This window comes from Rhinolophus sinicus, chromosome 14 (genome assembly GCF_057876585.1).
Source record: "Rhinolophus sinicus isolate RSI-liver-muscle chromosome 14, RSI-T2T, whole genome shotgun sequence".
NCBI lineage: Eukaryota > Metazoa > Chordata > Mammalia > Chiroptera > Rhinolophidae > Rhinolophus > Rhinolophus sinicus.
Window position 1 is genome coordinate 124,507,965 of NC_142514.1, and position 72,089 is coordinate 124,580,053.

At 36.0% G+C, this 72,089-nt stretch overlaps 1 protein-coding gene and 1 pseudogene across 1 annotated transcript; both read left to right on the top strand.

The window, feature by feature from the left end:
• Positions 1 to 448: 448 nt before the first annotated feature.
• LOC148755818 (histone-lysine N-methyltransferase SETMAR pseudogene) lies at positions 449 to 4,041 on the top strand (annotated as a pseudogene).
• Positions 4,042 to 15,034: 10,993 nt separating this feature from the next.
• Positions 15,035 to 60,333, top strand: SLC36A4 (solute carrier family 36 member 4). The gene is made up of 11 exons (XM_074335612.2): positions 15,035 to 15,229; positions 24,289 to 24,412; positions 25,552 to 25,642; positions 26,857 to 26,945; positions 28,049 to 28,144; positions 30,197 to 30,281; positions 35,088 to 35,315; positions 37,837 to 37,935; positions 40,959 to 41,128; positions 47,767 to 47,936; positions 56,084 to 60,333. Exons 1-11 carry the CDS (start codon positions 15,178 to 15,180, stop codon positions 56,389 to 56,391), a joined length of 1,512 nt encoding a protein of 503 aa, XP_074191713.1. The 5' UTR covers positions 15,035 to 15,177; the 3' UTR covers positions 56,392 to 60,333.
• The last annotated feature ends 11,756 nt before the right edge of the window (positions 60,334 to 72,089 follow it).

Sequence of the window (72,089 nt, forward strand, 5' to 3'; positions counted from 1 at the left end):
ACACTTCCCAGAAAGGAAGGATTTCTAGGCGTCTTACCTGGAATGTTCACCCAAATCTCTCAACAGTGTTGAGCAAGCGCAGATTCCTGGACTGCAAACCAGACTTACTCCCTCGGTTTCTGGGAGTGGGGAATGGGCATGCGTGTTTTAAGAAAGCTCAAGCGATTCTGATGTCGACCGTAGTTAAAGAGTCCCTGCTGGAATGTGCCAAGTCGGTAAGTCTCATCGTGATATTTAAGGCACCAACTTTTGACTTGTGCCTTATTGCCTTTAATTCTTTGCATATCCCAAAGTCTGGTCGAAAGCGATTACAATAGTTACTGTTTCCTGAATGCCTCCTGACATCACACCTTTCATTCGTCTGTTCCTGCTGTTAGGTAGGTACAACAGTAACTGCGGTTTTTGCATTGTTGAAATTTGCCGTTTGATATTGGAATACATTCTTAAATAAATGTGGTTATGTTATACATCATTTGAATGCACACTTCTTGCTTTATGTTATTTTGCTAATGACTTATTACTTGCTGTTTATTTTACATTTATTTTAGACTACGGAAATGATATTAGACAAAAAGCAAATTCAAGCGATTTTCTCATTCGAGTTCAAAATGGGTCGTAAAGGCAGTGGAGACAACTCGCAACATGAACAACACGTTTGGCCCAGGAACTGCTAATGAACATACAGAGCAGTGGTGGTTCAAGAAGTTTTGCAAAGGAGACAAGAGCCTTGAAGACAAGGAGCATGGTGGCCGGCCATCAGAAGTTGACAACGACCAACTGAGAGCAATTATTGAAGCTGATCCTCTTATAATTACACGAGAAGTTGCCAAAGAACTCAACATCGAACATTCTATAGTCGTTTGGCATTTGAAGCAAATTGGAAAGGTGAAAAAGCTCAATAAGTGGGTGCCTCCTGAGCTGACTGCAAATAAAAAAAACTGTTTGGAAGTGTCGTCTTCTCCTACTCTATGCAACAACGAGCCATTTCTTGATTGGATTGTGGCGTGTGACGGAAAGTGAATTTTACAGGACAACCAGCGACAACCAGCTAAGTGGTTGGACCGAGAAGAAGCTCCAAAGCACTTCCCAAAGCCAAACTTGATCCTAAAAAAGGTCACAGTCACTGTTTGTGGTCTGCTGCTGGTGTGATCCACTACAGCTTTCTGAATCCCAGCGAAACCATTACATCTGAGAAGTACGCTCAGCAAATCGATGAGATGCACCGAAAACTGCAACGCCTGCAGCCGGCATTGGTCAACAGAAAGGGTCCAATTCTTCTCCATGACAACGCCCGACCACAGGTCGCACAACCAATGCTTCAAAAGTTGAACGAATTGGGCCACGAAGTTTTGCCTCATCTGCCATATTCATCTGACCGCTCACCAACCGACTACCACTTCTTCAAGCATCTGGACAACTTCTCGCAGGAAAAACGCTTTCACAACCAACAGGATGCAGAAAATGCTTTCCAAGAGTTCGTGGAATCCCGAAGCACGGATTTTTATGCTACAGGAATGAACAAACTTATTTCTCATTAGCAAAATGTGTTGATTGCAATGGTTCCTATTTTGATGAATAAAGGTGTGTTTGAGCCCAGTTATAAGTATTTAAAATTCATGGTCCAAAACCGCTATTACTTTTGCACCACCCTAATCGATATTCGGGGGCATTTCCAGCCTTCTTTCCCAGCATGTTTTGTCTCAGAGCTGAGCAGCAGAGAAGCCTGCCTCAGAGCCTTTCCAATTAAAAGTGCATTTATGTGGCAAGAGAATCTCCAATTAGAGCTGGAGGAAAAAGACATTAATGTTTGCTGAGTACATACTGTCTGCCAGGACACTCTGTCTGTTTGCCTGTGGAACATCTGAGTAGCATGGGGCTGCTTCTGGCCTATCCTGTGCTCTTCCCTCCCATTGTTTGCTTAATGTAACATTTATGTCTGATATTTGCTTAGCACACCTCTGCAGCTGTTTCTGAGCATTATACAGAGGAGATAGTTCACTGGATGGCAATACCATGCACTCACATTTTCCTCTGAGCATTCAGGACCAGAGCTGTTAGCAGTTCTCTTTGAAAAACTATAGTGTCCTGTTAAAAGTGAAAAGATCTGGATAATTTGCCCATTATTATTAGCCAGGTGGATGTTTAAATGATTCTAGAAGGAGGATGTGTTTCAAAGACCAACAGCCTTACCCAACTCCACACTGAGGACACTGGCTCATGGCATCACATCCCAGTGAACAGTCCTAGAAACGCAGACCTGCTTTTCTGGGGTAAGGGGAAAACGTGGCTCTCTGGGCACATGTTCCATGTTAGAAGATGACGAACACTATGTGTAGGGTGGCCACATAACTTACTATTTAGAAGGAGACATTGGCAGCAACAGAATAAATCGGAACTTTCTCAGGCAAGCTGGGACCTTAGCTATCGGTGAATAGATCATCCCATTGGAAGTGGACTCAGCGACAGCCACTTGTTTCAATAACAGATAAAGGCCAAAGGAGAACGGGAAATTCTGAGAGCAAGTACAGAGATACTCTGGATGTGCCAGATTCATCTTGAAGTGACTGAACAAAGCTAGGGGTTTGATTCAGTAAATCTCTGCACCGTGACCCTAATGTAGGAGCAGGCTTCCCAGTTAAAGAGCAGTCATGCATTAAGTCAGCTGAGGAAAGTCGGGCCTCTCCTGTAAACACCGCAAAGACCCTGCCTGAACACTGAGGCTGATCCCTGCACTTGGGAGTCACACTGGTGGCATCCAACGTCTTCTGGACTCTCCAGCCCAGTGCACAGCCCAGGGCTTCTCCAAGTCCTGACTTTCTCTTCAAGGCTGACTAAGAGGTGAATTCCTCTGTGAAGTATTCTCACTGTCCTCTAAATCCCATTGCTTTCTCCTTCCTCAGAACTGCTATAGTCTCTTCTACTATATATTTTGAGATTTAAGGGGAAATTCATCACCGGCCCAATTAGATGGTATCTCTACTTATTTTTAACCCCTGTAGCATTGAGAAGTTGTTCAGTACAGTTGGCCACTGGTGTATATAGCTGCATGTTTGCAATCGTTCTTTTATGTGGAACATTTTGTCTTCCCAAATTTGTTGGGAATAGGAACCATATATTATTGTCCCTTCTCCATCCACATGACTCAATTATCAATGAATACTTACTGATTTTGAAAAACGCGTGGTGAATGTAGAACGATCCTAGTTTTGTTCTGAATAGAAGAACTATTTACTTTAGCAAAACTTACCTGGGCTTTCCCCTCATTTCTGAATATATTACAAAAAGAAAAAAGAAAAAGAAAAAGAAATCGGTCCTAATCTGGAAATCACGTCAGACTTCTTAGAGGCATAGGGGCATGGGGTCAATATTTTAGCCCGCAGGATGATGCTGGAAGCCTAAAGTACGCAATGGAAAGGATAGAATGAGTAGAAACTTTGAAATCTATCAGATTAGAGTTGGGGTCCTTGGTCTGGTTCTTATTGACTATAGGACTTTGTGATTTACTTCCTCTCTGAGCATCAGGTTTTTTTGTTTCTAAAATGTTGATAACAACGTCTATTTTGCAGGACTGGTGTGAGGATGAAATGAGATAACATATAAGAAAGCACTGAGCATGATGCTTAGAACAGAGTAACTACTCAGTAAAATGTAGATAATTCTCATGCTGAATGGGCCACTGATGTTGCTTTTGGGGATGCCAAACCCTGTAATTCTAGGGCAGAAGCATGGGGGTGGTTGTGAGAAAAGAAGAATAATGACTCCTATTGATTGTACCTGATGCCAGGTACCGGGAAAGAAGTGTGGTTAAGAAATAATAATCCTGAAGTTTGAATTGACTTCTCTGGATCCTTTCATGTTAAATGCAGCCAATTGTAAACCGTATGCTCTGCCTAAAAATAGTTCAGTGAATTTGGGGAACTACAGAAGAGCATTTCCCAAAATTTGGTCCATGGACCACCAGTCCTAAGAATTAATTCATGAAAAATCATTCTGCTGTCACGTGAGCTGGTTAACTACTGCATTCTGTATCACCCTCTTGGAGATAGCCATGTACATTTATATTTTAAAGACTATGAAAAACTCTGCGTTAAATAAAGCTTTAGTTTTGTTTAACCCAGTGTTTCTCAAACTTATTTGACCACGGAGCCGCTTTCATAGAACATGTTTACAGAGACTTTACTATTTTAAAAAATGAATTTCAGGAACTATTGCTTTAAAACAGTGGCTCTCAAACTTTAGCATGGGTGGGAATCACCCAGGAGGGCTTGTGAAAATACAAACTGTTGGCTACACCCTCAGAGTTTCTGAGTCAGTAGGTCTGGAGGGGGGCCCAGTAATTTGTATTTCTGACAAGTTTCCAGATGATGACATGCTGCCGTTCTGGGGACCACGTATTGAGAACTACTGTTACAGAATATAGAAATTCCATCATGATGTCTCCTGGAACGATGCTTCTCAAACTTGAATGTGCACACCAATCACTCAGTGTGTTTTTAAAAACAGAGATTCTTACTCAGCATATCTGGGACGCGTCCTGAGATTCTGCACGTTATAAATAGATGCTGTAGGTCCATGGGCCCAACTATGAGAAGTAAGTCAAGAGAACACGGTACTGTCTAAGCGCTTTTGCTCCCCGAGTAATGAGGCCTCCTTCTAGAAAAACTTCTGGTAAGTGTATCTGTAAATTCTGAGTAACTAGAAATGTCAACTGACTGTATCTCTGGATAAGCACATACAAAACTTCACACAGGATTTGTGTGGAGGAAGTTTTCTGCTGACATTATCTATTAGGCTGACGTAGACTTGAGTAAGTGTCTGTAATCTTTTCTTCAGAGGATTTACCTTAAACCTTATAGTCATCTGAATGAAAGCTTGTATACGTTAGCTGTGTGTGACAGAGACCCAACACAGCAATGACTTAAATAAGATTTCTCTCTCACATAAAAGTCCAAGATGATATGAACCACGCTACTCTAGGAAATCATCAAGATCCCAGGCTCCTTCTCTTTTGTTGACTTACCTTCCCTGGAGTGTAGCCCTTAATTGCATAGTACAGGGCAAGACTCAGATGTTGCCATATTCTTTCTGCTCATATCTCATTGGCCAGAGTCTAGTCATACAATAGAGATGGCTAGGCTGCCCCATGAACAAAGTTGTATTTCAATAAAAGAAGGGAAGAGAAAATGAACAGTTTCTGTTAAAGCAACGATGCTAATAACATAAATTGCTGAATGAAAGGGAAATTAGGGATAGGGGGATAGCAATTCACTTGAGGACCAATCACTTAGGACATGAACATATGCTTGTATGTTACTGGATTTGGTGGAAAGTTCTGTTATAAAGCAGCCCATTTAAATATGTCCTGGTGTATATAGGGTTGTCAAGAGTAAAAGAAAATAGCTACAAAGACAGTAGATGTTTCAGCAGCAAATCTTTACAATCACAGTTAAATGTGTTTCAAAAGAGTCCTGCAAGGAACCAATCCCTGTGAATAGCAACAGTTAACAATACAGTCGTCCTTTCTTAGCTGTGGTTTTACTCTCTGTGGTTTCAGTTACTCATGGTCTAAAAATATTAAATGAAAAATTCCAGAAATAAATAATTCATAAGTTTTCAATTTAGTGCCGTTCTGAGTAGTGTGGTGAAATCTCCAGCCATCCTTCTCCATCCTGCTCTGGACATGAATCACCCTTTTGTCCAGCATATTTATGCCGTATACGCTCCCCACAAATTAGTCTCTTAGCCCTCTCAGTTATCACAACAACGGTCACAGTGCCTGTGTTCCCATCACCCTTGTTTTACTTAATAACGGCCCCAAAGCCATTCACATATCATTGTAATTGGCCTATTTTATTATTAGCTAGTGTTGTCAATCTCTTACTATGCCTAATTTATAAATCAGACTTTATCATAGGTATGTATGTGTAGGAAGAAACCATGGTCTATACAGGGTTTGGTACTATCTATGGTTTCAGGCATCCACTGGACGTCTTGGAATGTAACCCCCCCACCCCCCCCCCCAGATAAGGGAGGACTGCTGTATGCTCTTCTGCTGTTTTGGAATATTGTATATAGGAAAGCAGACCTTTTTTAAGAAAAAAGAAATTCTTTGACCATTCAGTTGTTACAACCTGGAATTCAGCCAAGTCTGCGCTAGGGGATTCATTTATTCCAGGGCCCAGCTAAAGAAATCAAGCTGTGAAACAAGCACAGCAATTGAGAGGCACCATTTAGTATCGCATGAGGCCGTAATTTATAGTCAACAGCGGAAGCACCCTCTTCCGTGTGGAAAAAACCTCTCCTCCCATGAATGGAACATTACTCTGTCCTCTTCCCTGTGGTACTTGTCCAAGTCCAGAAGGTATGAGGCCAAACACACCTTTACCTATACAGCTCTATATTTCAGTCAGGTTTGGGTAATTGACATGAAAATAAAGATATAAGTAAGAGCTCTCTTTAAAGAAACCTAAATGTTCTGATATAAATAACATTTTTGATTTTCTTAAAGAACCACATTTGAATGATCACCCATGAAGATAAGGCCACACTTGTTAGACAGTAAAGACTCTTTTGATAAAAACTAATGGAGGTCCAAAGACATGACTAGTAGATGAATTAGGAAACATTTATATTATGTAAAATGAACTGTTCCTTGGTCAATTTCTCACTTCTCTGACGAAATACAATGGCTCATCTTTATGAAATCAATCACTGATCTAATTTATTATAAAATGGATGCCATCTATTGAGAAAATTAGGTCAAAGTGCTTAGCTGTTTTCATTAGGGAAAAATCAAACAGTGAACAATCATATGTTATTATGACTGAAAAACAAAATTGACAGGAATGGTACAAATGGAGCTTAATGTGATTGGCAACCAGCCTGGCCTTAAAGGAAACAGGTTGATGATATTTTCTTTTTTAAATGGCATTTTTTTTCTAAGGATGTCTTGTCTCAGAAACTTCTGAGGACATGAGCTAGAATGCAATCCTCTAACTGGAATGTCTCTTTCCTTCTGAGTGGAAGATTTCTAATTTCCATGCCACTTCTTTTTATTACCAAAAAGCAGGTTATATGTTTGTGTTTATTTTCTCTAATGAGGTCCAGTGGGGATTAGCATCTCCTAGGCAGATTTCCCTAGTGAGGGCTGGTTCTGTTTCTTCCCAATGTGGCTGGTATCACTTAACAATATTATTAAGTTGTGAGGAGGCTTCTCGAATCACCGTGGTGTTCAAGTAGCAGGAATTGTAAGATTCCTCACGACGACATATGTCTCAGGTGACCCACTTACCATAAGTAAGTCTTTCACATACTTCCTTTGAACTGTGATGAAAAGTAGGGCTGCAGGAAAGCTGACAGGTACAGCCTGTCAAATCAAATCCCAAACCAGACCTTGAGGTTAAAATCCTGAAACACAGAGGAGTTATTAATTTACATCTGAGGATCACGAATTCTTAGTGTCCACAGAAAACCCGGACTTTTATACTCTGCATGACAATAATTTCATTAGAAGACAACACAAGTTAAATAATTTCCTTGTAGGTTAATGTTTAACTAATACATAATGCTTAAAATGGAAAGAAGCACATTTTTGAAAGCACTTCTCTTTTGAGCCTTTGGAAGGGCACTTGGGATTTAGTTAAGAACAAGCTTTAAAGCCTTTTTACCATTTATGTTAAATACCAAGAGGAATAAATAACATGTGGGAAAATAAGTGTACGCTTGCTAGCACTTGCCATGAGTTGTTTTTTTCTATTGCCCTTCAAAGAGTAATATTTTCAGAAAACAATTTGAGTACGTTAGTAGGGCCAAATATGTCAGTATTAAGTCCCAACAGTGAAGCTCAATTACCTGATTTCATGATGATTTTCCTAATCTTTCATTGGCTACGTGGGAATGGATAGACAGACCTGTATAATGCTCTGATGACTAAATCACAGCATCCACCTGTAATCAGCAGTGTGGAACGGCACCCACAACCCGCCAGCTCAGGAACTTGGGTCCTCGTGAGGCTGTGAGACACAGTGGTGTACCACACATGTCCTAGAATTGCAATTGAACTTAGTTTCTACTTGTGGAACTTTCGGACAAATGGCTTAGGTTGTCTAAGCCTCAGTTTTTTTCAACTAAAAAACGGGTTAGTATAATACCTACTTCATAGGGTTATTGTGCAGGATAAATGAGGTAGGTAATGCTGAAACACAGCGTGGGGCCTGGCTCAAGGACAGTTATTATTCCTTGTTATTATATTTATTACTATACTGCTTTAAACAAAATTAACGAGCCCACTGTGATGTGAGAACTCTTATTTCCTTACCTCTTCGATGTGAGTATGAAAGAAAAGATGAAGAGCAAGAGTCTAGGGAACCAAACTGAACTAACCTTGCTCTTATTATTTGACCCCCTGTTTTTCACCCATGTCCTGCCCCACTACCAAATGACAGAAAAACGGAGCCTCTGTGCACAGTTTTTCCAGGATGATTTTCAGCCCGATGACCCAGTTCGAGGATGGTATGTCCTCAGGAGGGCCCTTCTGGGAGTGGAGAAGGGGAAGGGAAAATGAGAGGAGGAGTTTGCAGAAAATTCTGTTCCCAATTTAACAGCTCTGAAGAAAGGGGAAGAGGCTGGAGACGACAGACAGGGCTCCTCGAATCACAGAGTGAGTGACATATGACAGGCCACCCTTGCTTAGTATCCATGTACCATTCTATCCAGCATGCTTTTTTATCTATCTATCTATCTATCTATCTATCTATCTATCTATCTATCTATCTATCTATCTATCTGGTAAGTGGCCTGGGTGTCTGGCCAAAATCAAGGTAACAGCTGCTTCAGTAACTGTTGACCTCCAACCTGACAATTATTGGCCTGTGTCAATAACCACCCCCGACAAAATTATCGAGGTGGTAATGAAAGCCCATAGGATTCCAAATTTTAAGAACTTTCTGGGATAGGGATGTCATTTCCCATTGCCTGAATAAATGTTTCTGGAGATGGTGTGGTTGAATCTTTGTGTATGTGTGGGTGGGGGGGTGTGTGTGAATTTTGACCCTACTATTGGATTTTGAGCAAATTGCTTAACTTCTCTTCATCCCAGGTTCTTCATTTGTAGAATGGAGACAATGTTCGAGGCATTTTTAGAGAAATAAATGAGAATCTGTATGTTCATTTATAGGGGTCTCACTAGGAAACAGACAGCATACACGCTCATACAGAGTTCTAATTGAGGGGAGCTGGGGAGGGGAACTATTCACAATGATATGGGCAGGTTTCTAGGAAAATCAGTGGGGGAATGATGTCGTCCTCCATGCAGGCAATGGGGAGGAAGAACATCCCTACCTCTAGGCCTGGACAGGCAATGGGAAGGCGTGTTTACAACCCTGGAGAGGGCTGCCTGACAGAAGCTGTGCTTTTCCTTAAGGGATGCAGCCAACCTGTGATGACTCAGTAAGAGGGGTGCCAGAGGAATGGATTCCTGACCGATTTCACCTCTGTGCAGGATCTCTTTCCACTACTTCCAACTATCAAGCCTAATGGGCAGCCAAGGCTCAAGGAAGCCCATTGAAGCACTCTGCACAGGATAGCTCCCCGGGGTCCAGGACAAGATGGAAAGGAGGGAAAGCAGATCGGGAAGGCAAAGCTGAAGAACACGATCAGGTACGTAGTGTTTTTCCTGGCACTCGAACAACATGGGTCTGAACTATTTCACAGATCACTTATTCGCAGATCTTTTCAATAAATACATTGAGTAATGTTTTGGAGGTTTGTGAAAACTTGCAGATGAACTGCGTAGCCTAGAAGTATCAAAAACATTAAGAAAAAGTTAGGTCTGTCATGAATGCACAAAATATATGTAGATACAAGTCTATTTTATCATTTGGTACCATACAATATACATACATCTATTACACAAAGTTAAAATTTATCAAAACTTATGGACACAACCGCAGACCACACATGGCGCCATCTGCAGTCCAGAGAAATGTAAACAAACCTACAGAGGCAATATTAATTCATAATTGCATAAAATTAACGGTAGCGTATATCGTCCTACTGTAATAATTTCATAGCCTCCTCCCGTTACTCTTGTGGTGGCTCAAGTGTTGCGAGTATCTGATTAAAATGCCATGCAATGCTAATCATTTCCATGTGAGCAGTTTGTCTCTTCAGTAAATTGCATATCTCAGTAAAAAGATATCTCTTGTGTTTCTTGTATAGTTTTCATTGTTCTTCATAGTGCAATGCCACAAACCTGGAATAACATCATGGGACACATACTAAGTGCCACTAGTGATGTTGGAAGTCTTCCCAAGAAGCAGAAGAAAATCATGACATTATAAGAAAAAGTTGAATTGTTTGATATGTAACATAGATTGAAGTCTGCGGTTGCCTGCCACTTCAAGATAAATGAATCCAGCGTTAAGGACCATTATAAAAAGAGAAAAGGAAATTTATGAAGCCATCACTGCAGCTGCACCTTGCACTTTTTGCAAAATATCTTTTTATGCTGTACTGAAAATGCAGTTTTTATGTGGGTACAGGATTGCTATAAGGAAGACATACCTATAAACTCAAATATGATTCAAGAAAAAGCGAAGTCATTATATGACATCTTAAAGTAAAAGGAAGGTGAAGAAGCTAAAGCTGGAGAACTTAATGCCAGCAAAGTAGGTCTGATAATTTTAGAAAGGGGTTTGGCTTTAAAAACGTCAAGATAATAAGAGAAGCAGCTTCTACCGACTAAGAGCAACAGATGAGTTTTCACAGGCCATTAACAAAATCATTGAGGAGAAAGGATATCTGCCTAAACAGGTTTTTAATGCAGACAAAAATGTCCTATTCTGGGGGGGGGGGGGGGGGGGGAATGCCACAAAGGGCATTTATTAGTAAGGAAGAGAAGTGAGCACCAGAATTCAAGACAGAAAGGGAGAGGATAAGTCTACTATTTTGTGCAAATGCAGTGGGTTTATTACGAGCACTGCCCTTATCTGTAAAGCTGCTAATCCCTGAGCCTCGAAGGGAAACGATAAACACCAGCTGCCAGTCTTGTTTCAAAAAGAAGGCCTAGACAACAAGAACCATTTTTTCTGGATTGTTTCTAGCAATGTTTTGTCCCTCAAGTCAGGAAGTACCTTCCCGGTAATGGACTGCCTTTAAAAATTCTTTTGATACTGCACAATGCTCCCAGCCACCCAGAATCCCATGAGTTCAACACCAAAGGCATCAACGTGATCTACTTGCCCACAAACACGTTCCTAATTCCACCTCTAGATCAGGGGACCATAAAGACCTTTAAGGCTCATTACACATGGTACTCTATGGAAAGGATTGTCAGTGCTATGAAAGAGAACCCCGATAGAGAGAACATAATGCAAGTCTGGAAGGATTACAGCAACAAACATACCGTCGTTACAGAAAAAGCCGTGAAAGCCATCAAGCGGGAAACAGTAGATTCCTGCCTGAGAAAACTGTCCAGATGTTGTGCATGATTTCACAAGATTTACAACAGAGCCAACCAAGGAAATCACAGAAGAGATTATGGAAGTGAAAAAAAGGTCGGGGAGGAGTGAAGGGTTTCAAGACATAGATCTTGGAGAAATTCAGGAGCTAACAGACCCCATCAGGGGAATTAACATAAGATGACGTGTGTAGATGAGTGCTACTGAGCCAGTGCCAGAGGATGAGGAAGATGGAGAAGAAGCAATGCCGGTAAACAAATTAACATTAGACAATCTGGCAAAAGGGTTCCAATTAGTCAAGACTGTTTTTGACTTTTTTTATGACATGGACCCTTGTATGATATGGGCACTGACACTGTAGCAAGTGGTGAAAGAAGGATTAGGACTACATGGAAATATTTTTAAAGGAATGAAAAAGCAAAACATTGGATAGAAATGACGTCTTTCCAGTAAAGTCACACTGAGTGTGTGTGCATCCCCTTCTACTTCTGCCAGCTCGGCCAAGATGAGGAGACCAACCCCTTCTCTTCCTCTTCCTCAACCTACTCAATGTGAAGATGAGGATGAAGACCTCTATGATGATGCACTTTCATTCACGAAAAGGAAATCATCATGCTGTACAGTTAATAGACTCATCTGTTGTAATGTGTTGGTGTCCTTGAGCAAAAATCTAATAACTGAATAGAGAGAACTGTATGAGACATTTTGTGTCATCATCATCACATAAGTATTCATTGTGTGCAAGAATTGTATGGAAGTGCATAGCCTGGCCTCATCCAGGCATAAGGTGAGTGATATTTCATATAAAATTAATAATGTGTCCATTTTCTTACTGTTTTATAACTTTGTTTTCAAACAATTACATTACTGTACAGTATGCCTCTCTGTTTCTCTCTCAGTTGGAGAAACTATGTATCAGCCTATCATCACAGGTAAGTGTTGTTTTTTTTAAAAGTAACAATGTTTCCAATACTGTATTATGAATATGACTGCAATACTGTATGCCATAAAAATTTTATAATGATTTATTCATTAGTATATAGTCTAGGTTACTGTGAAGCAATTGTATTGATTATACTAGGCTACCAGCAAGCAATCATATTGCTGCTTCATTGTCAATGCATGAATTATTATACCTGCAAATAAATATGAATTTCTCTTTCATATTATTTTTTCAGGTTTGATGTCTAGTGTTAACAATATGTATAACATCCACAGTGTTTTATATAAAAATATTGAAGTAGGTATTGACAGATGATTCTTCTTGTAAACAGATGACATAAACTTAACAGTATCGATAAATACAGTATTTAATAAGTATTATAAACTTATTTTCTCTTCCTATGATTTTCTTAATAATATTTTCTTTTCCATAGCTTACTTTATTATAAAAATACAGTACATAATATACATACAACATATATGTTAACCAACTGTTTGTGTCATCAGTAAGGCTTCTGCTCAATAGTAGGCTATTAGTAATAATAGTTCAGTTTTTGGGTAGTCAAAAGTTACATGTGGATTTTCAACTGTATGGAGAGGGGCTGTGCTCCTAACCATCACGTTGTTCAAGGGTCAACATTTCCTTTCATGTATTTATAAAGTTATATGCAACAATTTGAACACCTATTTACTAAGTAACAGTTCATGCAGGGCATTCTACTAGATCCTGTTGAGACAAAGATACAGCTTCTCTCCTGCAGGGACTCACAATATAGCATAAAACTCAAAGAGGGAAATAATTGTAATACAAGAGGAGAAGTGTTATAACAGAGATATGAGCGAAGTGTAATGGTTACAAAGAAGGGAGTAATGGAAGTATGACACAGGAAGTTAAAGTGCGGAAAGGAATTAGGAGGGTTCAAACGGTCAGATTCTTTATAATGTCTCTATTCTGATACAGCTTTTCCCTATACCCCCTCCAATTTATAAAACCTGGAGCAGAAGTCATAGCAAATATCTTCTCAAGTGGTGATATATGAAAACCATAATTCTCTTGAGTCTTATGATCCTCCCTATCACTTGGCTTATCTCCACCTCACTCTGTGAAGACACTGAGCCTGGCTGCCTGCCTCAGCCCAGGCTTTTCTAAAACAAGCCCAGTCTTTCATTATCGGTCAGGCCTTTTTCCCTTCCACGCTGCCAGATGTGCTTTGCCTAATGCTGAGACTGGAGGACAATGACTTTTGATCCCTTTTAACACTCAAAGTATAATATTCCTCCTTCAAGAGGAACACTGTCCCAAGTGTTCTCATTACACTGGGTGGTTTTATGGATAATTACCTCTCTGATGCTTATCTTCTTCTCTCCCACTGATCTCTAACCAGGTGCCCCGCCCCAACCTGTGTTACAATCCAGGGTAGAGTTATTTTTTTCTCTATTTCCCCTACATCTTTGTTATGTGTCAGGAACATTTTAAACAAAACCTTTCTTTGGTGTTTGCATGGGTGTGTGTGTGGTGATTGGGGTTGATTTAAAGGAAAACAAAGGGTTTTGACAAACCATCGTTACCACTAATGAAGCCTACAAAGGATGCAACAGGAGGGAAGATATAGATATTATGTAACTGTGTACCTTTTTAATTTTGGAATTTTAAATATTTAACACCATTTCCATGTAGTTACATCATTGATCCTAGAAATTAGACACTCCCTCCTCCCCCCAAAAAACCCCACAATTTTTCTAAGAAGAACCTACTGAAATGGAACCAACAAAAAGAAAAAGTGTTGTCTGGTGTCTTGACTTTTAAAACAACTATTAAATGAAAGCAATTTTATAATTAAAATAATTTTCCTTTCAATCCAAAAGCTTACTTTATCAAATATTTATTGGCACCCACCCGAGAGCCTCAGCTCTGGTTGCAGATAGAATCCATCTTTGCCTTTTAGTAGTTTACTATCTATCCTTGGACAAATTATTTAGTTCTGTGTGCCTTAATGCCCTCATCTATAAAATGGATATAAACATTAGAATTATCTCACAGGTTTGTCATCAGACTTAAACAAGACAATGCATGTGTAGTGCTTAATATCAGACACCACATCAGTGCAATTACTCATAACCTTTATTTCCTTTCAGCACTGCGGTTAACGTCAAATATCTTAGAAGGGCATTGAAACAGCCTTAACGTGAAACTGACGAAATGAAATTCTACCCAAGTGCATCCTGTATCTCTACATAGGACCATAGAGAGACCGATAACCAAGGATTAGAACTTCAACAGACATGGAGGCAAATCCCCTCCTACTTTTCATTCTCCAAGGTGCCTTATAGAATGCTGAAAATGAGCTCCTCAAATTTAAGTTAGGTGTCATCTTTCAAGACACTCCCCTTCCCCCAGGGAGCTATAGGCCTGGGTCTCCGCCTGCTCTGAGCTCCCATTCCCAGGTATCTCCAAAACGCCCGTGCTCTCGGGTTTATCCGGCCTTTCTCCAGCCTGGCTTCCCCTCCCTCGGGGCGGTTACCCCTAGCGCCCTTCACTGACAGCATCGTCGCAGCCCCAGCCGGGCCCCTCGCACCTCTGCGCCGGGGCTGGGCCGGGCCGCCCCACTGCGCATGCTCCTCGTCGCGCGGCGGCGGGGTGGGGGGTGGGGTGTCCGGGCCGTAGGCGGGCGCCGGGCGCAGGGCGGCTCGGCTGGGGAGGCCTCAGTCTGACGCGGGCTACGCAGCGGCGGGACAGCGCTCAGCGGGGCGGCGGCGTCCTGGAGACCCCCGAGAGATGGAAGCGGCGGCGCCGGCGGCGGCCGAGGCGGCGGGACGCGAGGAGCTCGGTGGGTGCCGCGTGCGGGAAGGGGCGCGGGCCGACGTGGCGCGGGGCTGCGCGTCCGCGGGATTCCCCGAGGCGCCCGGCCTGCGCTTGGCCTGGGGCACCCGGGCGAGTGCTGGCGCCCCGGCGGCGGCGGCGGCCCCTGCCCCACGCGGGGGGTCCGGCCTAATGCGAGTTCAAGTTTCTTGTCTCTAGACAGAGAGAGACATCGGGTGTTGTTCTTGTTATTGTTTTTGTTTGTTTTGATTTTGTCGAGGCTCTTGGTATTGTGGGTCTGGCCCGAGTTTGCGTTTAAAACCCAGCACAGCAAACCTCCTGGGGGCTTTGGGAGGAGCTGAGACGTGGGAGGTGACTGACCTCGAATTCGGTCTACAAAGCGCGTCAAAACAGGCGTGTTTGTGTGTGTGTGGGTTCATTCATGTGTTCGAGGAAGAGGAGACGTGAGCCTTTGTAGATTGAAGAAAAGAGATTTCTATTTGGGCCCATCTGAGAATATTGCCCGAGAGCAGAGTTCCAAGAAGCATTGACACAGTGCTGTAACTTTAGGCAAATGAGGGAATGTTTATAGGGGCAGGAGGACAAAGGAAAATGTAGTTGTGCATCCGCAGTGTTAGTTACGTACATTCAAGGAGTAACAGTTTTACTTGGGGGGGGGGCAGTATACAGGTAACATTCTCCCGAATCGTGGGAATGGGTCTGGAAGCAATTATCTTTACATTTTTATTAGGATGTAGAAAAAACAGGCACTGCCTTCTATAATCATTTATCTTTTTAATTTGAAGGTATACGGGTCCAGTTCTAGGGAAGTCCTTGGTTAGGAATTTGCTGTGTTCCCTGGGTTACTGATCAAGTCGGAGCAGCTGCTTGAGGCACCCTTTGCTTTCTCAGTGTGTGTGTTGGGGGTGTGGTGCTCTGTGTGTGTATGTCAGAAGCAAACCAGGAAATCCAAAACACTGTGTACAGGTTCCCCACTGTCCAAAGGAAAACAGAAGTAAGGATCAGGGTAGTAATGTTATTGCCCCCCCCCCCCAGTTATATGCATTGTATTTAGGAATATTTTAAATTTAATGCTAAATGATTAAAAAAGAAGTTGAGCTTTAAAGAAATAATTTATTATAGTAACTAATTGGTTGGCATTCCTGTATTACTGTGCAGGGCACTTCAATTTGATTTCTTTCAAGTCATAATACCGTGTTTCCCTGAAATAAGGCCTAGCCGGACAATCAGTTCTAAGGTGTCTTTTGGAGCAAAAATTAATCTAAGACCAGGTATTATATTATATTATACCCAGTCTTATATAAGGCTGGGTCTTATATTATAGTAAAATAAGACCAGGTCTTAGATTAATTTTTGCTCCAAAAGACACATTAGAGCTGATTGTCCGGTGAGGTCCTATTTTTGGGGAAACATGGTAATGGTAGAAGTAAACTCAGCACTTTATTGACTGTTTACTGTGGGTCACATAATATGCTAATAAGTGCTTTACATATGCATTGTCTCCTTTAATCCCCACAACAGTGGGGTGAGGTAGGTGCTATTTTTATCCCCCTTTTATAGATACAGTAATTTAAGCTCATCAATGGCAGAACTCAGATATGAACCCAGGTTTATCTGACTGTTTTAAATTCATTAATAGCCCACCTATGTGAGGATGTGGAGAAATGTGCATTCTCATGCATTGCTGATAAGAGCAGTACGATATAGTATTTACCCTTAAAAATGCACATATCCTTTGACCCAGTAATTCGACTTCTAGAAATATACCCCAAGAAAATAAGTTATGTAACAAATGCTTATATCAAGAGGTGTTCATTATGTTATTTTTAATAGAGAAAAGCTGGTAACTACCTAAATGTCCAGTTAAAGAAAATTGTCTAGGTAAATTATATTATGGCCATATATCCATCTACTGAATAGCCATTAACATTAATATGGGAAGATATTCACTATATACATTTTTATTAACTGAAAAAAGTTTATAAATTATTTTCATTTTTTAAAAGTTGTGTCCATTCATGAATTCAACATACATTTATTGAGCTGCGCTTATGTGCCAGGCACTGTTTTAGGCACTTGGGACACATCCGCGATCAAAAGAGATCAAGATTCCTGCTCTCATGGAGCTTATGTTTATGTGTTAGACATGAAAGTGCAGATGTCGAGTAGAAAATTGGATTATATCTAAAGTTAGTGAGAGGTCTTGTCTGGGCATATAACTTCAGAAGTCATCAGCATATAGATAGTATTTAAAGCCATGGGACTAAATGAGAACGCTTGGTAATATGTGTTTATACTGTAAAATGTTATCAGTGTTAATTTCTGGGAGAAGAGGTAAGTTTCATTTCAAGAATATTGCTTATCTACATAATTTCCTGATTTTCTACAATGACCAAATATTTCATTTAAAAAGGAATGAAAGAAATTGTGTGTCTATGTGGAAAGCACTGGTAGCAATGTTAAGACACAGGTTTCCATAAGCTTTATAAATAGCTTAAGGTCTGCGTTTCATGTCATAGGCTTTGGGGACCTCTGGAAGGTTTCTTGTTATGCATATTTTCTCCACGTCAGAAATGAATAAAATCGTTGCAGTTCCCATCTTATATAGATAGTAGAGTTATATAGATTATAGAGTTAGGTGGCAATGTTATGTTATTTTTAAAAAAGAAACTATTTTTTACTTTCTTTTAGTATGTCCATTGCCAAAATATGAGTAAATGATTTCCTTTATTTTGTTATTATAAAAACAATGCAAGTTTATTACTTTCTTATTTTTTACATTTTCCAGAGAAAGACACAAAAAGATACTCAGGATCCTATTGTCCATCTATATCCTTGTTAACTTATTAACATTTTGATGTATTTCCTTTCATTTTTATTTAACTTTAAAGCATCATTGCACTCATAGTGTGATTATCCAGCTTTTTCAGCATGCGACACACTATTTCCTGTCTACTCAGACTTCAAAACCATATTTTAATGTTAATGTAATACTTTATAAAGTAGATGTGCTGCAGTTAATTTAGCAATTTCCTAATTGTTGCACATTTAGGTTGTTTCCAAATTTTCAACATAAACAATATTTCAATTAACGTCTTTGTGAAGAAATCCTTTTCTCTATACACTAGCTTATCAGAAGTGGAATTACTAGGTGAAAAGGATAAACGTTTTGAAGATTTCAATACATATTGCTAAATTAATGTGATTTTTCTTTAGTCTGACTAAAAACTGGAAATTTAGGTTGATTGTAGGTTAGGAAATTGAGGTTGAAATAATTGGGCAATATAAGCACTGCCTAATTTAAGAATGTCCCAGTTGTGTGCCCCATTAATATATACATATAGTGTATAATGTATGGTGTATAATATTGACTGAAACTATTGTTTATTCATCTATGGTTTTTCCATTTGTAAATAGAAAAAATAGGCGTAGGTATTTTGATACCCATTACTTAATCGTGTTTTATTTTATAAAGCATTGTTAATTCTTACCTTTAGTAATCACATAGTGTTTTTCAGAGCTTCCCAATTCAGCACTTTGTCAAAAATTACAGCAAGACATTGTCAAATAATAGACTTTGGTATAATGTAAATTGGATTTTGTAATTTTAATTACTTTATGTGAGTGTTCTGATTTTATTTCATATGTTTTACTTGTTAAAGCTTTAACCATGTTAGGTTTTTAAGCATTTGTCTCCTCCACTAGTCTCTATTTCCTTCTGGATGGCATAACATATTTTGCTTGTCTTTGCATACTCAGTGTTATAGTACAGTTTATATCTCATAAATGCTCAGAGTTATTAATTATTAGTAAATTTCTTGTCAAAGATTTACATTTAAAAATCCTATGCAGTATGATTTACTTCTAATGTATCATTATACAGGAAGGGGAACAAAACTAGTAGTTATTGATTACTTTGTGCCAAGGGCTAGACTGTATGCTTTATATACATTATTTCATTTCATTATCACAAAACCATTGTGAGGTAGAAGTTATTACTCTCATTTTACACATGAAGAGCTAGGCCCAGAGGAATCCTGGTTGAAATATAAATCAGATTATGTCACACCTCTGCACGAAACTCTACTGCTGTGTTGTCTAGTATGGTAGACTTTACCCATGTGTGCATTTGAAATGTGGTTTGTCCAAATTAAAATATACTGTAAGTGTAAAATACACACTGGATTTCCAAGACTAAGTATAGAAAATAGAATGTAAAATATCTTAATCTTTAATGTTGATTATATGTTGAAATGATAATATTTTAGTTATATTGGGTTACATAAAATATATTAATATTAATTTCACCAGTTGCCTTTTTCTTTTTTTAAAAAACAATGTGGTTATAAGAAAATTTTAAATTACCTTTGTGGCTCACGTTATATTTCTATTGGTCATCACTGCTCTAGTGGTTTTCATGTCCCACGGAATAGTCCACAAGACTGTATGTCATCTCTCTTCTGTTGCTCTCTGATCTCCTCTTCTAGTGCCCTCCCCCATGCTTACTCCTCTCTAGCTTCTCTGGCCTCCTTCCTACTTACAACCACCAGGCTCATATCTATATCCTCAGAACTGTTGCCTTTGTTCTTCCCTCTGCCTGATTGCTCTTCCCCAAGATAGCCACATTGTTCACCGTCACCCCTCCTTCAGGTCTTCTTTAATATCCCTTTCTCAATGAGGTCTACTTTAGCTATCCTATCTAAAATTATCAGCTCTCCCTTCCATTTCTTATTTTTCTCCTTAGAACTTAACACTAACATGCTCGCATTTTACTTACCGTTTTTGTTGTCTCTCTCCTCCACTAGAATTTAAGCTCCACGAGGACAGGAATTTTTGTTAGTTTCAGTAATTGCTTTATTCCCAGCATCTAATAGTACCTGACTCATATTGGGCCTCCACTAATATTTGTGAAACTGAATTGAAAATGATTGCAACCTCTTGTATTGAACACATTCAATCAGGAGGCATAAGACCTTCTGTGAGGAGGGGCTATTGTCAGTAGATACTGGTGAGGGCAATGACAGTCCTTCAGTAGAGGCTCTTGAGAAGGGCCAGAAACCAGTACAATTTCTGGGAGGAGTTGTGCCTCTGCATTAGCTCCTGTAGTGTGCACTGCCTGCAAAGCTGGTGTGCATAAAAGCCACTGTAGTCCTTTTGTCACCATGCTCACTAGCAAATCAACAGGTAAGCCATCAGAATCTGTTGTGCCAGGAAAAGCAACTCCTGTGTCTTAGTCGGCTCCGGCTCTTTAACAAAATACTGTAAACTGAGTGGCTTAAACAGCAAACATTTATTTCTCACAGTACTGAAGGTGGGGAAGTCCAAGATCAAATGCCCGCTGGTTGAATTCCTGAGAACCCTCTTTCTGGTTTGCGCGTGGTTATCCTCTTGCTGTGTCCTCATGTGGTGGAGAGAGCGCGCGCTATACTCTTCTTATAAGAACACTAATCCTATCATGGGGTTCCACCTTCGGACTTTATCTAAACCTAATTACCTCACAAAGGCCTCACCTTCTCATACTGTCACATGGGGGTGCAGCGTTTTCAATGTATGAATTTTGGGGGACAGAAACATTCCTTCCATAACGTCCTGCTAACCCACTTCCATATACACATCTTTCTGGTTTTCTACAATGGAGAGGTTCCAGGAGAGAAGATAAACACTAATTCTTCACCCCATGTCTCTCTGACAGGGAGTGAGCACTCAGAGGGCGGAGCAAGGGGAAGAGTAGTAGGAGATGAGGTCAGAGAGGTCACAGTGACATGACAGTGTGAAATACCCAGGGGAAGGATATGGGTGGTGGTGATGGGTGCCGCCTTCCTTGCACATGAGCTAGAAACTGCTCACAGGAAAGGGATTGTGGTTCTGGGCACCACTGATTTGAAAACTTTAATCGTTTGCCTACAATTTTAGATGTCTGTTGTACCAAACTCAGTGGAGGCTTTGATAATTTCCTTTCAGTTACATTGGCCAGCTTTCTTCTTGAATTTAAAATATTAGTAGATCCCCAGTATTCTGTCTTCCGCTCTCTTCTGCTCCATACAGTCTCTCAGTGACCTCATCTTGCCGTTTGGCTCCAGTTATTTATTACCTACATTCTGATACAATTCTCAAATCTTTATGTTTAACCCAGAATTCTTTTTGTCTCTCCAGATCGTTTTTCTAACTGCTCATTCAGTATAAGCTCAAATTACGTGATTTAAAAATTGAGCTTATATTTTCTCCTTAACAGCTGCTTTTTCTTTTATGCATTTATTTATTCGTGTGTTGAGCATCTACCATGTTTCAAATACTGAGGACACATTAGTAGACAAGTCAGACATCATTTCTGTCACTTAGTAGAGAATGCAGACATGTAAAATGGACCTTTACAATCCAATGTCTAAACAGAGGTCAGGTCTGGAAGTTGTAATTCACAGCACTGAGTACAGGGAAAGAATCTGAACATTAGCAAGAGCAAGAGGGGGTTAGCCTTGGCAAAATATAGCTTCTGGAGGAGGAGATAAAGAGAGCATTGGAAATGCCAGATCCCTGGAAGTGTTGAGAAAGAAGAAAGTAATGGGGGTGGGGAAGATTGAAGGTCCTGCGGAAATGAAAGAGAACCAGAAGACATGCCAGTTACTCCCTATAGCCCCTAATAACTCAATGTCATCGATTAAACAAACTGAATTTCAGTATGCTGACAGAGGGGAACTCTCGAACTAGGATCACTGTCCGTGAAATGCCTAACAATAGGAAAAATCATAAATAAAGGGGTCCAAGAGAATATCTTAAAATGAAAATTTAATAGAGTCATTGAATTTTGAAGAAGAATTTAAATGAGGTAAGAAAGGCATCAAACGGGTCAGAGAGAAACTGATTTAAAAGGCAAAGAAGATCCAACATGTAATTGGAATCTCTAAAGGAGAAAAAATATTTGAATTGGTTGCTTGAGTTCTTTAAAGCTATAATACAAGAAAAATTCCCATAAATAACAAAATCTAAATGTACACACTGTATCTCTGGGAAAATTAATTCAGAACACTCAACCCTAAATATATCGTAGTAACACCATTAGACTTTAAAGACAGAGAGAAAATCTCCAGGACCTCGTGCAAAAAGGACAAATGACAATGACTGTGAAAATCAGTCTGGCATCAGACTGCTCAAAAGTGGCATACAAAGCAAGACAAGAGGGGAGCAGCATTCACTTTCATGAAACTCAAGAATAGAAAGTGTGAGCTAAAGATGATATATCAAGGTTATAGAAAAATGGATTAAAACATGCAAAAACTCAGAGAATACTGTGCCCGTAAGCCCTTCCTGAGAAAGTGACTAGAGCAGTGGTTCTCAAAGTGTGGTCCCCAGATCAGCAACATGAGAATCACCTGGGAACTTGTTAGAAATGCGTATTTTCTCAGGCGCGCCCCAGACCTGCGGAATCAGAGGACATCAGTCTGTGCTTTAGCAAGGCCTGCAGGTCATTCTAATGAACATCCGACAAGAGAACGGACTTCTTCCAGTCAGAGGATGATGGAGGAAACTTTGGCAGAGGACTCTAGCAAGCATTTAATGTGATGATTAGAGATACAAATCTAAGACATGAGTGGGTACATGTTTGGAATAACAGTATATAAAGCATCATATATGTTGCCAAAGTAGAAAGAATACAGCTAAAAAAAAAAAAAGTGAAAGAAGGGGCAGGGAAAAGACAAAAGTGGAATAAGACCATTAATTGCTGTGTCGGTGATAGGTGGTTCATGGATACCATTTAAAACTGACAAGAGAGTAAAATATTAAGAAAAAAGATTAAGGACATCATAAAAAATGTAGCGGCAAGGGTAACCAATAGAATAATTCAACTAAGTGCAGTACATGATCCTGTGCTGAAAAGAAATTGCTTAGAGAACTTTATTGGAACAACTGATGAAATTGGATTATGGAATGTAGATGAAAGAAAAGTATTGCATCAATATTAAACTATCTGAACTTGATAACTGTAATGTGAATATTAAAAAAATATTCTTGTACTTCAGACTTTACTAATACATATCAATCATCTCAATAAATTTGAATTTAATGAATTTTACTATAACAAGAGAGACAATGATGACTAGTGTCTTTCTCCCTGAAAGAAAAATCATGCTAAAAAATTGCTAGACATTAGAGAAGTTTTTATTACGTTCTTTTTTTTGTTTTTTGTTTTTTTTAGATTTTATTGGGGAAGGGGAACAGGACTTTTATTGGGGAACAGTGTGTACTTCCAGGCCTTTTTTTCCAAGTCAAGTTGTTGTCCTTTCAATCTTAGTTGTGGAGGGCGCAGCTCAGCTCCAGGTCCAGTTGCTGTTTTCTAGTTGCAGGGGGCACAGCCCACCATCCCTTGCAGGAGTCGAACCGGGAACCTTGTGGTTGAGAGGATGCGCTCCAACCAACTGAGCCATCCGGGAGCTCAGCGGCAGCTTAGCTCAAGGTGCCATGTTCAATCTTAGTTGCAGGGGGCGCTGCCCACCATCCCTTGCGGGACTCGAGGAATTGAACTGGCAACCTTGTGGTTGAGAGCCCACTGGCCCATGTGGGAATCGAACCGGCAGCCTTCGGAGTTAGGAGCACGGAGCTAACCGCCTGAGCTACCGGGCTGGTCCTAGAGAAGTTTTTGATACTAAAATTTTTAAAATTGGAATGGCTTTATAATTTTCTTCAAGTATTTAAACATCTGATTATGTATGTAGTATGATTTGAAGCTAACAAGATAAAAATTCCTTTGATTATTTCTTCATATTTCTCATCCCGTAATTTTATGAAAATGTACTGTAAACTCATGTAGGCAAAACAGAAAGGTTTGCATTGATACTTACACTTTTCTCTTTACACTGTTTAGTCCAAACAAAATATCCAGAAAATAAGTCTAGTTGTTTCTTTTTAAATACATTAATACTCGGGGTAATAATATGAATTAATTTGGGGGGAAGTATAATAGTAAAGATGACTACAAGTAATATGTCCTGCATTAAAAAAAAAATCATGTATGTCAGTTTTAACCCGATTTTTAAAATGATAATGAAGCACTTGGTTTTTTTCTTTTTAAAGATATGGATGTGATGAGGCCCTTAATAAATGAGCAGAATTTTGATGGCACATCAGATGAAGAACATGAGCAGGAGCGCCTGCCTGTTCAGAAGCATTACCAGCTTGATGATCAAGAGGGGATTTCGTAAGTGTCACAGTTTATATGTCTCCTTTTCATTCAGTATATATTTTGTAATCATCTTTTATAGGCAAGACACTTTACTAGATACTGCAGAAGACACAAAGGTGAATAAAACATAGTTCCCACCCTCACGGTGTTTATAGTCTATTGGAGAAAGAAGAAATACATCTAAATTAGAGAGCAGTGTATTGGAATTACTACAGCCATGACACCTGTCAAATGTTGTGGTTCTTGAAGGGAGATCTGATGAAGAGGGATAGAAATTTTAAAGGAAGTGACTTCTGAAATGGTTAGGAGTTAGACGGTGGGAGGTAGGTAACAAACCCTTCTTTATGCTGAATGAATGGTAAGAAACAAGGTCATGATGCTAGGAAAGCAGTGAAACTTTAAAATCTTTTTTCTTTTGTCATCATTAATAGCTTTAAATAAGTTCTTATTCTAATAGTAATTTAATGCTTAAGCAAAGTAAAATTTTAATTGATCAGAAAAGAATAGCATTAACTGAAAAAAATTTTAAGCAAGCATTTTGGTTTCATAAGTTTAAAATGTATGCTGTTCTTTCTAATTTATTTCTTCTTGGTCAAGAGACTTCATTCAAATGTCTCTTGGAAACTTTTCTTAGAGAGTTCATGGTGTCCAGAAGTTAATTAATATTTATCTTGCCTGATCTTATACATAATTTTAAAATGGGTATTTTTTTCTTTTAATTAGCTTCCTCTTAGTTTAATCATAGATCAAAGATCAAATATTTTTAGTACCATGATTACGTACAGTGTCAGTAAATTTCTGTCTTATCAGCCTAGCCGTATGTAATCTTCAACAGTGTTCTGAATATTATAGCAGCAAAGAATCTTATGATAAAATTGCCTTTTCTGTATTACTTTAAGATGTACAAAAATACTTTTACTTAAATACCTCATTTAATCTCCATCATAACCCTGTTATTCCACTTTTAAGTGGCAAAGAGGGGCTTTAACCAAATATGACTTCTGGCCCGTTTAACTTCTTCTGGTTGAATGCAAATGTTATTTGATTCCTTGCCTACATTAATTTTCAGTTTTCTTCTAATGCTAAAACCATGATCATGTGATTTTAATAGCTTTTGTTCTAAATGTTTAAATCTTACAACTTTTACTTTTCAGATTTGTACAAACTCTTATGCATCTTCTTAAAGGAAATATTGGAACTGGCCTTTTGGGACTTCCACTGGCAATAAAAAATGCAGGCATAGTGGTAAGACTTGTTGTAATCTCTAGTTAAGATACAGTTATCAGTCTTAATTTATAGCACAAATTTCCACAAGTTAACATCTGGCCTAGTCAAATAAAACATGGACAGATGACAGTTAGGCAATAATTTAATCATTATACTAATAAAGTTATATGAACTATAATATTTAACAAAAATGAGAATTAATTACTCTTTTCATTTCTACTTAATTACTAATTCATATTATTTGACAGAAAGATCCTAAAACAGTATTGGGTTTTCCAGATATAGTTATATCTTATTATTCTTTTGGATTTTCAGGGAGTTAGGCAGTGTGCTCATATCAACAAACATCTGTAGAGCAGATCATTTTTGTTGGTGAAATTGTGTAGTTTTTTAGATTCAGAATAAGATATGTAGTTTTCAGATTTAAAGAGCAATAGTTAGGAAAAGGAATAACAATATCTTTTGAAAACATATTTAAAGTATTATTAGAACTAATGACTGCAGTTACAGAGACTCTTGATAGGGAGAATTCACTTATAAAGTAATAAATTATATTTAACCTTTTTCTAATTGGCTAGTTTTCTAAAAACTATTTTAACTATCATCTTTCTCTGCATTTGACTTTGTTCACCCTAATTTAGAGAAACTTAAAATGTTCTTATTATAAAAATAAACTTCGGCAATATTTTGTCTATATCTCTATAATCCAAACATCACTTTAATTTTAGTAATAAATACTTGAAAATTTTTTATGTGTCACTTTTAAATAATTATTTTCTAGGTACAGTTCCTCCTCACACATAGTAAGTGCTTAAAAAACAATCTATAGAAATGGATTGCCCACAAATCCATATTGCTACAGTACTTTTTCAGTCATTTAGATAATGACTCATACTTGCATATCATTATTTTGGTGGGGCACTAATAGTGGTAGACTGCCATCTCATGTTAAATATGATCTGTATTCTATCCTACTTTGTTGCATATCTGTACTCTATATTCATAGGTTTAGATAGCCAGGTTGATAATGTGGAATCATATGTGGTTGTCTTAAGTATTACTGAAGTTCTTTATCAAGTTTATTAGCTTTCTCTTATGCAAATGACTTTAATTATTCTGTCCAGCAAATATTTATTCTTTGCAAATGAGTGGCTTGTTGTTTCATTGCTTAAAAGGCAACTTAATTTTTGTTAACCTTTAACATTTAAACCTTATAATTATTCCCCCTACAGCTTGGACCAATCAGCCTTGTGTTTATAGGAATTATTTCTGTTCATTGTATGCACATTTTGGTACGTTGCAGTCACTTTCTATGTCAGAGGTAAATGTGGATTCATTAAGTCTATTTAATTTATTTTAAAGCTGTGTAGTTATTTAAAGCATCAGATAGTTATATTTCTACTGTGTTTTGCAACTAGCAACTATATTTTTCTGTAATCTATATAGACAAGTTTAAGGTAATAAATACAGAAAAAAGAAGCATTTCACATGATTGAAATCTGGTCAGAATATATTTACTTCTTTTAAAATATAGCCTTATTAGTGAAATCTGGTCAGAATATATTTACTTCTTTTGAAATATTTTTTTATTTGTGCAATACAATACAATAGTTTCTTTTATTTAGTGTAAATGAAAAATATCAGGAAAGATGGGGAAATGGAGGCAGCAGTACTGCTTTTAGTTACAGTGTAATGGTTTTCAATTTATTAGTAATTTTGGGATATAAAGACTTTGAAGCTCTTTGCTGATATATGGCTTGGTAGATAGTCAATAAAATAATATTCTTGTTTCTTTATATTTGTATCATGAAATGCTTCTGCTGGACAATGGACCAACTTTTTAGAAAATAAATATGCCTGTTCTAGTAAATTAATATTCTCATGTTAACACTGTTGTTAAATTTCTTAACACTGGGCAAGTCATTAGTGATCTTTAAATAACAATGTATATGTGAAAAAAAATGGGAGAGAGGACATGGGGAAATAATACCTACCTCATGGGGCTACTTTAAGGATCAAATAGCATAGTTTCTGGGAAAATATATTGTAAAGCCCTGTGTAGATCTATTAAATAATGCTGTTCTAAGAATGGAATAATAGAGGCATGAACAATGTAGTTGATGTTTTTAGGTAATTGAAATATTAAAATCAGGAAGCACAAATATTATGTTACATTAATTCTACAAATATATAAATTTTAACAGTAGATAACAACTAATCTATTACTTATAAGGACAGATACAAAATTTTTAAATTTCATGAGACATACTTTAGGAGTATGCAGATCTTGAAATTTCAAAAAGTCCTCTGTCAGAGCTAGCCCTGTATTCATTAATTTGCATTCATTTGGTATTCTTATCAAGGGAAGGATTTATGGACCAACTCAAATGTATTTTCATTTACATGTATGTCATTAAATTACAGGTTTAAAAAGTCAACATTAGGTTATAGTGACACTGTGAGTTTTGCTATGGAAGTAAGTCCTTGGAGTTGTCTTCAGAAGCAAGCAGCATGGGGACGGTAAGTACTTTCTATGTTATTAATATCTGATTATTGAAATTGCATTGAATTTTACGTATTTTAATCTAACAAGATACATGAATAGAGCATGATAAAGTTGGGGGAACAAACATGATCTTTAGAGTTAGACTTGAGTTCAGATCTCAGCTCCACCATTTTTCAGTTTTGTGACCTGGGTCAAATTATCTTTTTTGTTGTTATTGTTGGTTTTCTCACTATCAAATGAGTTTATAATAATACTTACTTCACAGGATTATTTTGTAGTAGTTTAAATAAAATGACATGTACAAAGCACCTGGGTAACCTATAATCGTGTTCAATAGTTTTTTAAGTAAAGGAAAAAAAGCAAGAAAAATGGTGCAATCTCATCATTTCAAGTAAAATCGTGCTGCTTAGCTACCTGATCATAAGACATCTGAAGTATGTACTTTAGCATATTCTTATTTTATTATCTTATTGTTTAAATGTAACCATCATTGGTGGACATGGCTAACCAAAGTCAGATGAATACAGGACTGGAAAAATAAGCATAGGTAGTCAACAAAATGCTGAGTATACTACAGTGCAGTGGAAATTAGAAGAAAAAGAACAGCGTTAATGGCATGGTTTTATGGTTAACTATGGCCTTTCTGGGGATTTTCCAGAATTTAGATTTGTTTATCTGCTGCTCAGAGTTCCTGATATACTGAGTAGGAAAAGGAAGAAAACAGCCTAATGCCCTAGGGATTTGTCCCCAGAACTGTATCTTCTTCCTTATTTAGCCCTAGTCTAGAGGCAGCCTTGTCAGTTTTTTCTATCAAGAAGAATGGCTTTCAGATAGAAGTGACTGGAATGATTGTTGGTGGGGTACTAAAATCAAAGTTGAATTAAGAGATTTTAAGGGTATACTTCAGTGGAATTCATCAGAGAGAAGAAACTTGAATTCATTTCAGGGTACCAAGATTACTTACGAATGAGGTCCCCGAAGAAGCATGGAGAACTGTGGAGTTGTGGCAAGAATGAAAATAGGCAACGGCTGTTTTAGTTTCATATGGCAGAAGGAGGGTCTATAGATCTGTAGACCAGATTATTTGACAGCCTGACATCAATGGTCAAACAAGAGACTATAATGAGTTAGTAAGTGCATGCTGTTGTATTCACTCATTGTTCCCAGAACAAAATTGAGAAGTATGGGCTGTATGTTAATAACATGTAGGCCAGGGGTGTCCAAACTTTTTTCAACATTTTTCACAAGGGCCATATGCGGTAAAATACATAAATAGCTGGGCCACTCACTCGAGGTGAAGTACGTATTGCCTCACCTGGTTTATTTAAGTAAACTAAATATATTTTTGGAATTTGCTGCGGGCCAATTAAAAATGGATTGCGGGCCACAGTTGGCCCGCGGGCCGCAGTTTGGACACCCCTGATGTAGGCAAATGTGTAACTTGACTGCCAAACCCAAATAATGCTGATTTGACCGAGGCTATCCCTTCCCTACTCCTGTACACCATTTTTTATGTAATTGGAATTTTCTAGAGTATCTCATTAAAAAAATGACAGAGCTAAGCTACTGAAGAGGTCTCTGGTATGATTTAGGGCCATGCCCCTAGTCCGCTCCAGTTCCATATTCTTACTAGTGATTTGGATAATAGTATGCTCATCATGTTTGCAAATGACATGAAGCTGGGAGGACTGGGAAATATGCTGTGTTGAGCTGATAAAGATCCTGAGAAGTAGGAGAGATGTGATTAATCTAAAAGAAGAAATATTTTCGTGAAATCATTTTATAAGCAGATACTCAAACTATTGAATTTCAGAAATAAATGATGGGGAAATTTTGGTCTTTTAACTTAATGGGACATTCTTTTGCTCAATAATAATTCTAATGACATCTAGTGATCATAAATATGTGATTTTTGTAGAAAATAAATATTTTAAGTCTATTTCTTATTTTAAGGAAGTGAAAAGAATATATACTGTCATATATTATAAAATGTTTTAAGTAGTTAAAAGTATATAATTGACATTTCATCAACTTCATGATACTTATTTGTGGGTACCTTTTTTCAGGAGTGTGGTTGACTTTTTTCTGGTGATAACACAGCTGGGATTCTGTAGTGTTTATATTGTCTTCTTAGCTGAAAATGTGAAACAAGTAAGTATTTTTCTCTAATTATTGAAATCGTTTTCTTCCAGTGTCATAATTATAGCACCATATTTCTTTTGGGTAAGCCATAGTTGAATATGCTGACATGTTTCTTTCGTGTATCGTGTTCCTTTGTAGATTTTCTTTTAATCTTCCTTTTTTGGCAAGTTGGATTTCTGCTATTGTTGATTTTACTTTTCTTGTCATTACATCAATAATGGTGGTTCTTTCATATCAGAACAGGACATAATTTACTGATTATTAGCTACTTGAAATTTAGATACACAGATGTTTGGGAACATATTTTTTACATTGATGTTTTATAAAGATGTATGTAAGGCTTTAGCCAGAGCCTAAAAAGTGAAGTAAAAAAGTAGACATTGCTAAAATCCAATAATTATTGCTATTGTCTAAGAAGATACTATATCCAGAAATGTACAGTGTTCTGTAATTCTCTTCATATTTAAAGGTTCACTTTAAGAGGAAGTGGTTTGCAGCCTTGGTAGAGACTATCAAGTTAAACAAAGATGCAAAGCACTGAAATAAAAAAAAAAAAGCCCCTCTGTCAAAACAATGCCAAAGTACACTGCTTTATGTGCTTTAACTGTTAGTTTGCCTTTACTATTCCTACATTACTCCCAGCTCTTTAATCATGATTTTAATTAATAACATTTGTTGTCCACCTGTGCATGGTATGCTAGTAGGCATGCATAGTGATATATAGTAGTCGTCATGTGGGTATTTTAATGCAAAATTATGATGTGAAAAAGGTTTTCTACAGAATCCATATGTATACATATATTTGACTCACTTTTGTAGCTATAAACTATACTTCATTTTATATTTAGACCAAGAATTGGCAATTTTTTTCTGTGAAGGGCCAGATAATATTTTCAGTGTTGCAGGCCATATGGTCTCTGTCTCAACTCAGCCATAGACAACAATATATAAACAAATAGATATGGCTGTATTCCAATAGAACTTTATTTGCAAAAATAGGCCAGATTTGGTCTGTGGGCCATAGTTTGCTAAAGCCACCAGCTTAGATTTTTGATGGTGGAAAGGCTCAATGAGTCAAACCCCTTTTCATAAATAAGAGAGTTGATGCTTTCCTTAACATTATTCATAGATGATGTGCTTTTGATTTTGCAAGTATTTAATTCCACAAATTGCGTATTCCTAGGAGTAGTAACTCAGTTAAGAGGCTATTTATTGTCAAGAACAGATAAGACATAACATTGTATGTCAGTCATTTACATAGAATACCATGGAAATGATGCCTTTCCAGGTTTGTGCAGCATGGTAGTACTGTATCTTTCCTATTATCACCTAACAGAGCCACCAACAACTTTGATTGGAATTTATGAATAATGAATAATGCTAATACTGCCTTATAATCTTATATTTATAAGCTGGGACATACTTAATCTTTACAACTCTGTAATGTAAGTACTATGCTCATTTTATGAGTGAGGAAACTGAGTCTCACAAAGCATGAGCATTGTGCCTTAAATCACATAAATTAGGCTGAAATCTAAGTCTCTGACACAGCTCCCACCCAGCATAGTAACTGTTCATCACTGAACAGGAGATTGTCTAATTTTAGGGGTGTGTGTGTATGGGTGTGTGTGACAAAGAGTATATAAAATGTGTAAAATGCCTGTAAGCTTAGATTTGGTGACTTTCTCCTGTAAAATATTATCAGTTGCTTCCAGAGTTAAATGAAGAATTTAACTCATTTGCACACATGCTAGAAGGTAGAAAAAGTGATTCTCTGGGAGGTAAGGAGAATGTCTGTTTTAGATCCTTTTGAGGCATAAAGCGCCACCTGGAAAAAGACAATCAGTGAAACTCGAGAAAAGTTGAAAGCGACAGTGAATATGTTACGTCAACACAGCAGACAGATGGTCACAAAAACAGCATCATTAGAGATTTTCAGTATCTCCATAGGAGTGTTTTCTGACATTTGATTGCAGTTTCCAGTAGTAGACACGTGGGTTGATTAAAGCTTACCAGTTACTACTACAGCTATAGTTAAAAATTGTAAGATTATTACCACCTTCGTCTACATAAAATTGAAGGTGTATATTTCATCCAATTAAAGCATTAAGGGTTTAGTTGCTATCCAGATGTGTGAACCTCCTGCTCTATAACTGCTCGTGGCCCCATTAAGCCACTATGGACAATTGGCAGCGTGAAAACAAACCGCAGTGCTTCTAATGATTCTAGTCCATTGTGATTATAGCTCCTCTCTGTTCTTACTCTCAGGTAAATTGGAAAATTGCAGATCGATAAAATAGTGTACATGGGCATGCAGAGTGGGGAAGAGATATTGCATTAAGAAAAATAATGTAGTGATACCAAAGATTTGGTATGAACTTTAGAGTCAGAAGATCTGCATTCAAGTCCCGTACACATTGGACAAGACCCCCTTATCCCTGGTCAAGCCTCAGTTTCCTTATTTGTAAAATGGGAATAGTAACAAAATTTCCCTTTGTTCTTCATTAACTTACTGTGAGGTTCAGCTGACGAAAGGTTTGTGAAAGCCTTTGTAAAATGTAAAGCAGCATACAAAGGTAGGGTATTATGACTTTAAATCTGTATTTTAGCGTTGCTGAAGAACATAATCTGCCTTTGGAATTTTAACCAGTAAATTACTGAATCATTGATAAGTTAATTAGTGGTTTTTAGTAAATTTGAGCTCTAAATGGAAACAACTAAGTTTTGTAATTTTATTTTATAATATTTATTTCAGTGTTTTGCATTTTGGTAAACATGTGAGATCATAGGAAGTCCTATTAGATAGCCAATCTCTGTCTCTAGAGGGCACCAAAGGACTCAAATGTTTACCTGAATCTTGCTCTGGGTATGTATCTACATTTTTATTTTATTTTTTAATCCTGAGAATTTTTATAACCATCTTTCTGCCAAAGAATACTAAATTATTATGAGAGATTTGTGATAGAATTAATTTCAAATTCCCAAGCACCTAACGATTTAAATAGCTCTTTTTTAAGTTGGTTATGCAATGGCTTTTCTCTTGCCGGATATCCTTGTTAGAGCTTACCTTTGATCATTATCTAATCTAATTATTGGAGGTACTTCTTTGATGTAAAAGTATTTCGCTCCAAATAATTTGGTTACTGAGAAAACTGAGTCAACAAATAAAATATGTTCTTAAGAGCCAAGTAATGTGAATTAACCAATTTAGCTTCTATTTCAAATTATACAAAATAAAATACAAAGTTTTGATGGCCAATTACAAAATAAATTTGAGCTATGCATTTCTTAAATGGTGCATGGAGTAACCTGGGAGTTTGTTAGTCCAATATGAGTTATAAATTGCCTATATAACTTGAAATTAATAGATATACTCCTTGCAGTTTAAGATGATGGATACATTTGTAGTGACACTAAATTTTGCTTATCGTGGATTATAAGTGTAAAATTAAAGGAAACACTTGATTTGTTAATCATTTGAGAATTTTGTTCTGAACTTCTGACTTGTTGGCCTGTTAATATACTATATTTAGAGAGATGTGGGAATGGAGGCCAGGTAACTACGTAGGAGCCTCCACATCAGGGTTGTAGTATTTTGGTCAGGTTAATACACAGCTGTTAGAAGCTAGATTCTGGAGTCTCAAGCCTAGGTTTGACTTCTAGAACCACCACTTACCAGCTTGATATCATGTAAGTTTTCTTTACCCTGCCTAAATCTTAGTTTCCTCAACTATAAATTGAAATTAATACTACCACTCACCTCAGAGAGTAGTTTTGACGATTAAATGAGATATTGTATATAAAGCATTTTGTTCGGCACCTGACACACAGAAAGTACTCAAAAAATGCTTGTCATTATTACTATAGGGTTTGGTTTATAAGAATTGATGTATCCAGAGACTTGATAATGTCATTGTGCTCAAAGGAGGGTATAGTGTTTGGGGGCAAATAGATTTAAATTATAGTATGAGCTACCTCTGCTGTGAGTTTTTAAGATTGTGTTTAAAGTTCTCTATAATTTTATTTTTATTTTAGTAAGTTGGGTTATGTGATTAATTGAATCAAAAACAATTTTTAATATATGGAGCCTGTAAATCATTGTATCTCTTGAAAACAATATTGATTTACAGAAGTGGCTGAATAAATTTTAAGATAAAGTTGATTTATAAAAGTGTTTTGCTCTAGCAGAAATTTATCTACTGTCTAGCATATCGTCATGCATTAATTTAGTGGATTCTTAACAAATATTTATTGATGGTGATGATAATTTATAAACAATTGCTTTGTAAAACAGTTTTACAGTTAGACTGTGATTTCTAAATTTTATTTTGACTACTGTACATTTCTAAGAGTTAATTAGAGCTTGTTTCCTACTCTGAAGAAAATGAGTTGGAGTAGCATACCCAATGGCCATTCTAGACAAGTGTGCTTCCTCTTCTGAGTATCTCAAAAGCAGACTGAGCCTTTGCAGGGATCATGAAGCATCATGATTAGTCACAAAACTTCAAAATAAGTTAGTGAATCCACCCTCATAATATTCAGTGAACTTTCTGTTCACAGTGTGATAGAAATTATCTTGCAAAGAAGATTATCCTGTTTTAATTATTTTTAAATTTGATATATGTAAATGCATACATATATATGTGTGTATATATTTCTAGGAAGCTAGAGTATCTTGAAAATAAATATTTACTGTAAAGGAATTTATCATTGAGTGTATAGATCATAATTTTCTTTATATTTTCCTTTTATGATTATAAGTTGATGGAAGTTTTATTTCCCCTCTCTTTTTTATTCTCCCAATAACCTGTGTAGGTTCATGAAGGATTCCTGGAGAGTAAAGTGTTTGTTTTGAATAGTACCAATTCATCAAATCCATGTGAGAGAAGAAGTATCGACCTAAGGATATATATGCTTTGCTTCCTTCCTTTTATAATTCTCTTGGTCTTCATTCGTGAGCTAAAGAATCTGTTCGTGCTTTCATTCCTTGCCAATGTTTCCATGGCTGTGAGTCTTGTGATAATTTATCAATACGTTGTTCGGGTAAGAATATAACATGTTTCTTAATAAGTAAATTCTTTGTTTACTTTGGAGGTAAAAGTAATGATAATGTAAAGATACCTACTTCATATGTGGTGAGATGAGAAGATAATAAACTTTGGTTTCCTTTTGGGGGGTACTGCGTAGTTGGAAAAGTGTACGAGGTCAGACAATTAAGTTCACGAACTCATTCTAGAACAAGTGCTACACACCTCATTGCTGAATATCACTACAGTCACCTTCGAAGTACTCCACTTGGGGAGCTAAGCCCTGATGCCAGAGCCAATCCACCCTTCAAAGCAATTTTGGAACTCTTTCTCTGGAATGGCCATCAGAGCTGTTGTGGTATTACCCTTGATGTCCTGAATGTCATCAAAATGTCTTCCTTTCATTATTTCCTTTATCTTCGGGTACAGAAAGAAGTCACTGGGGGCCAGATCAGGTGAGTAGGGAGGGTGTTCCAATACAGTGATTTGTTCACTGGCTAAAAACTCCCTCACAGACAGTGCCATGTGAGCTGGTGCATTGTCGTGATGCAAGAGCCATGAATTGTTGGCGAAAAGTTCAGGTCATCTAACTTTTTCACACAGCCTTTTCAACACTTCCAAGTAGTAAAGTTGGTTAACTATTTGTCCAGTTGGTACAAATTCATAAAGAATAATCCCTCTGATATCAAAAAAAGGTTAGCAACATTGTTGAAACAAGTTCGTGGACTTAATTGTCAGACCTCGTAAGACATAGAGATTGAAAGCACAGGTTTTGTAGTCAGAGCTGGTTTTGAATCTGGGTGAATATACTTCTGGGTTTATGACATAGCTTCAGAAGCTATTAAAACCTACCGTATAAAAGTTGTGAGATTTAGGATCGTGCCTAAGTACACTGCCTAACATGAAACAAAGAACTCATTCGTGTTTTGTTTATTCTTGTAAGAGGTAAATCACAAGAGATTGGGAGTATAGATATAATTTTATAATTTTCTTTCACTTCTGAACCTTTATTTACTGCCACCACTTTGGTCCACTTTAGTCTTGGTCTGTACCCTTTTTATCTCAAGTATGTGAATATGCCAGCTGACTTCATTGTCTGTAGTCTGGAGATTCTTAACCCGGTTTCCTTAAAACAATCTATTGATGGGATTCAGGGGCTTTGCAAATCCCTTAAAATTATTTGCAAGATACAGTATTTCTGTATGTATATATGCATTTTTCTACTGAGCAGCTTAGAATATCTTTCATCTCACAAAGGGGCCAATGGCTCAAAAAAGATTACGAATCCCTGTCCTCTTCATTCCTGATCCAGTCTGTCCTATATATTGCTGCCAAAGTCATTGTTCTAAAATCTCCATTAGCAGTGCCTTATAATCTCTCTTATGATGGCTCTGTGTTTCATTTTAACCCCCCTGTCTGAATTACAAAACCTACACGAGTAGACTCTTTTTTATAGCATGTAAAAGTGGAAGGGGACAAGCAGGAAGCTCTCATAAGACTTTCTGGAGTTTATGACCCCTTAGATAAATATGTACGAGTTAGTGGAACAGGAAAGGAGGTTCCTTAGATGGAGGGAGTGTGTGCCTTGATAACAGTTCAGTGTTATCAAATGATTCAACACTTTAATACCCTTTTCAACGTGACCCAGGCTTATGTTTTTAGTCATGTAGCACCATTAAATAACATAATCCTACCTAAGCTTCAGATGTTCTAGACCTTTCTATTCTGCAGATTATCTGCGTGCTTTCACACTTCAGTTTCTTTATTCATCCTTTCTCCTTGGCCTTGAATTCGACTTTCAATCAGATAAGGCAGAGAACACAGGATGAGGAGGAGAGTAGGGACCTGTCTTGGGATGGCTTGAAGAAGTGGCCTTTTTGGAGTCAGAGATCTTAAACAAGATGTGCAGTTTAAGAGTTTCCAGGTAGAGATGGAACAAGGCTATGAGTTAGGACCAAGTAATCAAAGCCAGAGTCAAGGCATGTACACAAATAATAAGGGTAACGGCAACTGTCAGGTCAGAGAGTAAAACACTGAAACCAGGGGGAGATCTGTACTAGGGAGCAGCACAGAATTAATGTGGTAGAAAAGCAGAGTCAAGAATCAGGTATCGTAGAGACTGAAAGCAATGAAAATAGAGTGGAGAATGAGTTTCGTTGGATATCATCCACAGTGGTTGATAACATTATATGGCTCTCAGCTCAGACCTTGAGTATGCTTATGTGTTTCCTGTTGTGGCAGGAGCCATACCCAGTGTGAGCAGCCTGGGACTTGCAGGTGGAAACAGGTAATCAGGAGCGTTTAGCTCAGATGGAATGTGTGGGCATGAGGAAAGCAATTGCTCTTGGCAATGACATCCTAACAGCTTGGCTATATTTAACATAGGATGCTTAAAGTGTTCATTGAAAAAAATTCTTCACTTTTATAACACACATTTGCTGTTGTGAAGCTCAGAATTGTATGATTTTGCTGTCTCATTTAAAATTCTGTAAAATAAGTAAAGATGTAACGTGTTATTTTTTTGTTTCTTTTTCCAGAATATGCCAGATCCCCACAACCTTCCAATAGTGGCTGGTTGGAAAAAATACCCACTTTTTTTTGGTACTGCTGTATTTGCTTTTGAAGGCATAGGAGTGGTAAGAATTTAGTCTTTATTATTTTTTAACATCTTAAGTCAACACAAAGATTTATGTAGTCAGGAGTCAGGCTACATTAAAAAATGTATGTTTTTCTTTTTTGTTTCTATTTTTGTTGTTTCTAGAACACGATTTGCAGTTGGGTATGATAGACTTGACTTATAGTTTAGTTCTTCCACTAACCAAGAGTTTAATTTTAGATGTATCACTTAAACTCTTTAATTCTCTTTATCATAATCTGCAAAATGAGGACATTTGATTATTTTAAACATTTCATTATGGAAAATTTCAGACCTATACAAAATTTAGATAATAGTATAAACTTTTATGTAAGCACTACCCAGCTTCAAAAATCATTAACTCATGGCCAATTATATTTTATCTGTATTCCATCTACTCTACCAAGCCTGGGTTATATTCATACAAATCCTAAACATCATGTTTTGTAGACTAGATGATTTGAAGTGAATTGAAATTGTTACAAAATTACTGTTTCATAAGAAGAGTCCAATATAAACTCTCACTTTAGATTTGTGCATATCATATTTGTTTTTAGAAATGATGTTGTCATAAAGCTAATACCAAGACATACAAGTATCCTGAAGATTCTAAGATTGTAAATATTTCCATTCAAGATGCTTCCAGGTTTTTTAAAGTCTAGAATGTGTAGATTTGAGGAAAATAGAATATTGCTGTCTGCCTTACGTCAACTAGAAAAGGAGAAAGCTATGTATCATAGTCTGATTGTTTGGTATGGGAGCAGAACCACCTATAAACATCTATATGAACTACAGACAAAATAGATCTAAAAGACAACTTGACACCATTTTACTTGGGTTTCTGCTCTTTTTGAATCTCCTTTACAGTATTCTCACAAGATTTTACAGCTCCACTTATAGGCATAACGGCAGATTTTCATTTCTGTTTTAACCTACTAAGCTCTAGTTAAGTATTGGACATTTCCAGCTAAGTGTTTTTCCTCTGACATCTCAAATTCAACAGCTCCCAAATGACACATACTTTCTTGTGCAAAATCAGCTTTACTTTCTCACTTCCCAATATCTTTGAGTTGTACTTTCAGTTGCTCGAACTTGAAACATTGCGATAATTCTTTTTGCTCTGTCACCGGCTTCCTTATTCCACTCAGTAATTAAGGCATGTTAATTTTTTCATATTCCCCTAAACCTGTTATGTAAATGAGATTATAATTAAAGCACCTACAACGCTGCTTGACACGGGGGGCCTCTGTAAATGTTAATTTGCTCCCCTTTCTCCTTTTCTAGGTGTACTGGCACCATTCTTGACCATAGCCCCTTATTTCAGTTCTGGATTATCTCCAGAGCATCGAAATTGTTCTGTGTTCTCTTTTCTATTAACCAGTCAATATTTCCACATGGATCTGACATATTCACCTGAAAAGTGGAAATAATTTTATTACAGTTATTATCTCATAGAGTTGTTATGAGGACGACGTCAGATGCTACGTGCTTTTAGAAAAATATGTGGCACACTGTAAGCACTCAGTCAATACTTGCTATTATTAGTACTTAGTGTTTTTTCCTGTATGGTCAAATCGTATGGCCAAAACCTCTGAAGATTTGCCTGAAAAAACTAAACTTTTCAATTGGTTCTTTTTCTTTAACTTTTTTACATAATGAAAAGAATTTATTCATCTCGCTAAATTGAAACAGATAATAGATACAGATGAAGAGATATAAAAGTCATTATAAACACATGTATACATAGGTTAGTGTACATGCGTATGTTTTCTAGCACTGTCTGCTCTAAGGCCCTATAGCAGTGATACCCCACTATCAACAAGAACACCCAGCAGCACCCAGATCTTGATTTCTAAATACCATTCTCAACAAAAGAACCAAAGTTCTTTGGAGGAATGGCTGATTCTAGGGCTGAAGGAAAGAAATTCGAGATGAGTCTGGAGCATCTTGTAGTGCCAGAAAGTATGCAAGTGCTCAAAAAACAAAAGAATGGAGGCAAGTCAATGGACACAGGAACCAGCCTGATAGAATTTACGACCACCAAAGCTGGAACAATATGAGCAACAAAATAAATAACAGTGTTTTGGATTCATACTCAGAGCATAAAAAAAAATATATATGAATCCATGCTAATGTAAATAAATGATTAAATAAGTACATGGGGGGGATTTCCAAATAATAATAATTTATGTAGCTACTCCCCCTCCAGGAGGTGTGGCTTAATCCCCTGAATCCCTGGAGTGTGGGCTGGCTGCACTAAGTGACTTGCTTCCAAAGAACAGCGTGTGCTGAGGGGGAAGAGCAGAGAACTTTACAAGGAGAGAAACCTGTCAAACACTGCCTTAACCAAGTGATCAAAATTAACTTCACCATTGATAAATCATGTTGATACCATGTGTGATGAGAACGGCATTTCACCTGTGTGGTATTCTTTTCTAAAGTCTATAATCCAGTTTAGTCATGAGGAAAACTTCAGACAAACGCAAATAGAGGGACGTTATACCAAATACCTAGCCACTGCTCCTCAAAACGGTCAAGAGAATGAATAATAAGGGAAGATTGAGGAACTGTCACAAACTAGAGGAGACTAAGGAGACATGGCAACAAAATGCAATGTTGTAACCTTAATGGAATCCTGGGACAGATAAAGGACCTTAGTGGGAAAACTAGTGAAATCCAAATAAAGTTTGGAGTTTAATAGTAATGTACCAGTGTTGGTTCTTAGTTGTAACAAATGTACTTTGGTTATGTAAAATATTAATGGGAAAGTGTTCAAATTTATTTTTTTTACAAACTGACAGGTTTACCTGCTGAGGGCTGATTTTAAATTTTTTAAAGAATTTAAATATCTGTAGTGTAAAAATATATATATATATATAACACCTAGAAAAATACTTCAACAATTTTAAGTGCTTTAAATGAAAAAAAGATTTGCATATATACTATAAAAAGATTAATTTGTATATATGTGACAGGATACTAGATCGTTTTAAATTGTTTGTATTATTTGCATTCTCTTCTTAGGTCCTTCCACTGGAAAATCAAATGAAAGAATCAAAACGCTTTCCCCAAGCATTGAATATTGGCATGGGAATTGTTACAACTTTGTATGTAACATTAGCTACCTTAGGATATATGTGTTTCCGGGATGATATCAAAGGCAGCATAACTTTAAATCTTCCCCAAGATGTGTGGTAGGTTGACATGAGTTTGTTAATCCTAGTCTGTATATTTTACATAGTTTTTGATGATAAAGGTGAATTCTTGGACTTAGTTTAAACCTATGCAATTTTGCTGATTTCTTTATTTGTGTAATCTACAATTTTTTTTACAATCTTCAGAGGAAACCATCTATGATTTTACAGATCCTTGTGGGATTTATTAAAAAGATTAACAATTGTAGCATGCCCCAAATTTGAGTAAAGTAGAAGAGTAAAACATGGATTCTTTTAATATGGACTCACTTTAAGAAAAAACTTAATACTTTTCCTTGCTCCTAAAAAAATCCAACGCTCTGGGTTCTTGATATAATAATATAATCTGTCACTTATGGCCCTCAGTATTTTACTGATCAACTTTAATATTGTATGTACCCCAAATCCTTTCAGAACACAGAACACATTTTAAATAAATAATATGGTGTCTTAATATTCTCTTTAATATTAGAACCATATTCTGCTAAATGAAGTAGTATATAGAGGTTTTCTGTCTTCCAGAGATTGGTTTTTGGAGATTGAAAAAAGATATTGGCAGTGATTACCATGCATACTTGCTCCCTTATTTATAAAATGGAAGGTAATGCCTTAGTCTTGATAAATGCAGAGAATAAATGCTAAATTGATGATTTAATTAATATTACATTGCTCCTTTAGCTGCTTGGATAGAAATCTGTGAAACCTTAAATGTTAAATATTGTATGTTCTGACTGGCTTCCTGATAAGAGTTTGTCTACCATTCAGTAATCATCTGATTCCTGGGTCTTTATTGGAGTCAAAACTCGTCAGAATAAGTATATGTAGGACGCCATTTATGACAGGAAACACATCCTTGCACAATGGGCACACGTGCAGTGGGTTTCTCTTTTATTTATAGTTTTGCTACACCTATGACATATTTTATAAATGTATTTCAATATGGAAACATGAATAACCTTCTATCTTCTATATGCAAGATAAGCAGTTGTTTAGTATTTATTTCATTAACCTATGTTATAATTGCTATATAATTTCGTTTCCTTCAAATGTGCTTTTTTTTTTTTGTAATGGTTTAATAGGGACCAGAAGTTTATACAGCTTAATGTAAGAGAATCAAGGCTGAAAATGGCAGTACAGTTTTTCTTTTTAAATACTATACAATGTCTAGAAAATAAAATGGTATTTTTCCCTACTTAGAATAATTGGACTAAATCTGAAAAATAATTTATAAATAAATTGGACAAGTACTTTTAATGTCAAATACAAACTATAAGTGGAAGCAATCTCAGAATTCTTTCCTACCCTTATTCATAAAAAGTATTTAAAGAAAATCTTAAGGGAAAAGGGACTGAAGTGGGAGCGTGCATGTATCAAGTTAAGATGTTGCTGTCCCCAGAGAGTTAAGAACATGGTGAAGGAACAGTGGGCAGGAGTAAGGAGGGAATGCTTTTGGTATTCACAAGAACATCCGCGGGCAGTGATACTGTCCTGCAATAGCCCTAATTAATCCTTCCCTTTTCTGCAGCCCCTTCTCACCTCTCGCCTTATCCCTAATTGCTATGGCTCTCGAGGTAGAAAGGAACTCATTGCAAGTCTTGATTAAAAAGGGATTATCAGATCAATTTCTATTCAAGACCTCTGAGGAGTTTATTACCTAGGATGAAAATGTTTAAGCAAGAATGGACTCACCATGAGACCCAATAAACAAATCGAGAAATAAACTTAAGGAAACTGGAAAAAGGAGATTCATATATCCTGGACTGTTCCCTCTGTCCTCTCCCTCACAAATTCTTAATACTCCCCTTCCAGTATTAAAGTTGCCTGTAACTAGGAATCCTGGCCCAAACTGCCTTTGCCTTTCCTCATCAGAATGACTATTATTAGGTCAATTAAATTCAAAATGAAGCCTATCTACCAAATTCATTTATTCATCTAAAAGATATTTATTGTATGCCTTTTGTGTACTGGTTACTGTTTTAGGCACCAGAGATACAATGGTAAACAAATAAAAATTTATTTTTCACAATGCTTTCATTTGTGAACATGCTACAAAAGTTTAGTGGCTCAAAGTATTGGGTCTAGTGATGAATACTAGATAACCCCAGTTGTCTTATTTTTTAGCGTAGAATGAGGTGAGGTTCTTGGTAAGAATTGTAGCTAGTCCTCAAAGACTTTTCTTCTTAACAGAGCTAAACCCAAGATTCTTTTTTTTTTTTTTTTTAAGATTTTATTGGGGAAGGGGAACAGGGCTTTATTGGGGAACAATGGTCAAATTGTTGTCCTTTCAATCTTAGTTGTGGAGGGTTCTGTTCAGCTTCAAGTTGTTGTTCTTTCAGTCTTAGTTGTGGAGGGCGCAGCTCAGCTCCAAGTCCAGTTGCCGTTGCTAGTTGCAGGCGGCACAGCCCACCATCCCTTGCGGGAGTCGAACCGGCAACCTTGTGGTTGAGAAGACACGCTCCAACCAACTGAGCCATCCGGGAGCTCAGCGGCAGCTCAGCTCAAGGTGCCGTGTTCAATTTTAGTTGCAGGGGGCGCTGCCCACCATCCCTTGCGGGAGTCGAAGAATTGAACTGGCAACCTTGTGGTTGAGAGCCCGTGCTCCAACCAACAACTGAGCCATCCGGGAGGCAGCTCAGCTCAAGGTGCCGTGTTCAATCTTAGTTGCAGGGGGCAGAGCCCACCATCCCTTGCGGGACTCGAGGAATTGAACTGGCAACCTTGTGGTTGAGAGCCCACTGGCCCATGTGGGAATCGAACCGGCAGCCTTCGGAGTTAGGAGCACGGAGCTCTAACCGCCTGAGCCACCGGGCCGGCCTAAACCCAAGATTCTTAACCTGAGTATCATGAAGGGTCCAGGAGGGAAAGTGAGTTATCCGATTCTTTCCAGGAGGAGCTTCTGTATTCGGCTTTGAGAGAAAGAATGAGTCAACAACGTATTTCCTAGGTTGGCTTTTTAAAAATGTCAAGATATTCCTACCTGAAAATTTAGGTTAAGTATTGATTTGTTAGCCAAAGGAGGGAAAGGATTAGAAGCATTGCAAATTTTGAAATCCTGTATTTTCAAAACTAATGTTTTTACTGAAACATATGGTTGTCCCTCCATAATCTGATTTCATATATTGACCGCAAAAGAATTATTTTAAAAATACATTTCTGCTCTTTACTAAGGTTTTTTTTTTGCTATCGGTGTAAGAGATTTGGTTTTTAAGCAAGAATCATTTTAATCTTTGAAGTGTTTTTATTTGTGATATTGAATGGATGTAGTTTCTAAAAATTACTTATCCATACCCATTTTTGATCATTAACATTAATATTAATTTAATATTTAATAAATACGTATCCCTACTAAGTATATTGGGGGTCATACAGAAAAGAATAAAACATAGTCTAACTTTTAAGAACATTGGCAATTTTAAAAATATTTTAATGTGCACTGCATGTTACTTACAAGTTGTTTTATGTTCTCAGATACCCTTAAAACAAATTCTTGTGATTTTAAGACACTTTTTTTATCCTTTAGAGAGAGAGTTTACTGGATAGATTCTTCTTTCAACTCTTCATTTCTAAAGCTTAGTACATAAAGTACTCTTAACATAGGTGCTTCCTTAAAACCACAGTGAGAGCAAAGATTGATGATACCTCTAGAAAAGGTATTTTTCTAGAATAGAGGTAATTAGAGTGATTGAAAATATAGTTGCCAAACATAGAAATTAGTTGGTTCTTGAAATAGAAAACAAGTAAAAGTGGAACAGTTGATTTTAAAAGACTGAAGCCCTTTTCTTAAACACTCATTTCTATATCGCTCTTTGGTTGTTGATTAGCAAATATACCTGCTTCTGAGATACCCAAGCCATTTCATTTCCCATTTTTATTCTCTGTAGCACCAAATAATAGTAATTGCATATAATTAATATTATTGAATGGTATTTGTTAATAATAACCAGATTCTTAGCCTATATAATTTATTTTATATAAATAAAAAATAAGTATATGCATGATGATGTATTTTTAAATATATTAAATATATTTTAAAATATATGTATTAAAATATTTAAAAATATATTTAATATTTAAAATATATTTAATACATACCTTTTAAAATATATGTATATATTAATATATACATATATTTTAAAAATATGTAAATTGAAAAACAATTTTATAAAAGGAATGTTCTAATTAAACAAAAGGAATGTTCTAAATTCAATTCTTCCAGTTACGTATCACAGTATATGAAACAGGAGTCTATCAGTTATTTTGTAAATTTCAGTACTTTGACCATTTTGTGTTTAATCTTAAAACTTCAAGCTGAGAAATATATCCTGAGATCATTTTAAAGTTAAGATTTTATTGTTGCCAGCCCTACAGAGTTCCTTCTTTCTTTAACTATGCTGTCTGTAGTGTTTTCAAATCTACTTCTACTCAGATTTTTTTCCTTCCTCTTACTCCTATGTTATAGGAGGAGAATACTGAATTCCTTCTTGGTTGGCCACAGTTGAGAAAACTGTTTATAATCTTTACTACTTTAAGTTTTTTTTTTTTTACTTGTTTTGTTTTGTGGGGTTTTTTTAAATTAAATTTATTGGGATGACGATGGTTAGTAAAATTACATAGGTTTCAAGTGTATAGTTCTGTAATACATCATCTATGTATCACATTGTGTGTTCACCACCCAGAGTCAGTTCTTTTTCCATCACCATGTATTTGACCCCATTTACCCTCTCTATGCCCCCTCTTCCCTTACCCTCTGGTAACCACTAAACTGTTGTCTGTGTCTATGAGTTTTTGTTTGTTTGTTTGTTTGTCTTGTTCCTTTGTTGCTGTCAGTTTTATATCCCACATATCAATGAAGTCAGACGGTTCTCAACTTTTTCTCTCTGACTTATTTTGCTTAGCATAATAATCTCAAGATCCAGCCATGTTGTTGCAAATGGCAGTATTTCATAAGCTGAAAGCCTGTCATGTTGAGGACTTTACCAAAAGTGGAATATTTTATATTCTTTCAAAATAATTGCATTTTTTTCCTAAGAAAGAAACACTCTTCCCTGTGCATACACGTAGGCCTCTTAGATGGGAAAGTGGAACTCATAAGTAAAACTTGACTATAGCTATTGGTGGTGTTTCCACTGAAAACAGATAAACATATTAATCACTACCGCCAATGCTGTGGCTCGTTCGCTGCATTGTCTCCTTTGCAATTTGTTTCTTAAAGAATACAAGAGTGATTGCATTTTTCTTTCGATTATTTGTAAAATATTCAGAATTTCAAAAAATACAACACATAATTTTATTATTTGTAACCCAAGGGAGTAGGTTCTGCAGTGTCCCTAGGAGTCCTACAATTCTACATGTTCTTTGTGTTATTATCAACATTTAAAAAATCTCTTTTGCCAGAAAAAAGGCATTTTTCCAAAGTCTTTATTTAAAGACGTGCATGCTGAGTTTTGACAGGAGGCTATCTACAATGTAGAAATCTAAGAATACCTATCGAACTGAAAATTGCTGTGCTGTTTAGAAGCACTGGGCATCAAAAAAGATAAGTTGGACAAACAACAACCTGACCCAACAACTTTATTTCCCTTATTAATGTAACTTTAACATAGGTAGAATTTCTATATACTAGAGAACTTTGCAAGTTGAAACCATTTAGATGCCCTCTTTTTAGACATAAAAGTGATATTTCTGCAACTAATAACATACCTACCAAGATTTTCAAGCAAGGAGAACTGTATAACTCAATATGAAGTTTTTCTTTTATATGTAAATCACTGAGATATGAAAGACATACAATATGCTCAATTTTTAAAAAGAAAGTTGAGAAAACATTAGCTCTCCCTGGGGCTCAGCCTAACCTTAAGACCATTGGCTTAGCCTAAAATGAAATCTTTCCAACAATATTTTGCAAACCTTTGCATTCCATGTTCAAGCTTTCTAGACTTGTTAAAATGAATTATCCATCTATCATCTATCATCTAGAAATTTAGTAGAAATCAGCTGGCTTTTTTTTTTTTTTTTTTTTAATAAACAGGTATTTGATTTGTAAGATACTGGCCTAAATTTGTGTTGGATTTCTTGTCCATTTTAACTTTAAAAAGAAAAACGGGAAAAGCTAGATTCATATTAAGATGAAAATGTGGATGAACCTGGAAGGCATTATGCTAAGTGAAATAAGCCAGACAGAGAAACACAGATACTGCATATCACTTATATGTGAAATCTAAAAAACAAAACAAAACAAAACAACAACAAAAATCTCATATAAAAGAGTAGATGGGTGGTTGCCAGGGGCTGGTGGATGGGGGAAAAGAAGACAGTTTCATAAAAGGGTACAGACTTTCAGTTAAAAGATGCATAAGGTCTGAGGATCTAATGTGTAACATGGTGACTATAGTTGATAATACTGTATTGTACAATTGAAATTTGCTAAGAAAATAAAACCAAAGTGTTCTCACCAAGAAAAACAAAAATATGTGCGGTGGTAGGTCTTAATTAACTCAATTATGGGCATCCTTTCACAGTGTATATTTATATCAAATCATCACATTGTACATTTCAAATATATTATAATTGTATTTTTCAGTTATACCTCAGCAAAGCTGGACAAAAAATATGACTAAATTTTGATTTTTTTTAAACAGGTTATATCAATCAGTGAAAATTCTCTATTCTTTTGGCATCTTTGTGACGTATTCCATTCAGTTCTATGTTCCAGCAGAGATCATTATCCCTGTGGTCACATCCAAATTCCAGGCTAAATGGAAGCAAATCTGTGAATTTGTGATAAGGTCCGCCTTGGTTAGTATTACTTGTAAGTATCACTTCATGTTAATATCAGTTTTTATTGTTGAATTTTGTGTAATGAAGCTACATAAAGTATATTTTAAAATCTTTTTGAATAATTTTATTGACCTAGCTGAGATACTTTTTAGTTTAAAATTTTATTATTCTACTACAATATACGAAAAATACAGCCAGATCCCATTACACTTAAAAGAACTGATCAAATTATTATTTTGAAAATGACATCAGTCGTGAGTAAAATATGAGTCTATTTAAATCAGATGCATAAGGAACCCCTTATATTGTTCATGCACATTTTACTTTGGTTCTAGTTCTCCTCAGGTTTTTTATTTCTGCTAACTTTTGTATACTTAACAGTTTAACTTTCCATGACTACATATAGGAATAGATTTTGCTTTGTTTTGGTCTTTAGTAATTTTAGTGGCGTATTTCACTTATTATTTGAAGGAGTGTTTATAACCGTTTATTAAAGATTCACATTAAAAAATGCCTCCACACAGTAACATTAATAATGGAGACTTGTGGAGAGGGAGCTTGAGTTTGTTGTAGAGGAAAGTGTGAGTTTTGGAGTCTTACTGACCTGATGGTTTAAACTCAGCCCTACCACTTACTTACTGGCGTCCTTCGGTAAGTTACATACCATCTTTGAGCCCCTCTTTCCTCAACTATGAAATAAAGGTAAGACTTTGTAGGGTTTAAAAATATCAGCAAAGTAGCTAGAAATTACTATTATCATTATTGTCACCATTATTATTGTAACTACAAATAGAAGGATGACTACAGCACTGAACTAATGGCATTGCCTAGAATGATACCAGGGACCACATTACTGGTGTTCTGGGCAATAAGCAACTTTGGAAATTCTGTGGAAGGTATTAATAACCATCTTGGCCCAGTCAGGGTTATAGGATGGTAGAGCTAGAAATTCTGGGCAACACCATAAATTGCACTGAGCTGCTGGGGGTGGAGTTTATGCTTAGATTTAAAGAATTTGGTGTATGACATTTTGTTTGAAGAAAAAGCAAAGCTGGTAAAAGTAGATAAAACTTACTTTCAAAGTAATCATTTTTTATTAAAGTATAGTTGGCATACCATGTTATATTAGTTTCAGGTGTAAAACTTAGTGATTCGACATTTATGTATCCTATGATGTGCTGACCACACTTAAGTCTAGTAACCATCTGTCACTGGGCAAAGTTATCAGACTATTGTTGACTATATTGCCCTTCACCCTTCTTACCCATCCCTCCACCCCCGCCCCTCTGGCAACCATCAGTTTGTTCTGTTTCTATAAATTTGTTTTTTATTTGTTCATTTGCTTTGATTTTTTTTAATTCCACGTGTAAGTGAAATCATGCAGTATTTATCTTTTTATGTCTGACTTCACTTAGTAGTACCCTCTAGATCCATCTACATTGTCACAAATACCAAGATTTCCTTCTTTTTCATGGCTGAGTAATATTCTAGTATACCACATCTTCTTTATCCATTTACCTATCAACAGACACCAAAGTTGATTCTATATATTGGTTATTGTAAACAATGCTGCAGTGAACAGAGGGGTGCCTATATCTTTTCAAATTAGTGTTTTCATTTTCTTTAGATAAATATCCAGAAGTGGAATTATTGGGTTGTAGGGTAGTTCTGTTTTACTTTTTGAGGAATCTCCGTACTGTTTTCCATAGTGGCCCTACCAAATTCCAGTCCCACCAACAGTGCACAAGGGTTCCCTTTTCTCCACATCCTCTCCAGCACTTGTTATTTGTTGACTTTTTGATAATAGCCATTCTGACTGGTGTCAGGTGGTATCTCAGTGTGGTTTTTTTCATTTTCATTTTCTTTATGATTAATGATGTTGAGCATCTTTTCATATGTCTGTTGGCCATCTGTGTGTCTTCTTTGGAGAAATGTGTCTATGTCTTCTGCCCATTTTTTGATTGGATTGTTTATTTCTTTGGTGCTGAGTTGTATGAGTTCTTTATAAATTTTGGATATTAACCCCTTATCAGGTACATCATTTCCAAATATATTCTCCCATTCAGCAGGTTGTCTTTTCTTTTTGTTAAATTTTGTTAATGGTTTCCTTTGTTGTGCAGAAGCTTTTTAGTTGGCAGAAATCCCATTTGTTTATTTTTGTTTTTGTTTATTTCCTCGAGGGGGCATATCCAAAAATATATTACTAAGGCCGATGTCAAATAGTTTATTACCTGTGTTTTCTTTTTGGAATTTTATGGTCTCAGATCTTACATTTAAGTCTTTAATCCATTTTGAGTTTATTTTTTATATGGTGTAAGAGAGTGGTCCAATATTCCCAACAGTTGTTGAAGAGACTGTCATTTCTCCACAGTATATTCTTTCCTCCTTTATCATAGATTATTGACCATGTAAGTGAGGGTTTATTTCTGGGATCTCTATTCTGTTCAATTGATCTATGTGTCTGTTTTTGTGCCAGTGCCATGCTGTTTCAATTATTATAGCTTTGTAGTATAGTTTAAAATCAGGGAGCATGATATCTCCAACTTTGTTCTTCTTTCTCAAGATTGCTTTCGCTATTCATGTTCTTTTGTGATTCCATATAAATTTAATATTATGTGTTCTAGTTCTGAGAATAATGCCATAGGTATTTTCATAGGGATTGTATTGAATCGGTAGATTGCTTTGCGTAGTATGGTCATTTTAATGATATTAATCCTTCCAATACATGAGCACTGTATATCCTTTCATTTGTGTCCTCTTCAATTTCTTTCTTCAGTGTCATATTTTTCAGAGTACAGGTCTCTTACCTCCTTGGTTAAATTTATTTCTAGGTATTTTATTCTTTTTGGTGCGGTTGTAAATGGAATTTTTCATAATTTCTTCTGATCATTTATCATTAGTGTATAGAAACACAATGGATTTCTGTGAATTATTTTTGTATCCTGTTACTTTACTGAATTCCTTTGTTCTATTAATTTTTTGGTGGCTTCTTTAGGGTTTTCTATATATAGTCTCATGTCATCTGCAAATGGAGACAGTTTTACTTCTTCCTTTATAATTTGTATGCTTTTTATTTCTTTATCTTGTCCGATGGCTGTGGCTAGGACTTCCAATATTGTATTGAGTAATAGTGGTGAGAGAGTTTCTTTATTTTCATTTTTTTGGAATAGTTTGAGAAGGATATGTGTTTTTTAAATGATTGGTAAAATTCACCTGTGAAGCTCTTTGGTCCTGGGCTTTTGTTTGTTGGGAGTTTTTTGATTACTGCTTCAATTTCATTGCTAGTAATTGGTCTGTTCAGATTTGCTGTTTCTTCCTAGTTTAGTCTTAGAAGGTTGTATGTTTCTAAACATTTATCCATTTCTTCTATATTGTCTTATTTGTTGGCATATAATTGTTCATAATATTCTTTAATGATCCTTTGTATTTCTGTGTTATTGGTTGTAATCTCTCCTCTCTCATTTCTGATTTTATTTGGGCTCTCTTTTTCTTGATGAGATTGTTTAGAGGTTTGTCAGTTTTATTTATCCTTTCAAAGAACCTGCTCTTAGTGTAATTTGTCCTTTCTATTTTACTTTTTTTAAGTTTCTATTTTGTTTATTTCCCCGCTCTGATCTGTATCATTTCCTTCCTTTTACCTCCTTTGGGTTTTGTTTATTTTCTCTTTCTAGTTCCTCTAGGTGTAAACATAGACTGTTTATTTGGGATTTTTTTTTGTATTTTCATTTTTCTCAAGGTAGTCTTTGATTTGTTTTTTCCAGTTTTATTCCTGTATTGACTTCTAGTTTCACACCATTGTGGTTGGACAATATGCTTGGTATAATTTCAGTCCTCTTTAACTTATTGAAGCTTGTTTTGTGGCCTAATATAAGGTCTATCCTTGTTCCATGTGCACTTGAGAAAAAATGTGTATTCTGCAGTTTGACGATGAAATGTTCTAAAAATGTCTATTAAGTCTATCTAGCCTAATGTGGCATTTAAGGCCATTATTTCCTTAATAATTTTTTGTCTGAATGATTGAGGTAAGTGGGTTATATAAGTCCCCAACTATTATTGTATTACTGCTAATTTCTCTCTTTAGTTACATTAATATTTGATTTATATACTTGGGTGTTCCTATGTTGTGTGCATAAATATCTACAATTGTTATATCCTCTTCTTGGATTGACCCCTTTATCGTTATGTAATATCCTTCTTTGTCTCTTTTTACATTCTTTGTTTTAAAGTCTATTTTATCTGATATGAGCACTGCTACCCCAGCTTTTTTGTTTGTTTCTGTTTCCATGGACTCCTCTTCATTCCCTGCACATTCAGTCTATGTGTGTCTTCCAATTTCAAGTGAGTCTCTCATAGGCAACATATAGATGGGTCTTGTTATTTTATCTGTCCTGCCACCCTGTGTCTTTTGATTGGAGTATTTAGTCAATTTACATTTAAAGTAATTGTTGATAGGCATGTGCTGATTGTCATTTTAATTGTTTTTTTTTTTTTTTTTTTGGTGGGGGGTTTGTTTTTGCTATTCTCCTGTGTTCCTTTCTTCTTTTCTTTATCTCTTCCCTTTTGATTTGCTGGTTTTCTTTAGTGTTTGGAGTTCCTTTTTATTTATTTTTTCTAGGTTTTCAGTTTATGGTTACCATGAGGTTCATGTATATCCATCTATAGCAGTCTTTTAAGCTGATAGGAGTTTAAGTTCAAACACATTCTAAAAGCCCTACATTTTTACTCCCTTTCCATGGTTTGTTATTGACATCATGTTTTATATCTTTTTGTGTTGTGTATCCCTTGACTATTTATTGTAATTAATTTTACTACTTTTGTCTTTTGACCTTCTTGTTAGATTTTTAACTGGTTGATTCACTGTATTTATTATATATTTTACTTTACCAGTGGTATTTTCTTTCTTTCCCATATTTTTTTTTATTTCTGGTTATGGCCTTTTCTTTTCTGTATAAAGAAGGCCCTTTAACATTTCTTGTAAAGTGGATTTAATGGTGGTAAATTCTTCATCTCTCCTTCAATTCCTAACGATAATCTTGCCAGGTGTAGTATTCTAGGTTGTAGGTTCCTTTCTTTCAACACTTTAAAGATGTCCTGCCACACCCTTCTAGCCTGTAAAGTTGTTGAGAAATCAGCTGAAAGTCTATGGGGTTTCCCTTGTTTGTGACTAGTTTTCTTCTTGCTGCCTTAAAGATTGTCTCTTTATCCTTAACTTTTGCCATTTTGATTACAATATGTCTTGGTGTGGGCCTCTTTGGGTTCATCTTGTTTGGGACTCTGTGCTTCCTGGATCTGGAAGCCTGTTTTCTTCCCCACATTAGGAATGTTTTCAGTCACTATTTCTTCAAATATACTTCTTTCCCTTTCTCTCTTCTCCTTCTGCAATTCTTAAAATACGAATGTTAGAGTTCTTGGTGTTGTCCTAGCGGTCCCTTCCCTTAAACTATACTCATTTTTAAATTTTTTTTAATTTTGCTGCTTTGATTAGGTGATTTCCAGTGCTCTGTCTTCCACTCACTAATGTTTTTCTATATTAATTAATGTGCTGTTGATTCCTTCTAATGTGATTTTCATTTGTTATTGCATTCTTTATCTCTGAATGGCTCTTTTTTGTTTATATTTTATAACTCTTGAAATTCTCTGAGTTCCACTATTCTACTCTAAATTTTGTTGAGCATTCTTATAACTGTTTCTTTGAATTATTTACCAGGCAAATTACTTATCTCCATTTGAGTTTTTCTCCAGGGTTTTATCTTGTTTAGTTATTTGGGGCATATTGTTCTGCTTCCCTATTGTTTTTTTTTTTTTTTTTTTTTTTAACTTTCTGTACTTGTTCCTGTGAGTTAAATGAAATACCGTGTTTCCCCGAAAATAAGACCTAACCGGAAAATATGCCCTAGCATGATTTTTCAGTGTTACATCCCCTGAACATAAGCCCTAATGCGTCTTTTGGAGCAAAAATTATAAGACCTGGTCTTATTTTTGGGGAAACATGGTAGCTTTCTGTCCCAGCCTTAAAAAAGTAGTCTCAGGTAAAAGTGGCTTCTTTGTAGACTGTATGCCTGCTGCTCCTAGTGTGTTGGTTGGAATCCAGGCAGGCACCTGGGGTGCTGCCTGGCCAGAGGGTGTGGGCTCAGGTTGGGGCATCCTGGTGTGTGTGGGCTTTCCTGCTGTGCTGGGTAGGGCAGTTCTGTAGGCTTGTGCTGCAGAGCCCTGCTGATCCTGCTCTTGATTTGGGCGGAGCTGCCTCCTGTGTGAGAATGAGACAAACCCCTTTTTTTGTAAGTGTGTGTTTAACTTTATTTTTTATTTGTTTGGAAGCCATTTTGTTTTGATTACCTGCTGTTGGTCTGGGGGTCCTGTGAAGGCATGGCTGCAGCAGCACTCTGCAGTCTCCCCCTTCCTGGGGGCTGGAGTGGGAGGCTAGCAGCTGTGTGCTCAAAGCTCACCCTGCTGCTGCTCCGGGATGGAGGCCCTGTACAGGCCCCATAGCAGCAGCCTGCTGTCGCTCGCTCCCTCCAGGTGCAGCTTCCCTCTGTGCCCACATGGCTCACCCTGTTGTTTTGATTGACGGCTGCCAGAGCCTGCTTCGAGCCGGACTGTCCCATAGATGTGCACCTCAGGGCCCACTTCCCTCTTACTCCAGGCAGGGCTGACCGGCATGCACTTAATAGGACTCCCTAGTGGTTCTGTTTTTGCTCCTGGTGGGGCAGCCCAGTGGGTACATGCAGCAGTGCCCTGGTGCAGGCAAGACTCAGCCGCCTGTTGTGCTTGCTGAATGTAGCTCTGGATTGGGGTGGCAGGGGAAGGGCACTGTGTACCCGCTATGACGCGCACTTGTTCCTGCTGGAGCTAGCTCCAGGATGGGTAGCTGGGGACCTGCTACTGCAGCCTTGCAGGTCGGCCAGGTAGAACTCCTGCCTGAGCTATCCAAGTGCCGGGGCAATGGAAGCAGTGGTGTTCACTGGCTCCGCCATTCCTGATGGGTTCCCTCAGATTCCGGGTGAGCTCCCAGCCTTCTCTGTGCAGTCTCTCTCTCTCTTTTTTGTTCTGCAGAAGCTCTTCTGTCCCTCTGTTGTGTCTCAGGAGGAGTTGCTCTAAATACAGGTGCACATTTGGTGTGTTCATGGATGGGACGAGCTCCATGTCCTCTTTCGCTGCCATTTTAGAGCCACCTCCTACAAGTATTAAAAACAGGAAATTAACATTGATACAGTGCTACTAACTAATCTATAGACCTTATTCTGATTTTGCCAGTTTTCCCACTACTATCTTTTTTTCTGATCCAGGAACCAATGTAATGTCCCACTTGAATTTAGTTCTCATGTCTACTAATCTCCTCCAGTCCTGAAAATTTTTGTCTGTCTTTCTTCACCTTGATGCTTTTGAAGTATCAGTAATTTTGCAGAATTTCCTTCAGTTTGGATTTGTATGATGTGTTCTTATGATTAAATTGAAGTTAAGTATTTTTAACACAAATTGGACAGGCGATGCTTTGTACTTCTCCATGCATCACATCGTGGTATCATTATGTCTTATTACTGGTGATGTTAACTTTAGTCACGTGGTTGAGGTGGTGTCTGAGAAATTTCTACACTGCAGAGAAACTTTATCCCTTTATAATTAAGTGTTTTGTAGGGAGATATTTTGAGACTATGCAAATATTGTGTTCTCATACAGTTTTTGCCCACAAATTTCAGCATCCTTCAGTGACTTTTCATACAACAATTATTACTGTGGTGTTTGCTTAATAATGATTTTTCTATTTCCATTGTTTCTTCTATTTTGGTATTAATTGAAATTCTAGTTTAAGGAATAGCTCTCTCTCCTCATTTACTTAATGCTTTATTTGTATCACACCATCTTATCTAGAATGAACTGAATGGCAGAGTAATAAAAATGGTTTAGAAATAAACTATCCAAACTTCTTTGCCCAGAATTTCACAGCACAAAACTAAAAGCTGTTTATATAAGAACTCTATTGACAAGTCAAAGTCCAAGACATGTCACTCACTGTTCTGGTTTTTTCTTTTTTAGCTTACAACAAAATATGACATTCTTCCACAAGCAGTAGTTTAGTAGTGCCTACTTACATTAATTTTAATGTATTAAAAATATCCATATTTAGTACTCATGTAAGTGTGAAATATTTAAATAAAAATATCTATTTTCATTATCTAGGTGCTGGAGCAATTCTGATTCCTCGTTTAGACATTGTGATTTCGTTTGTTGGAGCCGTGAGCAGCAGCACGCTGGCCCTGATCCTGCCACCTTTAGTTGAAATTCTTACATTTTCTAAGGAACACTACAATATATGGATGATCCTGAAAAATATTTCTATAGCATTTACTGGAGTTGTTGGTTTCTTGTTAGGTAGCTATGTAACTGTTGAAGAAATTATTTATCCTACTTCCAAAGTGATAGCTGGTACTCCACAAAGTCCCTCTCTAAATTTGAATTCAACATGCTTTACATCTGGTTTGAAATAGCTGACACACTATTATGAGTCTTCTACTTTTGTCTCAATTCTGAAAATGATTAAAATAAGAACTAGTAGAACGCATTGCCATATACTTAAAAATAGAACCAGATTCTGTTTTCTTTTGGCACAATATTGATAGTTTGCTGGGTTACTAGTACTGGTAAACTATGACAGATTCTTGGTTTTAAGTGTTAGCAATAATTTCCAAAAATTTAGTTTTGAAAATTGAAAAAATTAAAATGTAAAAAATTAAAGATTTAGACCTCAGTTATTCTTCATTCAATCAGAAATACTTTAACCAAATTCTCTTTTACCCCCATATTACTCTTCTGCCACCCAGTTGAGGACTGAACAGGATTTTCAGCAATCAGAATTAAAGGGCATAGGCACAGAAATTGCTGGACCATCCCAGTGAATGTCAAAATATACTTTGTGTATAATGTAAAAACATCTCGATTATATTTTTATTATATCCAAATACTTATGATTAGCCCCTGGAAGTGTAGAAAACTCTCATGAATCATAATGTAAGCATCAGAAATACATTTAAAACCAGAATTCTGTTTATACTATTCTGTAATGGTAGTTGATTTTCATAGAGAAAACTATGAGACACTGTGCAAGGTATGGACTTAGTGTTTCAATTAAATTTGAAAGAGACTTTAAGGCTGCCCAATACTATTCCCTGATTTTTTTACCTGAGGAAATGGATGCCCAGAAAGGTTAAGTAACTCTGTCAAGACCACACACTCTTGAGGTGAAGAGTACTGTTGTTTGACTGCAGTCCAGGATTATTTCATTTCACATCACATCTAAGAAAAATAATAAATTATGTTCAGTTTAACTTTAGTGTTGAGTCTATTTAATTATATTTTAATACTTGAAATCAGGTGATCTTTGAAGAGTATATTGACCTGAGCAGAAAATCAGAAAACTCTAAAAAGGCTGCACTACAGCCATATAAACCTCAACCAGGGAAAGAAGCAGTTTTCTTAGAATAGAAACCACCTACTCGTTTAACTGCTGGCTGGTAAAGGTGCCCAATTGTCCTGTTGGCTTCAGCTCTCCTTATTGTTTCTTCCCTTTCTAGATTTTGTAGGCGTCATCTTAATGGCAAAAAATAGGTATCTGGCAAAATACAGGATTTGTGCACTGTATACAGCCATGTGGCTTTCCTTATTATAGCGTTTTATTGATCTGAATGGGCAGAATAAAAGAGAGTCATGGTTAGGAAAAACCAAGACAGTAATAAACTGTTTACTAAATACTGAGATACACCAGGTTTCTTCCCGAGAAATACCTTCTAATTACTCCATATTCTTCAAGTCCAGTTACTAACCAAAACAAAGAATCTCAGTTGACATGAAGGATGAAAATTAAGTTTAAAACATTAAGAACCCTGCTTTTTAAAAAATTCATACTTTAAAACATGTTGACCTTTTTAATCAGGCTGGTGGTACTCTAATTTGTAATACTATACCATCAAGATCACGAGTGTACATATTCTATATTTTTATATGTAGATGTTAACTTAGTTCAAGTATTTTTTGCCTCCATCATTAATGGGTCATCAAGTAAAATCCTAAAGAAATATCAGAAGCTTTATTTTGATACAAATTCATAAGAATCAAAACTTTGTTTTTTAACAGTGGCATTAGGTAGGTATCTCCAGTAATTGTGATACTTTTATGTCAAATCTGTTATATTGAGCCTTTATTGAGAGAATGTGGAAAAGTTACAGAAAAAGTAATTGTAATTGAAACTTATATAATTTTGAATCTAAGAATAAATTAGGTGTTTTTTTTAAATATATTACTTGGTATAAAATATCTTAAGAACCATTATTTAATAGAAAGCACTATTAAGTTTTTGTCAGCTGTCTTTAGATAATATCTCTAGTCTGTGTGTGAAATTTTATTTGTGTATTTTCACCTGTTTATTTTCCTTATGAATTCATAAAAGTCAGTGAAATTTTGAATAGTTTATCATAGCAATAAATAAATTTTGAATTCAGCATAAATAAATGCTGAGCACATTTTCAACCAGGCTTCCTTATGCAATGAGTGCTGAATTGACATTCAGTACTTAATTTTCTAAATTATCAATACTTTAAGTACAAGAGAAAATTTGAAATACAGAAAAGGAGCTAAAAAGGGAGAGAGTAGTTTTAATTCTTAACAGGAAACACTATATGTAAAGTACAAAAGTACTCTTATTTATGGATTTTTTGATGAGGTATTTTATTTGCAGAAAATCAGTGGGCAATATTTTTCATCTGAAATTTTATTTTTAATGAGTCATAACATTTTCTAAAGATTTTTAGAGCTCTTTTGATTAGACCAGCTATTGCTTTTATTTTGGGGCCTAGAAAACTGAGAGTGATTGCATCTGTTAAATTTCGTATTTGGTACCTTTGTCCATTGCATTATGGTGAAATAATTCAGTATTTTATCTGCCACCACAGTGAAGTCTCTGCTCTGAAAGCTAATCACGTGCCTGAGAGCCTTTTCTGCTACTGAGATGAGGGAGAGGAAGCTTTATTTACTTCCGATAACCTCTCTTCTAAGTCAGTTTTCACTGTTCCCTTATGTCCAGAAGGGGTTCACCAATTTCAGAGTTGACCTGTCAGAACACTGGTTCTCAGACATTTTTTATCAGAGGATCTTCTTTTCCCCACATGGACAGATTTCTCCACAGTTAAATAAAAACTAGGGGTTTTTTTCTTGGTTACAGACCATTTTTATGATATCATCAAATGAAAAAAGTACTGTAAGTGCCGTGCCACATTTTGTTTTAATTCTTTCCTCACTGTATTCTCCTTTAGTAAAACCATTTCTGTCTCTTGCCTAGGCAAGGAACTTAATATTTTATAAGCATTTTATGCAGTGTGCATAAAATTGTAAACTTTATAACAGGGTCTAATTTCATTCAGTATTTTCATTAATAATTACAGAAAAGCTCTAACTGCAAGTACTATAAAAATATTAATTGAAATAAAGTTCTATATTAGTGCCATTTCTAGCTGTGGCAAAGCACAGCTCTTAATTATAGCTTACCTGTGTCATCTCTTCACTGTAGGTGTATTAGTACAATGTCTGTGGTGCATTAGTTTACTGATCATGTATACCCACTTAGGTCTTGACCTTAGTTATCCTTTATTTAAAAGAAAGAAGATACAGAATAGGGATCATGGAAATAATAAAATAAATAACACCAGTGACTCGATGAATATTTTCTGTTGAGGAACAAAATAATTTGGTAAAAACGTAGACCATTAATAATGTAAAATGAGTTTTTTAAAAAATGACTGTATTTTGATCATTTTGCCTCAACTAGCTTTCCATTCATAAGAAAATTTGAGAAACTTTGACCTTAAAGGTATAACAAGATATTTCTAACATTAAATGGCTGACTGGAATAGTTAATAGTTTAGCAGTATTATGGTTAATCTGGTTTTGCCACTGGTGCTCACTAAACATCTTTCTGAAAGTGATTGGTTTTCACCTAGGAGAAAAGAAAACATGCTTAAGGAATGGCTAAAAATGTTATTTATTGCCCTATGATAAATGATAAGTCTCATTCTTAAAATTTCTTATCAAAATGAGTTGTTATGCACACGCATGCACATATACACCAGTCATCTATGTGAATGAGATACTAGTCCTGATGTAACATTTAAATTCGGTCCAGAAAAATGATGTGTTGAAAGATCACTTTGAAAAGTATTCCATTAGTTTTCTTGTACTAAGTAGGAAAATACATGTTTATACCATAAATAAATTAGGCTGTAGATTTCTGTTTTTCAAAATGGTTTTGTTAGTTTGAATGAAAATGATCGTTGCACTTGAGTCAATTCTTTTAACTTATTTTTCTTTACAATATAAAAAATTTGTCTTCAAGTACTGTAACTTCAGAATTTTCAATAAAATACAATTATTTTGCTTGCAAATGCCTTTTAAATAAATTTCTTTTTTAAGGTTAAATAACATTGACAGATGTCACAAGCTGAAAATGGCATTGTATGTGTAATATTCTCATAACATTTTAATCAGTCTTTGTGGTCAGTTCTTTGTCATATGATCTTCAACCTTGGAAGCTGAGGTTATATACCTCTAAGAGCAGAAATTGATTAAAAATGAAAGGACACACTCAACCATGACCTGAACTTCCTGCAGAGTAAATGCAGAATGAGCGATCTACAGGTGCTGCAGCCATGATTTAATTTACCACTTTCTTAAGGTCAAGAATATGTATCAGTCACACTTTAATACATTTTGCTTGCATTATTCCAACTCCATACCGAAGACCATAAAGATTTATACCTTTACATCAATAATCCTGCTCTTATAAACTTAACATAATGACATGCCAGAAAAGAAAGACTATGCCTAAAGGTGCATTGGCACCCTTCGATTTTAATAGTGAAAAACTGGAAACAACCTAAATGTTCAACAATAAAGAAATCACAAATTACGATATCTTGACCTAGAATACAATGAAGATTTTATTTATTATACTAATGTTACACTTAAGATCAGTAATTTGGGAAAGAAGACAAAATTAAATTTTAATTGCAGTTCTGTAAAAATAAGCTTTTGAACCAAGACAAGGAGATAATGGAGAAAGTGGAACCATAGTGTTAGGAAAAAGAGATAGGGTTCACTATTTTTAAATGAGTAATCAAGGGGGGTTGTGAGAGAAATAAGATTTGGGGAAGGGAACAGGTAGTTTATAAAGCTTTAGTAGTATATGCTCTTAGCAAGCAACAGAGGAATATAAAGAAAAAAAAAACATGGGGTGGGGATAGGACTAGGTATATAGAGATAAATGCAATGAAAAACCTGATGGAATACTTGATGGAGGAAAAAAATTAAACATGGCCACTTTGTAAAATAATTTTATAGTTTTCAGTGTATAGGCCTAAAGACTACCAAAAAGCTATTATAAACCGTAAACAAATAGAGTAAAATTGCCAGCTACAAAATCAATGTACAAAAATCCATTGCATTCCTATATACTAACAATGAAATCTCAGAAAAAGAAATACAATTCCTTTTGCAATTGCAACAAAAAGAATAAAATACCTAGGAATAATGTATTACAGAATTGTACACCTGAAACCTATGTAACTTTACTAACATTGTCACCCCAATAAACTTAAAAAATAATTTTAGTGGTGTTTGAGCAAAAGGTTTAGTTTACTTTTTAAACACATATGCATAAGTTCGCAAAATTTTGCATGTAAATAGATGGGGTTCCCATTTCAAGAGATCTGTAAACCTGAGGGGAAAAGTTTCTTGGAGGACAGGTTTGGTTCAAAGTTTCCCTATAAAGGTAGATTGGTTTCAAGTCTTAAAATGGTGTGAGGGAATCGCATCTTTCCGTCTTCATAGTTTTCTGGTGCCATGAAGCATACACCTGGTTCCAGACGGCAATGCTTCTTAAGCTAATACGTTGATCTTGCTAAGAAATTAGGGAGTGATCTTGTTAGGTTTTCCATCCTGGACTTTGATCTAGGCTAAAGGACAAGGACTAGACACTGACCACTCAACACGCAGGATTAAAACAAACCCAAACGAGCTATGGTACAAAGGCCTCAGTCACTAAGAATTCGACTCATTCCCAATATTTGTTGATTTTCTTTCTCATTATAAAAAAGCAGTGAAATCTTGGGTGTGTTTAAAAGCCACATCAAGATGCTGTAATAAAGAATCGCTTGACAGAGTGAAATGCAATCAGAGTAGATTAGAATTTACTTGTCACTACTCCCAAGGAGACCCAACCAAACTGCCAGGTTGCTATTCGATTGTGGATTTAGAGTTTTCAAGCTACTAATTAAATCTCTCCATTCATTCTGGGTCCATGATTGACCTGAATGGCTAGAATTATCAGATGAAGCCATCAAATACTTGCTGACATTTTCAATCATCTATAATTATAATTTCAACCCTCTAATTTAGTAGCAATAAAGAAGCAGGAAAGAAACATATTGCAGGCAAAACCTAACGCTTAAATTATTGAGCCAAAAGGTTAGCAAGGAGCTCATCCCTCTTTCACTGAGGTGAAACAATTATTCTTACTATTAATATTATGTTCCATTTTATAATTAACATACTTATTTCTCTTTCTATTCACTTAAAATTAATGGTCCAAGAGGACACTGAGTAAACCATTAAGTGGTTTGGGGATAAAAATTTGAGAAACACTGGTGGAGAGAGTGTTGGTGGAATGAATGGATGAAGGAATTGTCTAGGAAACACAGGACCTGAAAGTGGTGCAAGAGCGCCCCCAAGGGGTTTTTCCTGATTGTAGCCATAGAGAATTGGGACTAAGGGTTGAGAACTGGTGCAAGGGAGCAAATGTTAAGTCCTAGGATTTGCATTTAATGAGAACAATGAATACGATGATGATTGAATCTTCTGATACTCTTAAAACATAAGACATGGAAATGATCACATTTGTGTAAAAAAATTGTATCATCGCTCATCATTTTTTCAATTAAAAATTGAGACACTAACAGAATGACAATGGGTCAGAAACCTTTGAATTTGCCAAATGATGCAAACAATTTTTACTCTTGACAAAAAGACTCACTTGCCAAAATTTCAACCTAAACTAGACTGAAAATACTGCATTTACGCATGGTATTCTGGGCATCTTCTCTCACTGATTACCTTGATAGAGCTCATTGTACCTTTGGCAAAAAAGAAAAAAGCATGAAAGAATTATTTTTGGTATCCACATATTTTTGTGAGCCCGAGGTCTAGAAATATTGTAATATCAAGAAAAAAGAGAGAACTTGCTTAGATACCAAACTGATAACGTTGTCTTCCTTCAATTTAGTCCCATTTTCAAAACTGATTAACTCAATGAAACTGTATCTTGATGAATATGGCTGGTATGAAAAAATTGTTCTAAAGGTGTATTAGAACAAGTAACATAGCTACTGTAACAAACCACCCCTAAAGATTTAGTGGTCTAACATAATAAAAGTTAATTTCTTGTCCAGGTCACAATGTGCTGTACGTTAAGCCCCTTTCCTTCACGTGGGGTACAGGGATCCCTACTCTTTGCACCTTGTGTCCCTGCCATACTAAATGCACAACACCCAAGGTCACCATGGAAGAGAAAACGAGAGCATGGGCAATCTTACATGGAGTTTTGTGGCCAGGCCTAAAAGAGGGGCACATCACTGCCACCCATATCCTGTTGCCTAGAACCCAATCACATGGCCTTATGTCACTAATTCCAAAAGAGGCTAGAAAACAGAGTATTTCTGTGTGCCCAGGAAGAAGAAATGGAATTGGTAAACATCTAGCAAGTCTCAACTGGAGATGGTAATAGAACATACTTTGTTATACCAAAAAAAAATAAAAAAGGAATAAAAAAAAATTATACTATTAAAATCCAAAAAGCATATGAATTTTTAAAATACAGCACAATACTTCAAATAAATTTTGAGTTTAAGGATTTCAATTTGAGATAAACTACAGACACCACCTGAGAAAACACAGCCATAAACTGCTGTCCTACCAGGTCCCTTGGTAAAGAAATTTAAGAAGTTAATAGCAATGAATTCAGACTGAGCTATCCACCCATTTTTATTTTCAGCTTAGCGATCACCATCAGAGAGCCAAAATAAAGTATATTTAGCACAAAGTTTCTTCTCACACTTCCCTCCCATCACTCCCTTAATGAAGATAATTCACTCATATGAGAGAAGGAAGTAGCTGAGATGCTGATCTCATTAGCATTGTGATCTGAACCAAGAGGCCTCAGCATAGGAACCTAAAAGGAGGCCATAATTAAGGATTAACTGCTATGATACAACAGGTGAAAGGAATCAGTCTATGTAGTTTTTAAAATTCAGAAAAGGAGGGGAGAAACGGGCAATGGAGAGCAATGTAAAATGATGTTTCACGTGTGTTTTGCTTCTGCAATTGGCATGTACTTTCAAACCTTAATGGTCAGAACTAAACAAGCATCACACAAGGAATGGAGCCAACGAATTAAGTTTAAAGTCCTTTCTGAACACAGCTAGGTGTCAACAAATATTTTATGAAGTGAGGAACAGAGATAAAGAATGATACCGCAGCACTGAAAGCTCCTGAACATAGCACCCTATCGTTTTTCATTAAAAAGATAAAGTCAGTTATTAAACATGCTGTTTTGAGTCTCCAGACTTAAGGAGAATTAATTTCCTGAAATTGCAATAACATTAAATATGTAAAAGATATGACCATAAGTAAATAGTTACTGTAAGTTTTATATTTGTAAGCAAAAAGCATAGATTAGTACAATATTAGAATAAATACCCCTGGAAGCCATAGGTAAAAATGAAAGCAACCAAACCTTGACAATGGAGTGCAAACCCCTCCAAATCACAGACTAACCCTATGTGGTTTGTAAATATTTTCTCCTAGACTGTAGGTTGACTTTTCATCCCTTTAGCAAGGTTATTTTGCAGAGCAAAGTTTTTATTTTGATGAAGTCCAATTTATAATTTTTTTCATTTTATAGATCATGCTTTTGGTTTTGGTTTAAAGTCTAAGAACTCATTGCCTAGACCTAGACCCTAAAATGTCTCTCTTACCTTTGAAGTTTTATATTTTTACATTTTATATATGTCAATGGTTCATTTTGAGTTATTTTTTGTTTAAGGTGTGACTCTCAGTTCAAGAGTCATTTTTCCCCCTATGGATGTCCAATTGTCCCAGCACCCTTTTATAAAAAGCCTTTTCCCCCCTTGAAATGTTTTTGCACCTTTGTTAAAAATCATTTGGGGATATTTGTGTGGTCTATTTCTGGCTTCCCTGTTCTGTTCCACTGATCTTTGAGTCTATTCTTCCACCAATGGCACACTGTCCTCATTATTATAGCTCTAGAATAAATATTGAAATATGGCAGACTGACTTCTACAGTTTTATTCTTTTCCAAAATTGTTTTTGCTATTCTAGTTTCTTTACTTTTCCATATAAATTTTTAGAATAAACTTGTCTGTATCTACTAAAATCTTCTAGATCTTTTAGCTTAGTTATCTGCTCACAACTTCAAAAACAGCAAGCATGAGAGGTCTTGTGTGATTATGTTCACATTAGTTATGCTCCCTTATTTCTGGAGGGTTCCAGTTTCAACCTGTGGTTTCCAAGCTAGGAAACTAATATACCTCAATGTAAACACCCCCTCTATGTGAGAGCACAGAATGGTATTAGCAGAAAGGAAAGGCTCGCTTCCACCAGCTTCTCAACCCCAAGAATTTTCCTCTCTCGGCAGCTTTGATATGTAGTATAGTGCTATCTAATCCTTTCCCTTTGTATCTGCTTGCTAGTTTCATACAGCTACTTTGCCTCTCTATTAGACGCCAGTAATGGAAGTCCAATGCAGAGTAAAAATAATCTAAGAATTTTTCCAATTACCTCTGATAACCACTTGCCATTGGTAGCTGAAAGTTCCCATGCAACAAAAAAGTAATTGAGTCTAAAGATTGTTTAAAGTTTATAAAGACATTTGATATATTCTCTCTTCTGGACTTAAATAATTTTTTTTTTAAAACCACATAAACAGAATCCCCATTATTGCCTTCAAATTTAACCTCATGGAGTAATGAGAATGGCAAATTCTCTTAGCTAATTCATAAGGACAATTATCTATTACATAATATCTTATTACTTAGCTTTAATAGACTATATCTACTGTACTGAATAAACAATAAAAACAAATAATTGTGGACTACCTGGTATGTGTGAGGACCTTTTTATAGGCAGTAACTTATTTAAATCCCACAGCTATCTGAGGGAGGCAGTATTATCTCAATTCACAAAAGAGGAAACTGAGACTTTAAAAAGTTAAACAAGGTACTTAAGGAGACATAGCTAGTAAGTGGTGAAATCAGGATGGAAACTTGGAAACTCAAGTCTGACCAACACAAAACCCCATGCTTTCAATCAATATATTAAATATTATATTTGATTGCCTCTTTGTGGAGGGAAATGACACAGAACAATTAAGGATAAAATTATCATCCTGTGACATTATTGAACTTTAACAATAATAACTTTTGGCATTTTTCAAACACTAGACAATGAAGTAGTAACTTCAGTAGTAACTTCTTCTTTCAAACACCAGACAATGAAGTAGTAATACGTGAATTCTTCCAGGATGTTCTACTCTCCTAAAGATGTCATGAGACAAAAGAAAGGAGACAAGCTCAAATTGGAGGTCAGATGTAAAAAAGAAATTTCCAACAGTGTAATAAGCACAGAAATAATTTACTGAGAGATGGAATGTGTTATCTTGAGATGTCTGCAAAGGTTTAAAGATTTCAGATGAGAGCAAAAGGAATTGAGTAAATTACTTTTGAACATCTTTAAGGGGTTTTATTATTAAGGAAATTCAGAACAAAATTCAGATCCTTGAAAATGTATGTCTACAATCTTTGTTAATAATAAGTAAAGACCAAACAATTCTAAATTCTCTGAATTTGAGGATTATTTAGACAATTAAGATTTCGGTAACATTTTATTGCTAATTAAGACCTCCAAAGAAGAGTAGAATAAAAAGTCAGCTTTGCAATGAAAATTTTAATGTTAATTCATTATGGCTGCAACATCTTGGATACACACACACACACCACACATATTTGTGTTACACATGCATGTGTGTATATACATATGTAATCAAAATCCTTCTAAAGTATATAATTAAAATGAAAACTTCTAAAAAATAAATTCATTCTTTGAATTGCATGCTTAGAGACATAAAAGCAAATCAAATGATATTTCAATTTTATAAATACAAAAAATCTTAAAGCAGTACTATAAACACTGTGTTATAAGTTTTGAAATCCCAACACTATGGATTTAATTGAATTCAATTTCACAAATTTTGAGGGAGAAGCTACTAAGTGTTCATCTCTATGTTAAGCACTGGGCTTTCATCTTATGATGGTGGACTGAGCACACATTTGGCTGTCTTCTTTCATCAGACCCCTTTAAAAGAGTAGTAAAGAGATATAAAGGAAAAAATGCATTATAGCAAAGAGAATCACAGGAGAGTCATCAGCAAATGAAAGATTCCTGAAATATTAGAAGCTATTGAAAGTATATAAATAGATGAAATAGAGAAGAAAAGTGCACCTCAGAAAATGAGCATTAAGGGGCTATTGTGAAATGGGAGCCAATCTTCTCAGTAGAACCATGCTGAGCCCCAAATACACAGGTGTGGAAGCTAGGAGTGAGAGAAGTAGAACTGAGGTAGGGAAATTAATTGTAACTCTATTTACAAAAATGTTATGCCAGTTTACCTCACTCTCCAATTCTAAATTCTGTACTAGTTTTATAAAAGAATTAAGACCAATGCTTTGCAAAATCTTCCAAAACATAGAAGAGGAGGGAACACGTACCAGCTCATGCTGTGAGGCCAGACACCAAAACCAGACAAAGACATTACAAGAGAAGTACAGATGAATATTCCTTAGAGACACAATCTTCAATAAAATACTAGAAAACTGAATCCTACAACATATAAAAAGGATTATACACCATGACCAGGGGGTATTTATCCCAGGAACACAATGTTGGTTTAACATCCAAAAATCAGTTAATTAACACATTGTATCAAAAGAATAAAAAAAACACACATACGATTATCTCAATAGATGCAGAAAAAGCACTTGACAAAATTAAACACCCTTTCATGGTAAAAATTCTCAACAAACTTAAAATTGATAGAAACTTCTTCAATCTAATAAAGAGCATATGCAAAAAGAAAAAAAATCTATAGCTAACATCATCCTTAAAGGGCAAAGATTGAACGCTTTCCTCTTAAGATCAGGAATAAGACAAGGATCTCCATTCTCACCACTTTTATTTAACATTGTACTGGAAAGGTCCTTCCTGGGGCAATTGGACAAGAAAATGAAATACATGTGTGCAACTGGAAAAAAAAAAAAGAAAACTATCTCTATTTGCAGAAGACATGATCTTGTATATAGGAAATTCTAAGGAATACACCAAAATAATATTGGAACTAATACATGAGTTGCAAGATACAAGTTCAATATTCAAAAATCAATTCTGTTTCTATACAATGCTAATGAACAGTTCAAAATTGAAATTATAGCATTAATCACAATAACTCAAAGGTGGAAACAACCCAAATGTCCATAAACAGATGAATGAACAAAATGTAGTCTATACATAGAGTACTCTTCAGCCTAAAAATAGAACATTTGATACAAGCTACAACATGGATCAACATTGAAGACATTAGACTAAGTGAAGTAATCCAGACACAGAAGGACAAATATATGATTCCACTTATATGAGGTACCTAGAATAGTCAAATTCATAAAGAAAGAAAGTAGAATAGTAGTTACCAGGAGTTGAGGAGAGGGAGTGAATGGGGAATAATTGTTTAATGGGTATAGAGTTTTAGTTTGGAATTATGAAAAAGTTCTGGAGATAGATGGTGGAAATTGTTGCACAGCAATGTGAATGTACACTTCATGCCATTCTTAAAAATGGTCAAAATGGTAAATTTCATGTTATGTATATTTTATCATAATAAAATAGAAATAACTTCATTTATAATTAATATCAAAAAGAATACTTAGGAATAAATTTAACAAAAGAAGTATAAAATTTATACTATGAAAACTATAAAACATTGTTGAAAGAAATGAAATAAGGCCTAAATAAATTGAAAGGCATTCCATATTCGTGAATCAGAAGACTTAATATTTTTAAGATGACAATATTGCCCCCAAGTTGATCTACAGGTTTAGCATAATCCTTACCAAAATTCCAATTAACTTCTTTGCAGAAATTGACAAGCTGATCCTAAAGCTCATATAAAAATTCCAGGGACCCCCAAATAGAAGGAAAAACAAAAGTTGAAAAAGAACAGAGTTGGAGAACTCACATTTCCTAATTTCAAATCTTCTACAAAAGCAACCGTAATCCAGGTAGAGTAGTGTTGACATAGGATAGAAGTATAGATCAATGGTAGAATTAAAAGGCCAGAAATAAAGCTTTACATTTTGGTCAATTTGTTTTGGACAAGGGAGCCATGACAATTCAATGGGGGAAAGAATAGTGTCTTCAACAAATGATGCTAGGACAACTGGATATTCACATGCAAAAAAAAAAAAAAAAAAGAAGTTGTACCCCCACCTTACACCATATACATAAATTTAACTGAAAATAGATAAGATAAAGAAATGTATTAACCAGAACTATAAACCCTCATAAGAAAACATAGGCATAAAACTTTGTAACTTCAGATTAGGCCATAGATTCTTAGATGTGACACCAAACGCATGCACAACCAAAAACAGAAAAGAAAAGAAAAGAAAAGATTAATTGGACCACATCCAATTTAAAAACTTTTGTGCTGCAAATGATATCAGTAAAGGAAGAAGATAAACCACAATTGGGAAAAAATATTTTTAAATCATTTATCTGTATATATCTGACCAGGGTCTTATATCTGGCTAGCTAGCTGTATATAAAGAACTCTTACAATACACAAATAAAGACAAATCACCCAATTAATAAAACAAGCAAAGGATTTGGATAGACATTTTCCTAAAGATGTACAAATGGCTAGTAAGCACCTGAAAAGATGCTCCACATCATTAGAGAAATTCAAATCAAAACCACAATGAGATACTACTTTATATCCCCTAGGATGGCTATAATTAAAAAGACAGATGATAGATGGCAAGTATTGTGAGGATGTGGAGAAACTGGAACCCTCATATATTGCAGATGGAAATGTGTAATTGTACAGCTGCTTTGGAGAGCAGTTTGGCAGTTCATCAAAATGTTAAACACAGAGTTACCCTATAATCCAGTAATTCCATTCCTAGGTATATACCCAAGAGAAATGAAAACATGCAGCCATAAAAAAATTTGTACATGAATGCTCGTATCATATTATTTATAATAGACAAAAAAATGGAAGCAATCTAAATATCCATCAACTGATGAATGGATAAATCAAATGTGGTGTAACCATAAATGGAATATAATTGAGCCATAAAAAGGAATAAAGTTCTGATACATGTTACCACATTTATGGTAAGTAAAGGAAGCCAGTTGCAAAATTTCACATATTATATGATTCCATTTATTGAAGTGTCCAGAATAGGCAAATCTATAGAGACAGAAAGTAGATTGCCTTGGAGTGGAAGGGGGAGTGTTAAAGAGAAATGGGGAGTGATTGTTAATGGATATGGAATTTTTTTGGAGGGTGGGCGTGAAATGTTCTAGAATTAGATAGTGGCGATCCATGTACAACTTCGTGAATATACTCAAAACCACTGAATGCACACTTTAGAAAGTGAACTTTATGGGATATCAATTATAGGTATATTGATAAAGTTATTAATGAAAAAGGGGAATAAAGCTAAGCTAATATAGTCTTACATTTACCCCCAGGCAACAGAGAGAGAGAGAGAGAGAGAGAGAGAGAGAGAGAGAGAGAGAGAGAGAGAGAGATTTCTCAAATAAATAGAAGGAATGTCCTGGAAAGAATATTGCCACCTCAGTCTAGCCCTCTTCATCCTGGTATTTGGTGAGCCCAAGCCAAGTGACTGGGTCCTTACCCAAGCACCCAAATGTCAATCTTTTCAGATTACATATCCTATGCATGGACAGAACACAGAGCTCTCAGATAGCCTTTCCATTCAAGGGAGGCATTTATTTATTTATTTATGTATTTATTTTCTGGGTTTTTTTTTTGCTCATTTCTTCTGTTATTCAGATTCCACATATAAGTGAGATTATACTGTATTTGTCTTTCTCAGTCTGACTTATTTCGCTAAGCATAATATTCTCAAAGTCTGTCCATGTTGTTGCAAATGGTAAGATTTCATTCTTTTTTATGGCTGAGTAATATGCCTTTGTATAAATGTATCACAATTTCTTTATCCAGTTGTCTGTTGATGGACATTTTGGTTGTTTCCATATCTTGGCTATTGTGAATAGTGCTGCAATAAACATAGGGGTGCATGTATTTTTTCAAATTAGTATTTTGGATTTCTTTGGATAGTTACTCAGGAGTGGAATTGCTGGGTCATAAGGTAGTTCCATTTTCAATTTTTTGAGGTACTTCCATACTGTTTTCCATAGTGGCTACACCAATCTGCAATCCCACCAACCGTGCAGTAGGGTTCCCGTTTCTCCACATCCTTGCCAACACTTGTTTGTTGATTTATTGATGATAGCCATTCTGACAGGAGTGAGGTGGTATCTCATTGTGGTTTTTATTTGCATTTCTCTAATGATTGTGACATTGAGCATTTTTTCATATGTCTGTTGGCCATCTGCATGTCCTATTTAGAGAAATGTCTCTTCATGTCCTCTGCCCATTTTTTAATAGGGTTGTTTGATTTTTGGGTATTAAGTTGTATGAATTTTTTATAAATTTTGCATATTAACCCCTTATCAGATGTATCATTGGAAAATATCTTTTCCCACTTGGTAGGATGTAGGGAGGCACTTATTTAAAAGCAGATCTCCGAAACAATGGCAAAGAAACTCATACCATCTACCTCCAATAATCATCTTTACATGTGAGTGGACAACCAAGAATCATCAGACATATAAGAAAAACATCAAGGTGGAAGAGGGAGACCAAAATAAACAGGGAAAAAAATGTGAACCTAGAAAAAATAGACATAATTCTCAGAACCAATTACTT

Coding starts and splice junctions, on each gene's coding strand:
- SLC36A4 (XM_074335612.2), top strand. CDS start 15,178: ATGGAAGCGGCGGCGCCGGCGGCGGCCGAGGCGGCGGGACGCGAGGAG. Junction 30,282..35,087: donor TAGCTGAAAATGTGAAACAA/GTAAGTATTTTT, acceptor TAACCTGTGTAG/GTTCATGAAGGATTCCTGGA. Junction 47,937..56,083: donor CGCCTTGGTTAGTATTACTT/GTAAGTATCACT, acceptor TTCATTATCTAG/GTGCTGGAGCAATTCTGATT.